Source organism: Triticum dicoccoides, chromosome 7B, assembly GCF_002162155.2.
Source record: "Triticum dicoccoides isolate Atlit2015 ecotype Zavitan chromosome 7B, WEW_v2.0, whole genome shotgun sequence".
Taxonomy (NCBI): domain Eukaryota; kingdom Viridiplantae; phylum Streptophyta; class Magnoliopsida; order Poales; family Poaceae; genus Triticum; species Triticum dicoccoides.
Genome location: NC_041393.1, coordinates 325379106 through 325451194, shown reverse-complemented (window position 1 = coordinate 325451194; position 72089 = coordinate 325379106). Strand labels below are relative to the sequence as shown.

The 72089-nt window shown below is 45.1% G+C and overlaps 1 protein-coding gene and 1 long non-coding RNA gene across 3 annotated transcripts; one reads left to right on the top strand and one right to left on the bottom strand.

Moving 5' to 3' along the window:
• Positions 1–56833: 56833 nt before the first annotated feature.
• On the top strand, positions 56834–59477 carry LOC119341246. 2 transcript variants are annotated; one of them, XR_005164995.1, is made up of 3 exons: positions 56834–57571; positions 57796–57870; positions 58900–59477. It is a non-coding gene; the product is annotated as an uncharacterized LOC119341246 (long non-coding RNA). The 2 variants fall into 2 exon arrangements; XR_005164994.1 differs by having other exon boundaries at positions 57796–59477.
• Positions 59478–60381: 904 nt separating this feature from the next.
• Positions 60382–62170, bottom strand: LOC119341245 (sugar transport protein MST5). Its single transcript, XM_037613115.1, has 2 exons — positions 61985–62170; positions 60382–61893 (listed from the first exon to the last, which is right to left on the bottom strand). The coding sequence occupies exons 1-2, from the start codon at positions 62115–62117 to the stop codon at positions 60491–60493; spliced, it is 1536 nt and encodes a 511-aa protein (XP_037469012.1). The 5' UTR covers positions 62118–62170; the 3' UTR covers positions 60382–60490.
• Positions 62171–72089: the final 9919 nt, after the last annotated feature.

Below are 72089 nucleotides of genomic sequence, written 5' to 3'. Positions count from 1 at the left end.
TTGCCACCTGTCGGTGACCCCTTTAGCGTATAAAAGGAGGCCCATGCGCAATGTAGAGGGGGTTCGGTTCGGTTCGGTTCGGTTTGGTTCGGTTCGACTCATTCAGAACCCAGAAAACACTTAGCTCTCGCGGGCAAGAACACAAGATAATACAACCAGACAAGCAGCAATAGGAGTGTTATCTCTCCGGAGAGCTCCGAAGCTGGGTAAACCGCTCGTGTGCCTCGCCTCGATCTACTCTTCGTGCGATCTCCGCCCCCCGCCGAACCGAAAGGGGCCCGGTCCGCCGGCCCCATAGGTGTTCGTGGATCAGTTTCCCCCGACATTTACAAATCTGAATGTTTTGCCATACTTGAATATGGTTATGATAATTATGCTTCTAATGTCTATGTTAAACCATATATTGAGAAATTCTCCGCTGTCCAAGAAGAGATTAATATTTTGCAGGAAGCTATGGAAGAAGAAATTGATGAAACTGTGAGCTCATTGGATGAAAAAGATGATGAGGAGAGCGAAGAACAAAAGGAGGAAGAGCGGATTAGCTACCCGTGCCCACCTTCCAATGAGAGTAACTCTTCAACTCATACATTGTTTACTTCCCCTTCGTGCTTACCGAAGGATGATTGCTATGATGATTGCTATGATCCCGTTGATTCTCTTGAAATATCGCTTTTTGATGATGCTTGCTATGCTTGTGGCCAAGATGCCAATATGAATTATGCTTATGGAGACGAACTTGCTATAGTTCCTTATGTTAAACATGAAATTGTTGCTATTTCACCCACGCATGATAGTCCTATTATCTTTTTGAAATCTCCCGATTACGCTATATCGAAGAAGTTTGTGCTCATTAAGGATTATATTGATGGCTTGCGTTTTATTACTACAGATGATGATTTTGATAGATATAATATGCATGTGCTTGCTGCTCCTACTTGCAATTATTATGAGAGAGGAACTACATCTCCGCCTCTTTATGTTTCCAACACGATAGAATTGCAAGAAACTGTTTATACTATGCATTTGCCTTTACTATGTGTGCCTGAATTGTTCTTTTATGACATGCCGATGCATAGGAAGAGAGTTAGACTTCGTGGTTTCTCGATATATGTTACTTTGTGCTCACTATTAAATTACAAATCATTGTTAATTAAAAGTGGCTTTGATATACCTTGGGATCCGGGTGGATCCATTACTTGAGCACTAAATGCCTAGCTTAATGGCTTTAAAGAAAGCGCTGCCAGGGAGACAACCCGGAAGTAGAGAGTCATTTATTTCTGTTGAGTTCTTTTATATAGTTTAAAAACAAAAGAATAAAGAGTGGAACATAAAAACTATTCATAAAGGAAAGTGAAAGTGAGAAAGACAAGCATTGTTGAAGTGGGAGCTAGCCTTGAACTTTGTTCATGCTCACAGAAACTTTGTGAATCTTGATTACAGAAACTTTTCATCAAAAAATAATTATCCCCTTATACAATTCCATTGTATTATAAAAATAATGTGCCAAGGTTTGCCTTTAGGATGTTTACAATGCTTGTTGGTTTGTACGGTGCAGGACAAAAACTTTGGCTGTAGTGCGCGATTTTACATTTTTAACTCGAACGTCAAGTGGGTCTGATTCCTTTTGCACTGTCTTACTGTACAGTGTTTTTATTTTACCTAATTGTTGTAGAATTTTTGGGGTATAGAAGTATGGTGGATGTTCAGATTGCTACAGACTGTTCTGTTTTTGACAGATTCTGTTTTTGATGCATAGTTTGCTTGTTTTGATGAATCTATCAATTTATATTAGTGGACTAAGCCATGGAAAAGTTATATTACAGTAGACACAATGCAAAAATAAAATATGAATTGGTTTGCTACAGTACTTAGAGTGGTGATTTGCTTTATTATACTAACGGATCTTACCGAGTTTTTTGTTGAAGTTTTTTGTGGATGAAGTGTCTAAGCGAGGAGGTCTTGATATGATGAAAAGGAAAAGAGGCAAGAGCTCAATCTTGGGGATGCCCAAGGCACCCCAAGTAAATATTCAAGGAGACTCAAGCGTCTAAGCTTGGGGATGCCCCGGAAGGCATCCCTCTTTCTTCAACAAGTATCAGTATGTTTTCGAATTCATTTCGTTCATGCATTATGTGCAAGTCTTGGAGCGTCTTTTGCATTTAGTTTTCATTTTTCTTTTATGCACCATGCTGGTATGAGATATACCTTGGTTGATTTATAGAATGCTCATTGCACTTCACTTATATCTTTTGAGTATGGATTTATAAAATGCTTCATGTGCTTCACTTATATCATGTGAAGTTTGGATTGCCTGTTTCTCTTCACATAGAAAACCGCCATTTGTAGAATGCTCTTTTGCTTCACTTATATTTGTTAGAGCGTGCGCATATCTTTTGTAGAAAGAATTAAACTCTCTTGCTTCACTTATATCAATTTAGAGAGATGACAGGAATTGGTCATTCACATGGTTAGTCATAAAATCCTACATAAACTTGTAGATCGCTGAATATGATATGTTTGATTCCTTGCAATAGTTTTGGGATATAAAGATGGTGATATTAGAGTCATGCTAGTGGGTGGTTGTGGATTGTAGAGACACTTGTGTTCAGGTTTGCAAGTCCCGTAGCATGCAAGTATGATAACCGTTGTGTGACAAATTTGAAGCATGGGGTGTTTCTTTGATTGTCTTCCTTATGAGTGGCAGTCGGGGACGAGCGATGGTCTTTTCCTACCAATCTATCCCCTAGGGGCATGCGTAGTAGTACTTTGCTTCGAGGGCTAATAAACTTTTGCAATAAGTACATGAGTTCTTTATGACTAATGTGATTCCATGGATTATACGCACTTCTACCTTTCCATCATTGCTAGCCTCTTCGGTACCGTGCAGTGCCCTTTCTCACCTTGAGAGTTGGTGCAAACTTCGCCGGTGCATCCAAACCCCGTGATATGATACACTCTATCACACATAAGCCTCATTATATCTTCCTCAAAACAGCCACGATACCTACCTATCATGGCATTTCCATAGCCATTCCGAGATATATTGCGATGCAACTTCCATCATCATCATATACATGACTTGAGCATTCATTGTCATATTTTCTTTGCATGATCGTAAGATAGCTAGCATGATGTTTTCATGGCTTGTCCGTTTTGATGTCATTGCTATGCTAGATCATTGCACATCCCGGTACACCGCCGGAAGCATTCATATAGAGTCATATCTTTGTTCCAGTGTCGAGTTGTAATATCGAGTTGTAAGTAAATAAAAGTGTGATGATCATCATTATAGAGCATTGCCCCATAAAAAAAGAAAAAATAAAAAAATAAAAAAAAGGAAGGGCCAAAGAAGCCTAAATAAAAAAGGGGGCCAAAGAAGCCCACCCAAAAAGAACAAAAAAGGAAACAAAAAGAAAAAGGAAAGGGGCAATGTTACTATACTTTTTCCACACTTGTGCTTCAAAGTAGCACCATGTTCTTCATATAGATTGTCTCCTATGTTGTCACTTTCATATACTAGTGGGAATTTTCATAATAGAACTTGGCTTGTATATTCCAACGATGGGCTTCCTCAAATGCGCTAGGTCTTCATGAGCAAGCAAGTTGGATGCACACCTACTTAGTTTCTTTTGTTGAGCTTTCATACACTTATAGCTCTAGTGCATCCGTTGCATGGCAATCCCTACTCCTCACATTAACATCAATTGATGGGCATCTCCATAGCCCGTTGATTAGTCGCGTCGATGTGAGACTTTCTCCCTTTTTGTCTTCTCCACATAACCTCCATAATTATATTCCATTCCACCTATAGTGCTATATCCATGGCTTGCGCTCATGTATTGCGCGAGGGTTGAAAAAGCTGAAGCGTGTTAAAAAGTATGAACCAATTGCTCGGCTCGTCATCGGGGTTGTGCATGATGGGAGCATTTTTGTGTGACGAAAATGAAGCATGGCCAAACTGTATAATTTTGTAGGGATAAGCTTGCTTTGGCCTTGTTGTTTTGAAAAGACATGATTGCTTTATTGGTACGCTCAAAGTATTATTGTTTTTTTATGTCAAATGATAGACTATTGCTTTGAATCACTTGTATCTTAATATTCATGCCATGATTAGACATATGATCAAGATTATGCTAGGTAGCATTCCACATCAAAAATTATCTTTTTTATCATTTACCTACTCGAGGACGAGCAGGAATTAAGCTTGGGGATGCTGATACGTCTTCGTCGTATCTATAATTTTTGATTGTTCCATGCCAATATTGTTCAACTTTCATATACTTTTGGCAACTTTTTACACTATTTTTGGGACTAACATATTGATCCAGTGCCAAGTGCCAGTTCCTGTCTGTTGCATGTTTTATGTTTTGCAGAAAACCAATATCAAACGGAATCCAAATGGGGTAAAAACGGATGGAGAATTATTTTGGAGTATTTGGGATTTTCCGGAGGAAGAATCAAGAGCGAAATGGTGTCCGGGGTGGCCACGAGACAGGGGGGCACGCCCTCCCCCCGGGGGCGCCCTGGACTCTCGTGGGCCACCTGTAAGGCGGTTGACGCTCTTATTTTGCCGCAAGAAAACTAATTTTACGAGAAAAATATGGGCGAAAGATTCACCCCAATCGGAGTTACGGATATCCAGATATAAAGGAAACGGTGAAGGGACAGAAAGAGGGAACACAGAAATAGAGAGATAGATCCAATCTCGGAGGGGCACTCGCCCCTCCCAAGCCATGGGAGCCAAGGACCAGAGGGGAAACCCTTCAACCATCTAGGGAGGAGGTCAAGGAAGAAGAAGAAGAAGGGGGCCTCTCTCCCCCTTGCTTTCGGTGGCGCTGGAACGCCGCCGGGGGCCATCATCATCACCGTGATCTTCACCAACACCTCCATCATCTTCATCAACATCTCCATCACCTTCCACCTTCTATCTACAGTGGTCCACTCTCCCGCAACCCGTTGTACCCTATACTTGAACATGGTGCTTTATGCTTCATATTATTTTCCAATGATGTGTTGCCATCCTATGATGTCTGAGTAGATTTCTATTGTCCTACCAGTGATTGATAAATTGCTATGATTGGTTTGAGTTGCATGTTTTATTATTTGTGTTGTCCTATGGTGCCCTCCGTGTCGCGCAAGCGTGAGGGATTCCCGCTGTAGGGTGTTGCAATGCGTTCATGATTCGCTTATAGTGGGTTGCGTGAGTGACTGAAACACAAACCCGGGTAAGTAGGTTGTTGCGTATGGGATAAAGAGGACTTGATGCTTTAATGCTATGGTTGGGTTTTACCTTAATGAATCTTTAGTATATGCGGATGCTTGCTAGAGTTCCAATCATAAGTCCATATGATCCAAGTAGAGAAAGTATGTTAGCTTATGCCTCTCCCTCAAATAGAATTGCAATAGTGATTACCGGTCTAGTAACATAGTCAATTGCTTAGGGACAATTTCATAACTCCTACCACCACTTTTCCACACTCGCTATATTTACTTTATTGCATCTTTATCTAAACAGCCCCTAGCTTTTATTTGCGTGCTCTTTATTATCTTGCAAACCTATCCTATCACACCTACAAAGTACTTCTAGTTTCATACTTGTTCTAGGTAAAGCAAATGCCAAGCGTGCGTAGAGTTGTATCTGTGGCCGATAGGACTTGAGAGACTATTTGTTTTACCTTTAGCTCCTCGTTGGGTTCGACACTCTTACTTATCGAAAGAGGCTACAACTATCCCGTATACTTGCGGGTTATCAAGGGGGCAGAGAACCCTCTTCTTGCTCCTCCTCAATGATGCCAAAGTAGAAGACCATGGGGTGCTCATACCGGGGCGCCATGGACGAGGTGTGTGTGTTGAATTGGATAAGGGAATGGTGCAAGAGAAGGGACGACCGCTATCTTAAAGTTGTCGTTGGCGAGCTCACCATTAAGAAGACGTGGATGGATAGGCAGCCGGAGGGGCGGTCAAAGGCTATCGTGGCCTTATATCTCTCCTCGAGTATGCACAGATAACCAGGGCGGTCTGACGCCCATTGGTTAAAGGCGCGTCTTCCAGCTAGAATCTCTGATGCGACCAGCTCGCACGCCTAAATGTTGACTACAGACATGCCTCCAGTCCGGTCGCCTACAAACATGCAACCAAGCCGCATGAACGTAGCCTGCACAGATTGTCGGCATTTTGGCAACCAGGGTACCTAGACATGCCTGCCTGCAGCCCACGGCGTGGCTCCATCAACGGCCTGGTATGGCCCATCTCCAACCATGACAAGGCAAGACTCTCGCGAGGGGCCAAGCCTCGTGAGGCAGACGACATCAAGACCTCCTGAAGGAGCGGCCTTCCCAGGCGGCCTCTTGAGGAGCGAAAAGTTCTATGCAAGTACTCACCTCATGAGGTTGAGGTGACGCCAGCCATGACGACCAAGACCAGGAGCGTGCTAGCAGGCGCAGAGCGGCAGGTTTCCTCTTTGGTGCTAAGGAGGCAAGCACAGGTGTGGAGTCCCAAGTAATTAGCCAAAGGTTGTCGTTTGTGTGCAACAAGACCAGGACCGCCAGAACAGCAGGATGGCTGTCATCGTCGAGCCCACCACAACGTCACGATCAGAAGCTTTGCAGGCAAAGACCACTGTTCGTCAGGATCAGATGTACTACTTCTCCCCTTTCGAAATTGGCCATTGTGGGATCCCTTCCCGCATAAGTTTTGAGGGAAGAGGACCGATGCCACTATAAATATAGCCTAGCCACCACCATAGCAGGGATCAGACCCCCCGAGACCGAACCCCTTGAGATCATCATAAGAACTAGCCTCCTAACGCTGTTCTTTCCCTTGTACTAGTTCATCCTCAGCCTCCGCGAGGCTAATCCACCACAGAGCAGGAGTAGGGTTTTACACCGCAAGGTGGCCTGAACCTGGGTAAACTGTCTTGCCCACTTCCTTCCCATTCATCGAGCTAGGTCGTGATAGCAGCGAGTCGATCGGCTAGAGAGGTTGATTTCTCCGCACACATCCCTGATTTCGTACCTTTCTTGGGTCTGCGGAGCCCGGAATCCGACATTTGGCGTGCCAGGTAGGGGGCATGTCGAAGCCTCTCTTTCGTCGGTTGTTTTGCCATGGCTCTGCTGTTCTCATGGCGGACGCTCGTCGAGTTCGTGATGAGCACTGGGCAGCCCTCGCCGCGCGCGTCGCTCAGACGGCACCCACCAGCAACGGCGCTCCCCGCCGCTCCCCGTTGTCTGTGGCCAATGCCGCAACCGGCCCTGCAGCCCACGAGTAGAAAGATTCATCGCTACTGCCCTCCATGCAATGCGACGGCCACACCGCCACTCCGTTGTTGACCACAGCTGCTGCCTCGTCCTCCCATGCCCGTCACGGGCCAATAACTGCACAGTCGGTGCCGCTCACGGTGCGCGAGCTTTTGCGCTACCGTCCGGCCAATGACCTCTACAAGGACTGGCTGGACCGCATCACCGAGCTCGTCAGTGCTGCTGGAGAGGCTCCTGTGTTGTCTCTTTCACTGCCTCCCCCGTAGCCCCAGGCGGGCGACGTGGCTCACGGCGCGCCTCCTCCTCCCCTTAAGCAAAATGTCGTCCCCGAGCCAAGGTGTGAGGCCTCTCAGCGCGACCAGCCGCGAAGGGCACCCACACACGATGAAGAAAGCTGCCAGGTCGTGCAACGGCCGCAAGGAGAGGCGCATGCGCTCCTAGCTCCTCCGGCGCCCGCCCCAAGACTGTGTGCAACCCGAGGTGGTTACGTGTGGGCGTCAAGACCTGGCTCCCCCTCCGCGGCGAGCCCCTGTGGCCACGGAGGGGTGCCAAGAGTTCACTCCAGAGCTTCGCTGTGTCATCTGGCCCGACAAGTTCAATCCGGATCTTCCTCCGCGCTATGACGGCACTCCCAACCCGACCGAGTTCCTTCTGCTCTACGAGCTGAGCATCGAGGCGGCGAGTGGTGATGAGAAGGTTTTGGTGAACTGGGTCCCCATGTCTCTCAAGGATGGTGCGCCCTCGTGGCTCCTGAACCTCCTGGTGGGATCGATCTCCTCCTGGTACGAGTGGCGGGAGCATTTCATTGCCAACTTCCAAGGCACCTGCGATCGCGCTCCTGCAGCTGGCGACCTGCAGCGCATCAAGCAACAACCAAGAGAGACCTTGCACAAATACGCTTCACCAACATCTGCCTCAAGATCCCCAAGGTGTCGGACGAGGCCATCATCTCAGCATTCACTGATGGCGTCCGGGACGTCTAGATGAAGGGGGAGCTTGCCATACACGAGGACCTGTGCTCGGCTCTGGAGATGTTCAATATGGCGACCAGGTGCGCAAGGGTAGAAGAAGGTCGTCTCTCGCTCCTCGAGCTCCCTGAGGCCGACCCAAAATACAACAAGGCCAAGGTGAAGGACGTGAAGCACAAGGGCCCGGTGGTGCTCACGGCCGAGCCTGAGATGAAGCGCGGCTGTGATCACCCTGAGTCTTCCAAAGGCAACCGCCCGTTCTGTGTCTTCCACAACGTGCACAGCCACAAGACCAACGACTGCCAAGAGCTCAGGGCCATCCGGGATGGGCACCTCGGCCGCCACCCTGAGCGCAACGATCGTGGCTACGGCTGCGGAGGAGGTCACGGCGGAGGCCGTTGGGACGATCATGGCCCCCGTCAGGGTTGGCGCGACCAGCCTCGTGAAGACTGCTGGCAGGACCAGCCTTGCGACGGTCCACGACAGGACCAGCCTCGTGAGAACCATCCTCAGGGCAACGCTGCCTTCCTCCGCTGCCACTGCCACCAAGAAGGAAAGAAGACCACCGCCAGGACAATGGGGCTGGGGGCTTCCAAGAGCCTCGTGCTATCGCCTGCATCTTGGGAGGCGCTCAGGCCCCTGCCTCCCATTGCATCTTCAAGTAGTTTGCTTGTGAGGTGAACGCGGCCCACCCCAAGCTCGAGGCGTCGCATCCACTCAGTTGGTCAAAGTGCTCCATCACCTTCGACTCTTCGGACCAGCTCAAATGCGTGGCCACTTCAAGCGCGCTCCCAATGCTCTACTCACCAACCATCAACAACGTTCTCGTCACCAAGACACTCATTGATGGTGGCACTAGGCTCAATGTCCTCTCTGTTGAGACATTTGACAGGCTCTAGGTGCCATACGACCAGCTTCAGCCCACCAAGCCATTCTTAGGAGTAACCGACGGCTCTACTCACCCCATAGGGCAGATTTGTCTCCCCATCACCTTCGGCAAGCGCGACAACTACCGTACCAAGCTCATCGACTTCAACATCGCTCACACTCGCCTGTCGTACAACGCCATACTCCGGTACAGAGCCCTCGCTAAGTTCATGGCAACAACTCACCACGGCTACAACGTCCTCAAGATGCCAGGAAGCTGTGGCATCATCACGGTCGTCCGCGATGAGAATGACGCGGTGTGCTCCCTCGAGCGTGCCTACCAGGCTGCAGCGGTCGAGAGCTCAAATGGCGAGGGAGCCACCCATCCCCCTGAGGTCGCCCCAAGAAGAAGAAGCAGCTCCTCCTCAGGGGCCCTCAAGAGGCTAGGGTGCCTGATGATCGCGCTTTAGGCCCCTCGCCCTCTATTGGGGTTCCTTTCCCTCTCACATAGGAAGGCGAGCCTGGCACCCCCCTCGGGTTGGGCTCGGGGGATCTTATCTAGAGGGCCTCTGACCTGGCCAGCGTCACGAGGGAGGCGTTCGGGCACCACGTGGAGGTGTGCTTCAACACGCGCCTCCGGGAGAAAAGCATAGGGTGCGAAGCACCAACCGCGCAGGACTTCATCATCAGGGCAATCGAGGATCTTCAGGAGGCACAGGCCATGCAAGGCGAGCACTGGCCCACGTCGCTCAATGCAGCTGCCACCCAGGACATGAGCGGCGAGCTGCTCGTGTGCGTCAACATCCCGGGCCTCAACATGGCTGCTTCTCAGGAGCACTTCTGGCCATCCCGTGTTGGTCGGTGTGGAGGCCACCCGCACAGCTACGTCTGCATGTTGTTCGGCCTGCCAGGCGCGGCTGCCTCGCTCCAGCGCTGCATGCAGGGCATCCTGGGTCTCATGAAGCTAGGCGCTAGGCAGTCCTGATGGAGGAGGAGCTGGAGCCTTTGGACCCCCCTGAGACTCAGGAGCCTGCTGGCTCATGAGGAGCAACTTCTGCCACGCATCTCTAGCTACTTCAACACCTCTACCACAATGGTGCCAGGTGACTTTTTATTTTGTTCAGTTGAGGGCGCCCCTCGGGCTGCATTATCCTCAAGCTGTATGGGTCCGCCCTGTAGCGTGTATCATTTTTAGCATCTATCAGAATTGCCTTCACGCTTTTATGAGCTGCTTTATATTATTACCTGCGTGTTTGGTGCTTCGCCACCATGAACGTCGTGCGCCCGCCCGCGACCGCCTCATGATTAAGGACCGGCACGACGTTTGTGCTCGTATCCATCTCTGCAGCGTCGCTAAAACCAGTGGCTGAGCTCTTGATACGTCTCCAACGTATCTATAATATTTTATTGTTCCATTCTATTATATTATCTTTTTTGGATGTCTAATAGGGATTTATATGCTATTTTACATTATTTTGGGGACTAACCTATTAATCGAGGGCCCGGTGCCAGTTTCTGTTTTTTGCCTATTTTAGAGTTTTGCAGAAAAGGAATACCAAATGGAGTCCAAACAGAATGAAACCTTCGTGGTGATCTTTCTTGGACCGAAAGCAAACCAGAAGACTTGGAGATGAAGTTGGAGATGCAATGAGGTAGCCACGAGGAAGGAGGGCGCGCCCAACGGGGTAGGGCGCGCCCTCCACCCTCATGGGCCCCTTGTGGCTCCCCTGACCTAGTTCCTTCGCCTATATATACTCTTATACCCTAAAAACATCCAGGAGAGCCACGAAACCACTTTTCCACCGCAACAACCTTCTGTACCCATGAGATCCCATCTAGGGGCTTTTTCCAGGATCCTGCTGAAGGGGTAGGAACTTAATTATTATAATTGTTCTTTAATAGATTCTGTTTTTCGCGTGTTGTTTGCTTATTTTGATGAATCTATGAGTAGTATCGGGGGGTATGAACCATCGAGAAGTTGGAATACAGTAGATATTACACCAATGTAAATAAAGAATTAGTTCACGACAGTACCTTAAAGAGGTGATTTATTTTCTTATACTAACGGAGCTCATGGGATTTTCTGTTGAAGTTTTGTGTTGTGAAGTTTTCAAGTTTTTGGTAAGGATTTGGTGGATTTTGGAATAAGGAGTGGCAAGAGCCTAAGCTTGGGGATACCCAAGGCACCCCAAGGTAATATTCAAGGACAACCAAAAGCCTAAGCTTGAGGATGCCCCGGAAGGTATCCCCTCTTTCGTCTTCGTATATCGGTAACTTTACTTGAGGCTATATTTTTATGCACCACATGATAGGTGTTTTGCTTGAAGCGTCTTGTATGATTTGTGTCTTTGCTTTTTAGTTTACCACAATCATACTTGCTGTACACACCTTTTGGGAGAGACACGCATGAATCATGATTTATTAGAATACTCTATGTGCTTCACTTATATCTTTTGAGCTAGACAATATTGCTCTAGTGCTTCACTTATATCTTTTTAGAGCACGGCAGTGGTTTTATTTTATAGAAATTGTTGAACTCTCATGCTTCACTTATACTATTTTGAGAGTATTTTAGAACAACATGGTAATTTGCTTTGGTTATAAAATTAGTCCTAATATGATGCGCATCCAAGATGGATATAATAAAAACTTTCATATAAAGTGCATTGAATACTATGAGAATTTTGATTCTTTATGATTGTTTTGAGATATGAAGATGGTGATATTAGAGTCATGCTAGTAGAGTAATTGTGAATTCTAGAGATACTTGTGTTAATTTTTTTGATTCCCGTAGCATGCACGTATGGTGAACCGTTATGTGATGAAGTTGGATTATGATTTATTTATTGATTGTCTTCCTTATGTGTGGAGGTCGGGATCGCGCGATGGTTAACTCCTACCAACCCTTCCCCTAGGAGCATGTGTGTAGTACTTTGTTTTGATGACTTGTAGATTTTTGCAATAAGTATGTGAGTTCTTTATGACTAATGTTGAGTCCATGGATTATACGCACTCTCACCCTTCCACCATTTCTAGCATCTCTTGTGTCGCGCAACTTTTGTCGGTACCATAACACCCACCATTACCTTACTCAAAACAGCCACCATACCTACCTATTATGGCATTTCTATAGCCATTCTGAGATATATTTCCATGCAACTTTCCACCATTCCGTTTATTATGACACGCTTCATCATTGTCATATTGCTTTGGATGATCATGTAGTTGACATCGTATTTGTCGTGAAGCCATCGTTCATAACTTTTTCATACATGTCACTATTGAATCATTGCACATCCCGGTACACCGCCAGAGGCATACACATAGAGTCATATTTTGTTCTTAGCATTGAGTTGTAAGTAAATAAAAGTGTGATGATCTTTATTATTAGAGCATTGTCCCATGTGGGGAAAGGATGATGGAGACTATGATTCCCCCACAAGTCAGGATGAGACTCCGGACGAAAAAAAGAGGCCATAAAAAAGAGAGAGAAGGCCCAAATAAAAAAAATGAGAGAAAAAGAGAGAAGGGGCAATGTTACTATCCTTTTTCCATACTTGTGCTTCAAAGTAGCACCATGATCTTCATGACAGAGAGTCTCCTATGTTGTCACTTTCATATACTAGTGGGAATTTTCATTATAGAACTTGGCTTGTATATTCCAATGATGGGCTTCCTCTAAGTGCCATAGGTCTTCGTAAGCGAGCAAGTTGGATGCACACCCACTTAGTTTCTTTTTGAGCTTTCATACACTTATAGCTCTAGTGCATCTGTTGCATGGAAATCCCTACTCACTCACATTGATATCTATTGATGGGCATCTCCATAGCCCGTTGATACGCCTAGTTGATGTGAGACTATCTTCTCCTTTTTGTCTTCTCCACAACCACCATTCTATTCCACCTATTGTGCATTGTCCATGGCTCACAGTCATGTATTGCGTGTAGATTGAAAAAGTTTGAAAATACTAAAGTATGAAACGATTGCTTGGCTGAAACCGTGGTTATGCATGATTTAAACATTTTGTGTGATGAAGATAGAGCATAGCCCGACTATATGATTTTGTAGGATAGCTTTCTTTGGCCATGTTATTTTGAGAAGACATGATTGCTTTGTTAGTATACTTGAAGTATTATTGTTTTTATGTCAATGTTAAACTTTTGTCTTGAATCTTTCGGATCAGAACATTCATGCTACCATAAATAAAATTACATGGATAAATATGTTGGGTAGCATTCCACATTAAAAAATATGTTTTTATCATTAACCTACTCGAGGACGAGCAGGAACTAAGCTTGGGGATGCTTGATACGTCTCCAATGTATCTATAATTTTTGATTGTTCCATGCTATTATATTATCTGTTTTGGATGTCTAATAGTGATTTATATGCTATTTTATATTATTTTTGGGACTAACCTATTAACCGAGGGGCCGGTGCTAGTTTTGGCTTTTTTGCCTATTTTAGAATTTTGTAGAAAAGGAATACCAAACGGAGTCCAAACGGAATGAAACCTTCGCGATGGTCTTTCTTGGACCGAAAGCAAACCAGAAGACTTGGAGATGAAATCGAAGACGCAATAAGGCAGCCACAAGGCAGGAGCGCGTACCCAAGGGGGTAGGGCGTGCACCCCACCCTCATGGGCCCCTCATGGCTCCCCTGACCTAGTTCCTTCTCCTATATGTACTCTTATACCCTAAAACATCCAGGAGAGCCACCAAACCACTTTTCCACCGCCGCAAGCTTCTATACCGATGAGATCCCATCCAGGGGCCTTTTCCGGCGTCCTGCCGGAGGGGGATTCGATCAGGGAGGGCTTCTACATCAACACCATTACCTCTCCGATGAAGCGTGAGTAGTTTACCACAGACCTTCGGGTCCATAGTTACTAGCTAGATGGATTCTCCTCTCTCTTTGATTCTCAATACCATGTTCTCCTAGATGTTCTTGGAGATCTATTTGATGTAATACTCTTTTGTGGTGTGTTTGCCGAGATCCGATGAATTGTGGATTTATGATCAAGATTATCTATAAATATTATTTCGTTCTTCTCTGAATTCTTATATGCATGATTTGATATCGTTGCAAGTCTCTTCGAATTATCGGTTTAGTTTGGCCTACTAGATTGATCTTTCTTGCAATGGGAGAAGTGCTTAGCTTTGGGTTCAATCTTGCAGTGTCCTTTCCCAGTGATAGTAGGGGCAGCAAGGCACGTATTGTATTGTTGCCATCAAGGATAACAAGATGGGGTTTTCATCATATTGCTTGAGTTAATTCCTCTACATCATGTCATCTTGCTTAATGCGTTACTCCGTTCTTTATGAACTTAATACTCTAGATGCATGTTGGATAGCAGTCGATGTGTGGAGTAATAGTAGTAGATGCGGGCAGGAGTCGGTCTACTTTACACGGACATGATGCCTATGTTCATGCTCATTTCCTTAGATGTCATCATAACTATGCGCTTTTTGTATCAATTGCTCGACAGTAATTTGTTCACCCGCCGTAATATTTGCTATCTCAAGAGAACCCGCTAGTGAAACCTATGGCCCTCGGGTCTCTCTTCCATTATATTGAATCTCGTTTACATCTTGCTGTTTTCCGATCTACTATTTTGCAATCTTTTACTTTCCGATCTATAAACCAAAAATATTTACTCTACCGTTTATCTATCAATATCATATCTCACTTTTCCAAGTGACCATGAAGGGATTGACAACCCCTTTATCGTGTTGGGTGCAAGTTGTTGATTGTTTGTGCAGGTATTCGGTGACTTGTGTGTTGTCTCCTACTAGATTGATACCTTGGTTCTCAAAACTGAGGGAATACTTACTTTACTTTGCTGCATCACCCTTTCCTCTTCAACGAAAAACCAATGCAAGCTCAAGAGGTAGCAGCTCTGTCTCGCGGGCCAGCCCCATGTACGTCACCTCCCGTGGCCCTTGGTACCTTGTTCTCGCATGAGCTAATCGTGAGTGGATAAATTAGGGCATGCAACACGGTGTCTCGCCGCCGTTGTTACTACGTGCCGGTTGTCTTTCTTTAGGATCGATGCATGAGAGACTGGGCATGGTGTCTGTGCTCGGGTCCGTCCCTGCAGCATCGACAAATCTAGCGGCTGAGCTCTGTTTGGCGGGTCGGCCCCGTTCACGTCACCTCCTGGGGTGGCTGGTGTTTGGCCTTCTCATGCAATCTCCTCCGGAGATTCACTCGGCGCATGTGACCTAACCATCTCACAGGTAGGGCCTCGTGAGTCCCGCGCTGGCTCACGTGTGCGCATATACACCTCCTCGAGTACTGCCGTGCAAGCCACGTGCCAGGACGGGGTTGTACACGCCCCGGAGTCTCCCCTCAGAGAGAGCTCCCACCCACGCATCAGTGGAAGCCCCATGCTGCACGCTGCCGGATGACACGGTCTAGGAGCGGCTATGCCCATGCAAGAGTGGAAGTGTCATGCTCCGCGCTGATGATAAACAACTGGAAGCACCCTAGCGGCTGCATCAACCTCAGGAGAGCCCTAGGGCTCGTCGTCCGGACCCACTGCACCAACTTTCCCTCGGGAGAGCCGCGCGAGGGGACTGGGCACAGGGGCTGCGTTTAGGTCACGCCTAACGCACGCCAGCATACCAAGTCTTTGGCACCTGGTCGTCTCGCGACCCTCCGAGGAGAAAGATGGCGAGAAAAGGTATGAGGACTCCAGATTAACCCGGACGCTGCTTGCACTTCCTTCACGAGGCCTTTCGTATGTCAAGAGGGACCCCTGAGCATCATGACTCAAGGGCCTCAGTGGTCACGTAGCCCCTCACCCCTTAGTCTCGTCCCAGCGATTCAGACGACCCAACGGTGGTTGAGGTATGCGCGGGGTCGGGGCTGCCGATGCAGAACACTAAAGCAAAATGGAAGGTAATCGAGCATAGAAAGGAAATCGCAGAATCCTAGTAGATTATTACAAAACATAATGTTTCACGAATTCAAAGCAGAAGTTCTTACGCCTCCACGAGGCACATTAAATTTTGCAGGATAAAGATGGGAAGTGCAGCCTTCAGTCTTGCTTGCTGCCACCAGGCGCCTTGGGGAGCGCATCCCCGATGGTACCGCTGTCGCCTTCGCCGCCGGCAGCGGTCGCCGCGGCCTCAGGGTCGATGCAGTGGAACTTCACCACCAGGGCCTCCACCAGCTCCTTCACGGCTTCGGCAGCAGCAACCAGGGACTCGAACGCCACCGACTCCAGCAGCGTGCCAAGGTCCAGGCTAGGTTATAGGAGATGGAGGTGGCTAAGGACACGCATCGCGGCCGCAATGAAGAGCACGCGACACTCCCCTTCCACCAGGGAGCCCACCATGGCGGTGATGTTCTATAGCACCTCGACAAGCTTGATGAGAAGACCGGGAAGGCCACCATCTGGGATCACCAGTGGCTCATCGTACCCCTCCCCGTAAAGGGAGCAAAGGGCCATGCGGGACTTCCGCTCGAAGGAAGCGAAGGCGTCGCGCCCAGCCTTCTCGGATGCGGCAAGTATTTTCTCCCTGGCCTCCAGCTTGGTCGTCTCCTTGGAGACGTGCTTGGTGTGGGATGCTTGGGCTGCTTACACTTCCACCTTCAGCTTCTCCAGGCGGCTCCTCTCCATGGCCTACTCTTCGGTCGCTTGCTACCGCTTGGCATCACGATCGGCGATCGCGGCCTCTCAGACCTTGAGCTCCTCCTCCCGTGCCTGGAGCTGACGCACATGAGAGGTCTGCTCCTCACAGAGCATCTTTAGCTTGGCCTCCAGCTCGCTGCAGCGACGCCTGGCGGATGCGGTGTTGGCCATAATAGTGTCGCGAGCTGCTACGGCTTCCGCAGCCTGCTTTTGGCCATCTGCGACGGCAGCCTCGGCCCGGCCCCAGACTGCCCTGATGGACGAGTCATCCAGGAGCCACCCCGAGATTACCTCCAGGCGCCCCATTGCTGCACACTCGTCAGCACCTCGAAGATCAGCCCGGAGTTGATCCGGCGTGGCGTAGGCCTCATCCAAAGCGTCGGGCCTGACGGAGGAGCCTTGATCTGCCGGCGTGAGAACCTGAGGAGGAGGTGGCACTGGCACATGTACTGGCTCTATCGCGACGACAGTGGAGGCAGGGGGCTCCGAGGTCTACGTGCCCTCTGTGGGACGTCAGGAACCGGCACCCCTGGACTCTGCTACGCCGTGGGAGCAGCATCCTCCTTCTTCTTCTTCACCCTGGGGCCCAGCCTGGCCGTCAGGAGAAAGACATTGTGAGCATGATGCCGTGATAGAAAGTCAAGGATGAGGTAAGGTACTTACTCATCATCGGCAATGTATGCTCTTTTCCTGCTCAGGATGGTGGCGCCCCCAAGCTTCTGCAGCAAGGGCCTTGCCACCACCGGAGGCCCAGCCGGACACGCGATAGGAGGCTCCCGAGCGGCAGCGGCAGGCGATGAGGTGAGAGTGCTACCCTGAGGATGTGCTGGAGCTGTTACCCCTTCGGGGCCCCGTGGATCAGCCTCCGCACTGGGGGTCCTCCCGGACCTCGTGACGACCCCCGTGGGGTGCGGGGATCCCCCGATCAAGCATTCCCCGGCATCATCATTGCCAGGAAGATCTCGGAGGAGCTCGTTCTACCGCGGAGGAGAAGTCTCCCCCATCCCTACCAGGATCACCTCCGAGTCCTCCTCCTCTTCTTTGCCATATATGGAGTCCTCGTCGGAGGACACCGGCATTTGGGAGTCAGGAGGCCCAAACAGCACGAGCCCTCGCTCTTTGAAGACCGGCATGCTGGCGGCCAGCTCCGCCCCGTCATCGCGGCGGTACAGCGGAAGGTGGGCTGCTAGGAGGCTGCCTAGATCCTTCCAGAGCAAGATCTACACGGCCTTGCTCAGCTCCTCGCTCGATAGGTCCCCTCGACATAGTCGGAGGTCGCCTTCTATGCCTTGGAGGTCCCACATGGGGCGCAAATGAACTTGGAGAGGGGTCAGGCGCTGCGTCAGGAACTCCCAGACGATCATGGCCCCGTCAGTGCCTCGTAGCCCATGTATTCCTGTAACTTCTTCAAGACCGGCGTCGCCCAGGGGTCGGTGAGCTTCTCATGAGACCATCAATCCAACTTCTCCAGCGGCTGATACGTCCATTTTGCATCATGCTTTTATATCAATATTTATTGCATTATGGGCTGTTATTACACATTATATCTCAATACTTATGGATATTCTCTCTTATTTTACAAGGTTTACCATGAAGAGGGGGGATGCCGGCAGCTGGAATTCTGGCTGAAAAAGGAGCAAACGTTGGAAACCTATTCTGCACAACTCCAAAAGTCCTGAAACTCCACTAAACCACCTTTTGGATTTATTAAGAATTTATGAGCAAAAGAAATAGGCCAGGGGGCCCACACCCTGTCCAGGAGACAGGGGGCGCCCCCCCTGTAGGGCGGGCCCCCTATCTCCTGGGCCCCTGGTGGGCTTCCAGCGACCATCTTCTGCTATATGAAGGGTTTTGTCCTGGAAAAATTCGTGGGCAAGCTTACAGGACGAAACTCCGCCGCCACAAGGCGGAACCTTGGCGGAATCAATCTAGGGCTCTGGCGGAGTTGTTCTGCCGGGGACACTTCCCTCCGGGAGGGGGAAATCATCACCAACGTCATCACCAACGATCCTCTCATCAGGAGGGGGTCAATCTCCATCAACATCTTCACCAGCACCATCTCCTCTCAAACCCTAGTTCATCTCTTGTATCCAATCTTGTATCCAAAACAACAAATTGGTACCTGTGGGTTGCTAGTAGTGTTGATTACTCCTTGTAGTTGATACTTATTGGTTTACTTGGTGGAAGATTATATGTTCAGATCCTTAATGCATATTATTACACCTCTGATTATGAACATGATTATGCTTTGTGAGTAGTTCCTTTAGTTCCTGAGGACATGGGTGAAGTCTTGCTATTAGTAGTCATGTGAATTTGGTATTCGTTTGATATTTTGATGAGATGTATGTTGTCTCTCCTCTAGTGGTGTTATGTGAACGTCGAATACATGACACTTCACCATTATTTGGGCCTAGAGGAAGGCATAGGGAAGTAATAAGTAGATGATGGGTTGCTAGAGTGATAGAAGCTTAAACCCTAGTTTATGCGTTGCTTCGTTAGGGGTTGATATGGACCCATGTGTTTAATGTTGTGGTTAGGTTTACCTTAATACTCCCTTTTGTAGTTGCGGATGCTTGCTATAGGGGTTAATCATAAGTGGGATGCTTGTCCAAGTTAGGGCAGTACCCAAGTATCGGTCCATCCACATATCAAATTATCAAAGTACCGAATGCGAATCATATGAACGTGATGAAACTGGCTTGACGATAATTCCCAATGTGTCCTCGGGAGCTCCCTCATTATTATTAGAATTTATCCAGGCTTATCCTTTGCTACATAAAGGATTGGGCCACCTTGCTGCACCTTATTTACTTTATTTACTTTTTCTCATTACTATTTATCTTATCACAAAACTATCTATCACCTACTATTTCAGTGCTTGCAGAGAAAACCTTATTGAAAACCGCTTATCATTTCCTTCTGCTCCTCGTTGGGTTCGACACTCTTATCGAAAGGACTACGATAGATCCCCTACACTTGTGGATCATCAAGACTCTTTTCTGGCGCCGTTGCCGGGGAGCGTAGCGCTCTTGGTGAGTGGAACTTGGTAAGGAAACATTTATATAGTGTGCTAAAATTTTCTGTTACTTGTCACTATGGAAACTAATCCTTTGAGTGGCTTGTTTGGGGTATCTTCACCCCAACCAGAAGAGCAAAGAGATGCTCCTCAACCTACTGAACTTTATGAAAATATTCACTTTGAGATTCCTTCGGGTATGATAGAAAAACTGCTGGCAAATCCTTTTGCAGGAGACGGAACATTGCATCCCGACTTACACCTTATCTTTGTGGATGAAGTTTGTGGATTATTTACGCTTGCAGGTATTCCCGATGATGTTGTCAAAAGGAAGGTCTTCCCTTTATATTTGAAGGGAGATGCAATGACATGGTATAGGCTATGTGATGACACGAGATCTTGGAATTATAAGCGATTAAAATTGGAATTTCACCAGAAGTTCTATCCTATGCATCTTGTTCATCGTGATCGTAATTATATATATAATTTCTGGCCTCGCGAAGGAGAAAGGATCGCTCAAGCTTGGGGGAGGCTTAAGTCAATGTTATATTCATGCCCCAATCATGAGCTCTCTCGGGAAATGATTATTCCGAATATTTATGCTCGGCTTTCTCTTGATAATCGCAACCTGCTCGATACTTCCTGTACTGGTTCCTATATGCTGAAGACTATTGATTTCAAATGGGACTTATTGGAAAGAATTAAACGCAACTCTGAAGATTGGGGTTCCGACGATGGTATGGAGTCAGGTATGACACCCAAGTTTGATTGTGTTAAATCTTTTATGGATACCGATGCTTTCCGTGAATTTAGCTCTAAGTATGGACTTGACTCTGAGATAGTAGCTACTTTTTGTGAAACTTTTGCTGCTCACGTTGATCTCCCTAAAGAGAAGTGGTTTAAATATAATCCTCCTGTTGAAGTGAAAGTAGTTGCACCTATTACAGTCGAAGAAAAGACTATTACATATAGTGATCCTATTATTCCTACTACTTATGTTGAAAAACCTCCTTTTCCTGTTAGGATAAAAGATCATGTTAAAGCTTCGACTATTGTTCGTAAGAGTAATACTAGGACTTATACACCTCCTAAGCAAATTAATGTTGAACCTAGTATTGCTATGATTAAAGATCTCTTGGATGAAGACTTACATGGGCATGTTATTTCTTTCATGGGTGAAACTGCTAATATTGCTAGACCCGATACTAAGACACGTAGACCTGTTGTAGGCACACCTGTTATTTCTGTTAAAATAGGAGATCATTGTTATCATGGCTTATGTGATATGGGTGCTAGTGCTAATGCTATACCTTACGATCTTTATAAAGAAATTATGCACGATATTGCACCTGTTGAATTAGAAGACATTGATGTTACTATTAAGCTTGCTAATAGGGACACCATTAAACCTATTGGGATTGTTAGAGATGTTGAAGTCTTGTGTGGAAAGATTAAATACCCTGCTGATTTTCTTGTTCTTGCTTCCCCACAAGATAATTTTTGTCCCATTATTTTTGGTAGACCTTTCTTGCATACTGCTAGTGCTAAGATTGATTGTGAAAATAATATTGTCACTGTTGGTATAGATGGTATGTCTCATGAGTTTAATTTCACTAAGTTTAGTAGAAAACCTCGTGAAAAGGAACCATCTAGTAAGGATGAGATTATTGGTCTTGCTTCTATTGATGTTCCTCCAACTGATCCGTTAGAACAATATTTGCTAGACCATGAAAACGATATGTTTATGAAGGAAAGGGAAGAAATAGATGAAGTGTTACTTAAACAAGAACCTATGCTAAAACATAATCTTCCCGTTGAAATTCTTGGGGATCCCCCTCCACCCAAGGGTGATCCCGTGTTTGAACTCAAACCCTTACCTGATAATCTCAAGTATGCTTATCTTGATGAAAAAGAAATATATCCTGTTATTATTAGTGCTAACCTTTCAGAGAAAGAAGAATAAAGATTATTGAAAACTCTGAAGAAGCACCGAGCTACTATTGGATATACTCTGGATGATCTTAAGGGCATTAGTTCCACATTATGTCAACATAAAATTTCAGTGGAGAAAGATGCCAAACCTGTTAGAGATCCTCAAAGACGACTAAACCCCAAAATGAAGGAAGTGGTAAGAAAGGAGATTCTAAAACTCCTTGAGGCAGGTATTATTATCCCGTTGCTGATAGTGAATGGGTAAGCCCTGTCCATTGTGTCCCTAAAAAGGGAGGTATTACCGTTGTTCCTAATGATAAAGATGAATTGATCCCGAAAAGAATTATTACAAGCTATAGGATGGTAATTGATTTCTGTAAGTTAAATAAAGCTACTAAGAAAGATCATTACCCTTGACCTTTTATTGATCAAATGCTAGAAAGGTTATCCAAACACACACATTTTTGCTTCCTAGATGGTTATTCTCGTTTCTCTCAAATACCTGTGTCAGCGGGGGATCAATCTAAAACTACTTTTACTTGCCCTTTTGGTACTTCTGCTTATAGACGTATGCCTTTTGGTTTATGTAATGCACCTTCTAGCTTTCAAAGATGCATGATGGCTATATTTTCCAATTTTTGTGAAAAGATTTGTGAGGTATTCATGGATGACTTCTCCGTCTATGGATCCTCTTTTGATGATTGTTTGAGCAACCTTGATCGAGTTTTGCAGAGATGCGAAGACACTAGTCTCGTCCTGAACTGGGAAAAGTGTCAGTTTATGGTTAATGAAGGCATCGTATTGGGGCACAAGATCTCCGAGAGGGGTATTGAAGTTGATAAAGCCAAAGTTGATGCTATTGAAAAGATGCCATGTCCCAAGGACATAAAAGTTATAAGAAGTTTCCTTGGTCATGCCGGTTTTATAGGAGGTTCATTAAGGACTTTTCTAAAATCTCTAGGCCTCTGACTAATTTATTGCAAAAAGATATTCCTTTTGTCTTTGATGATGATTGTATAGAAGAATTTGAAACACTTAAGAAAGCTTTGATCACATCACCTATTGTTCAGCCACCTGATTGGAATTTACCTTTTGAAATTATGTGTGATGCTAGTGATTATGTTGTAGGTGTTGTTTTAGGGCAAAGAGTCGATAAGAAATTGAATGTTATCCATTACGCTAGTAAGACTCTTGATACTGCCCAGAGAAATTATGCTACCACTGAAAAAGAATTCTTAGCAGTTGTGTTTGCATGTGATAAGTTTGGACCTTATATTGTTGATTCCAAAGTTACTATTCACACCGATCATGCTGCTATTAAATATCTTATGGAAAATAAAGATGCTAAGCCTAGACTTATTAGATGGGTTCTCTTGCTCCAAGAATTTGACTTGCATATTATTGATAGAAAAGGAGCTGAGAACCCCGTTGCAGACAACTTATCTAGGCTAGAGAATGTTCTTGATGACCCACTGCCTATTAATGATAGTTTTCGTGATGAACAATTAGCGGTTGTCAATGCTTCTCGTACTACTCCTTGGTATGCTGACTATGCTAATTACATTGTTGCTAAATATATACCGCCTAGTTTCACATACCAGCAAAAGAAAAAGTTCTTTTATGATTTAAGACATTACTTCTAGGATGATCCACACCTTTATAAAGAAGGAGTAGATGGTAATATTAGACGTTGTGTGCCTGAGCATGAACATGAACAAATCCTACGCAAGTGTCACTCTGAATCCTATGGAGGACACCATGTTGGAGATAGAACTGCACACAAGGTACTACAATCTGGTTTTTATTGGCCTACTCTTTTCAAATATGCTCATAAGTTTGTCGTATCTTGTGATGAATGCCAAAGAATAGGTAACATCAGTAGATGTCAAGAAATGCCTATGAATTATTCTCTTGTTATCGAACCATTTGATGTTTGGGGCTTTGATTACATGGGACCTTTTCCTGCCTCCAATGGTTATACACATATTTTAGTTGTTGTTGATTACGTAACTAAGTGGGTAGAAGCTATTCCAACTAGTAGTGCTGATCATAACACTTCTATTAAAATGCTTAAAGAAGTAATTTTTCCGAGGTTTGGAGTCCCTAGATATCTTATGACTGATGGTGGTTCACACTTTATTCATGGTGCTTTCCGTAAGATGCTTGCTAAGTACGATGTCAATCATAGAATTGCATCTCCTTAGCACCCACAGTCTAGTGGTCAAGTAGAGTTGAGCAATAGAGAGCTCAAATTAATTTTGCAAAATACTATGAATAGATCTAGAAAGAATTGGTCCAAAAAACTTGATGATGCATTATGGGCCTATAGAACTGCATACAAAAATCCTATGGGTATGTCTCCATATAAGGTGGTTTATGGAAAAGCATGTCATTTACCTCTTGAACTTGAACATAAAGCATATTGGGCTATTAAAGAGCTCTATTATGACTTCAAACTTGTCGGTGAGAAGAGGTTGTTTGATATTAGATCACTTGATGAATGGAGATCCCAAGCTTATGAGAATGCCAAGCTCTTCAAAGAAAAAGTCAAACGCTGGCATGATAAAAGGATACAAAAGCGTGAGTTTAACGTAGGAGATTATGTGTTATTATTCAACTCTCCTTTAAGATTTTTTGCAGGAAAACTTCTCTCAAAATGGGAAGGTCCCTACGTTATCGAGGAGGTCTACCGTTCCGGTGCTATAAAAATTAACAACTTTGAAGGCACAAATCCGAGGGTGGTTAATGGTCAAAGAATCAAGCATTATATTTCAGGTAACCCTATCAATGTTGAAACTAATATTATGGAAACCATAACCCCAGAGGAGTACATAAGAGACACTTTCCAGAACATTCAAGACTTCGAAAAGGCAAAGGTGAGTGGTACGGTAAGTATACTGACTCCAAAACAACTCTAATGGCAATTTTCATCAGTTTTGGATTATTTAAGAATTTTAGGAAGAAAGAAGTAGTCTGAAAGGGACACGAGGCTCCCACGAGAGAGGAGGGCGCCCCCCCCCCTGTAGGGCGCGCCCACCTGTCTTGTGGGCACCTCGTGTGCCTCCTGGACTCCTTTTTCTTGTATGTTACGTATTTTGGTCGGTAAAAATTCATTATATATACTCCCGAAGATTTTGACCACCGTATCACGCAAATATCCTCTGTTTTCGTTTCGAGCTGTTCCTGTTGCACATTCGGAACAAGATGTCGTCCCAAGATTCGGAGGGAGAGAGTTACGTGGCTAATTATATTGCAAATCCAAAAGTATATGCAGATGTGGAACATTATGGCTGGACCACAGAGGAAGAAGAAGACTATGATCCAAAGAGGAAGGAGGAGACAAGCTCCGATGAAGAGGATGATCCACTTCCTCAACCTGGTGATATGCATGTGGAGTTCAAGAAGTCAAGCCTCTCTAAGGTCCAATCTATCCCACCATGTTTTTTGCAGGACAGCAAGGCAGCACTATGCAAAAAGATAATGAAACTTGAGCTCGAGAATGAAGATCTGAGGGAGGAAAACTTTAGCCTCAGATGCAAGCTAGAGAAGAAAAATGCAACAACTCCTACTTCACCACATCCGAAGAAATAATCACATGGGTATGGGCACTCCCCTTGGCAACTGCCAAGCTTGGGGGAGGTGCCCCGGTATCGTATCACCATCACACTCCTATCTTTACCGCTTTATTTAGTTCGATCATTTTAGTAGTATCTTGATCTATTAGTTCGAAGTTTTGATATCAAGTAGTTTTGAGTTTTCATTGTGATCTCTTTTTGTAAGAGAGTCTGTGTGCTATCTATAATAAAGATTAGTGTTGAGTCAAGGGCTTTGATATGTTGCTATGATCTTGAGAAAGTAGAAAGAACAAAAGAGTTCATATTGATCTTATGGATAGTGATAACTTCACACATAGAAAGTATGAGGCATAAAAATTGTTGAGAGTTGATGAACGTAGCCTTGGTCATCGTTTCAATTAATAGGAAGTGATAAGGAAAGAGGGATTCACATATAGATATATTATCTTGGACATCTTTTATGATTGTGAAGCACTCATTAAGTATGACATGCTAAAATAGTTGATGTTGGACAAGGAAGACAACGTAATGGTTTATGTTTTCTGTCATCTTAGTTAAAGTATATTATCAGTGACCTTCTGAACATGTTGAGCTTGCCTTTCCCCCTCATGCTAACCAAAACTCCTAGCACAAGTAGAGATACTACTTGTGCTTCCAAACTTCCTTAAACCCAGTTTTGCCATGAGAGTCCACCATACCTACCTATGGATTGAGTAAGATCCTTCAAGTAAGTTGTCATCGGTGCAAGCAATAAAATTTGCTCTCTAAATATGCATGACTTATTAGTGCAGAGAAAATAAGCTTTGTACGAACTTGTTGTGGAAGTAATAAAAGCGACGGAGTGCATAATAAAGGTCCACATACAAGGGGCAATACAAAGTGACGTTCTTTTGCATTAAGATTTTGTGTATCCAACCCTAAAAGCGCATGACAACCTCTGCTTCCCTCTGCGAAGGGCCTATATTTTACTTTATGTTTTTACTTTATGCTTGAGTCAAGGTGATCCTCACCTTTCCACTTTTTCATTTTATCCTTTGGCAAGCTCCTCGTGTTTGGAAGGTCATGATACATATATCAAATTGAATGTAAGTTGGCATAGGCTATTATTGTTGACATCACCCAAAGATGAATACGTTGGGAGGCAACACAATAAGCCCCTATCTTTCTCAGTGTCCGGCTGAAACTCTATAACCACAAGTATTGCGTGAGTGTTAACAATTATGGGGGACTACGAGATAGTTGAGTATGTGATCTTGCTGAAAAGCTCTATTATTGACTCTTTCTGATGTTACGATAAATTGCAATTGCTTCAATGACTGAGATTATAGTTTGTTAGTTCCCAATGAAGTTTATGAACCATACTTGACATTGTGAATTGCTTATTACTTGATCATAGGAAATCATATGACAATATATATATATATATGTTGCTGTTTTTAGAATGATCATGATGCCCTCATGTCCGTATTTTAATTTTATCGACACCTCTATCTCTAAACATGTGGACATATTTCTCGATCTCGGTTTCCGCTTGAGGACAAGCGAGGTCTAAGCTTGGGGGAGTTGATACGTCCATTTTGCATCATGCTTTCATATCAATATTTATTGCATTATGGGTTGTTATTACACATTATATCTCAATACTTATGGCTATTCTCTCTTATTTTACAAGGTTTACCATGAAGAGGGGGAATGCCGGTAGCTGGAATTCTGGCTGAAAAAGGAGCAAACGTTGGAAACCTATTCTGCACAACTCCAAAAGTCCTGAAACTCCACGAAACCACTTTTTGGATTTATTAAGAATTTATGAGCGAAAGAAATAGGCCAGGGGGCCCACACCCTGTCCAGGAGACATGGGGCGCCCCCCTATAGGGCGCACCCCCCTATCTCCTGGGCCCCCTGGTGGGCTTCCGGCGACCATCTTTTGCTATATGAAGGGTTTTGTCCTGGAAAAATTCCTGGGCAAGCTTACGGGATGAAACTCCGCCGCCACGAGGCGGAACCTTGGCGGAATCAATCTAGGGCTCTGGCGGAGCTGTTCTGCCAAGGACACTTCCCTCCGAGAGGGGGAAATCATCACCAACGTCATCACCAACGATCCTCTCATCGGGAGGGGGTCAATCTCCATCAACATCTTCACCAGCACCATCTCCTCTCAAACCCTACTTCATCTCTTGTATCCAATCTTGTATCCAAAACCACAAATTGGTACCTATGGGTTGCTAGTAGTGTTGATTACTCCTTGTAGTTGATACTTATTGGTTTACTTGGTGGAAGATTATATGTTCAAATCCTTAATGCATATTATTACACCTCTGATTATGAACATGATTATGCTTTGTGAGTAGTTACTTTAGTTCCTCAGGACATGGGTGAAGTCTTGCTATTAGTAGTCATGTGAATTTGGTACTCGTTCGATATTTTGATGAGATGTATGTTGTCTCTCCTCTAGTGGTGTTATGTGAACGTCGACTACATGACACTTCACCATTATTTGGGCCTAGAGGAAGGCATAGGGAAGTAATAAGTAGATCATGGGTTGCTAGAGTGACAGAAGCTTAAACCCTAGTTTATGTGTTGCTTCGTTAGGGGTTGATATGGACCCATGTGTTTAATGTTGTGGTTAGGTTTACCTTAACACTCCTTTTTGTAGTTGCGGATGCTTGCAATAGGGGTTAATAATAAGTGGGATGCTTGTCCAAGTTAGGGCAGTACCCAAGTGTCGGTCCACCCACATATCAAATTATCAAAGTACCGAACGCGAATCATATGAACGTGATGAAACTGGCTTGACGATAATTCCCAATGTGTCCTTGGGAGCTCCTTCATTATTATTAGAATTTGTCCAGGCTTATTCTTTGCTACATAAAGGATTGGGCCACCTTGCTGCACCTTATTTACTTTATTTACTTTTGCTCGTTACTATTTATCTTATCACAAAACTATCTATCACCTACTATTTCAGTGCTTGCAGAGAAAACCTTACTGAAAACCGCTTATCATTTCCTTCTGCTCCTCGTTGGGTTCGACACTCTTACTTATCGAAAGGACTACGATAGATCCCCTACACTTGTCGGTCATCAGTGGTCCAGCCGGCAGCTCCATCTAAGCGTGGTGGCTCCGGGCGTCCAGGTAGATCCACCTGTGCCGGAAGTCGGCGACCTTCTTCCCGGCCTTCATGAGTGCATTTTCATCATAAAGCAAGATGAAGGAGACGCATCCGGAGCACTGGTTTGAACCGTGCGTCCGAAGGGAGAAGAAGTGGCAGAACAGTGCAACAGAGTGCTTCACCCCCATGAAGGCCTCACAGTAGAAGGCGAACATCGACAAGAGGAGGACGGAGTTGGGCTAGAGGTGTAGCACATGGATCTGGTAGTGGTCGAGGATGGCGAAGGAGAACTTTGAGAAAGGCGGGATGATGCCCGCAAAGATGTTGTAGAGGAAGAAGGGGAAGAACGTACTCACCAAAGTTTCCCCCTCGGCAGAGCCAACCCGAAGCTCGGTCTCTCACCCTCGTTGTCATTGCTCGCCGTTAGCGGGAGCACGGTGGCGAGATGCCCGGCTTCAGTGATGGAGGAAGGGCTGAGGGCCGGCGCGGCAGAAGGAGCGGAGTGTGCGGCCACGCAAGCAAGCTTCACTTTCTTGTCCGTCATTGGCGAGGAGCTCATGAGCAAGGGCTTGGTGGATCTGGAGGCGCTCTTGGCAGGAGAAGGATGAGATCGGGAGCAAGACGAAGGGAAGGCAATGAAGGCTTGGCTACAGGAGTTGGCCTTTTTGTCAGCTGCGTCAGTTGCCGAGGTAGCGTGGGGAAGTGGAGAGGCCCACGTCCGATCAAGAGCCACGTGTCAACTCAGTCCGCGGGAGATTGGGGCCTGTTGTGCTCCGCATTTGCCCTTTGGCTTCGCCCCGAAGCCAAGTGCGAGTGCGCCTTGGGCCCGGGGGCTTCTCTCAGCGTTCTGGGAACCAGGGTACCCAGACTTGCCTGCCTGCGGCCCACGGCGTGGATCCATCGACGGCCTGGAACGGCCCATCTCCGACCACAACAATGCAAGACCCTCGTGAGGGGCCAAGCCTTGCGAGGAAGACGACATCAAGACCTCCAGAAGGAGCGGCCTCCCGAGGAGCGGAGATTTCTACGAAAGCATTCACCTCATGAGGCTGAGGTGACACCAGCCATGACGACCAAGGCCAGGCGCGCGCTAGCGGGCGCAGAGCGACATGTTTCCTATTTGGTGCTAAGGAGGCAAGCGCAGGTGCGGAGTCCCAAGGAATCAGCCAAAGGTTGCCGTTTGCATGCAACAATACCAGGACCGCCAGAACGGTGGGATGGATGTCATCGTCGAGCCCACTGAGGGAGTCCTAGATTAGGGGGTCCTCGGACAGCCAAAATATGTATTGTTGCCGGACTGTTAGACTATGAAGACACAAGATAGAAGACTTCGTCCCGTGTCCGTATGGGACTCTCCTTTGTGTGGAAGGCAAGCTTGGCGATTCAGATATGTAGATTCCTTTCTCTGTAACCGACTTTGTGTAACCCTGGCCCCCTCTAGTGTCTATATAAACCGGAGGGTTTAGTCCGTAGGACAACAATCATAACCTAATAGGCTAGACTTCTAGGGTTTAGCCATTACGATCTCATGGTAGATCAACTCTTGTAATACTCATATTGATCAAGATCAATCAAGCAGGAAGTAGGGTATTACATCCATAGAGAGGGCCCGAACCTGGGTAAACATTGTGTCCCCTGCCTCCTGTTACCATTAGCCCTAGACGCACAGTTTGGGACCCCCTACCCGAGATCCACCGGTTTTGACACCGACATTGGTGCTTTCATTGAGAGTTCCGCTTTGACGTTGAAGATAGGCTTGATGGCTCGCCTTGTTATCAAGGACAACATCACCTCCGGGGGAGCCCTGGCCTCAGGCCAAACCCTCCGGCTGGGCGGCTTTACCATGGTCGCCCATTCGGCTATCCGGCCGACAATGACTTCTCGTGTCATCTAAAATCGCCTCCACGTCAGCTCAGAACACTCCGAACAGATGGATCCGATGGAGTTGATGTCTTTAAACGAACTCCTGAATCGAATCGCCACCTTAGGAGTCGCTACGGACTACGATCAGATTGGGCTTAAACCCCGATCAGAGAGAAATTGAATCTCCACCGATCACCCATCAGATAGCGGTATTGGAGGAGCAGTGCGGCGACTCTTCCCCTATGTTGAGGACGAACTATGTTCGGAACTTCGAGCTCATAGAGCCGGATACTCGCCCGCGGGAAGACTTGCCCCGTACTTCGAACTTAGAATCGGATTGCGGGCCTAAAAAATTGGTTGATATCCCGGAGCCCGAATGGTTAAGCTCGGAAGTTTCTCAAGCTCCAGATCCCAGATTGGGTCAGGATTCGGACTTAAATCCACCCACCAACCCAGATACAAGCAATCTTACCCACATTAGACAGCAGTCCCAAGAAACGGTCCATCACTTTTGGGCAAGATTCCTCCTTGCCAAGGACGGGATCAAAGACTGCGGTGATGAAGATGCAATCTCATTATTTTACAAAAATTGCACGGACGAGGGAATCCTCGATGCAATCAATCTCCGTCACATATCACACTTCACTGACTTGGCAACCATAGTACAGAAGTACTACGCAATGGAAAGTGCCTGGAAAACTCAGGCAGCCTCTTGGGAGCCACAGGTTTCCACTAAACCCCTCGTCCGAACAAAAAGGGTGCACCCTCGTCGGTCGCCTGATCCAGTGACCAAACAATCAAAGCCCATTACGGGGCGCGGAACCGTCCTAGAGGGATGGCTCTATAGGCCATGCAAGATACACACAACACCGGAAAACACACCAACCCAAAGCCTTAGAGCATGTTGGATACTCCAGTAGGTGGCCAAGAGCGGCGAGGATTTCCTCATCAAAAATACCGCAGAGCAACATCCCACGGAAAACAACAACCGTACAGTGCTGACAGTCTTAGAGACTTTCGCCTCAAACAATAGGCGCAAAAGCGCACTCCGCGGCCCCACCGAAGTCTGCCAAGTTGCAGCAATAAACCCTTGGAACGACATGGCCATAACTTTCAACGCCAGTGACGAACAAAAATTCAGAACAGTCCGGGCACCTACCGCACTTGTCCTGAGTCCAATTGTGGACGGTTTTCGATTTACCAAAGTTCTCATGGACGGCGGCAGCGGACTGAACCTCATTTATGAGGTAACTCTCAACAAAATGAAAATAGACAGGAGCCGCATTGAGCAAACTAGCACGACCTTTCGAGGGATTATTCCCAGTTGGGAGGCACAGTGTGCGGGAAAATCACACTTGATGTGGGATTCGGCATGCCGGAGAACTGTCGGTCCAAAGAGATAACCTTTCAAGTGGCCCCTTTTAACAACCGATATCATGCCCTTTTAGGGCGAGATGCATTTGCGAGCTTCCATGTTGTACCCCATTACAGGTACATGAAGCTCAAGATGCCCAGGCCTAATGGAATCATCACTCTCGCCAGCGATCCGAACATAGCACTCCGCGCCGAAAACAAAACCGCCGCCTTGGCCCTAGAGGCATTGTCCGAAGCCCTCGCGGCCGAAGAATTAACCGCACTCCGCTCCACGGTGGATAGGGACGACGTGATACTTGATAAGCGATCCAAATCCACCTCCTTCAAACCAACAGACAAAATAATCTAATTCCAAGTCCACCCAACGGACTCCACAAAGAAAGCATCCATCGGGGCACAGTTGGAGCCCACGGTCGACGCCGCACTGCGGGCGTTCCTACGCGAAAACTGGGACATATTTGCCTGGCACCCTTCTGATATGCCAGGGATCCCACGCAAGCTGGTCGAACACAGCCTAAACATACTGAAGGGATATAAGCTGGTCAAGCAAACATTACGGTGCTTCTCCGAACCAAAATGCCAAGATATGGGAGAGGAGCTAGCTAAGCTACTCGAGGCCGGATTCATCAAAGAAATAAAACACCCGGACTGGCTAGCAAACCTGGTGATGGTACCAAAGAAGGATAAATCATGGCGCCTATGTGTCGATTTCAAGGACCTCAACAAGGCTTTCCCTAAGGATACCTTTCCCCTCCCTCGCATCGATCAAATCATCGACGCTACCGCAGGACACGACTCACTGTGTTTCCACGATGCATACTCCGGATACCATCAAATCAAGATGAAGGAGTCCGACCAGGCCGCAACAGCCTTCATAACCCCATACTGGCCTTTCTGCTTCAACACTATGCCTTTCGGGATCAAAAACGCCGGTGCCACTTATCAACGCATGATTCAAACATGCCTGGAGAAACAAATCGGCAAGACAGTTGAAGCATACGTGGATGATGTAGTCATCAAAACTAGGTGCGTCGAGTCCTTAATAGACGATCTGCGTCTCACATTCGACAACCTCCGAACATATGACATCAAAATCAATTTGGAAAAGTGTGTTTTCTGCCTTCCCGCTGGAAAGCTACTGGGCTTCATCGTTTCCAATAGAGGAATTGAGGCAAACCAGATAAAATCTGAGCTTTGTCACAGTTGGCTACGCCAACAGACCTTAAACAAGTCCAAAAATTATCCGGATGCGTGGCAGCTTTAAGCCGCTTTACCTCCAGATTAGGAGAGAAGGAATTGCCACTATATCGCCTTCTCCGACACACCAAACACTTCGAGTGGACGGACACACTGATAGAGTCAGGGTGTCCCGATCTTTCGATGAGATGATAACTATCGATTTGGTGGAGACGACTTTGACGATCCGACTACAAACGTGCACGACGTTGCGCCTTAGCAATTGCTAAACCAACTCCGAGAGGTTATTGACCACGCCGGAGCACAATCAACCTGACCACGAAGGTCTATTCCTGCAAGCAATCGAAGAACAAGCAAGAATATGATAAAAGCAATCTGAATATTGCGAGTATATATGAAGTATTGATAAAGGTGGGGATCCGTAAGCGGTCTTGGTCTGGTCGTTGGACACAAACGAAGTACACGAAGTTGCAATGGCTAACTTTTAACTAAACAAATCCCAAGGAAAAGCTACTAGATGGATCTACTTACATAGGAGCAAGGGGTGGCGGCCAAGGAGGTGGGAGGACGTCCCAAGGCAGCCTAAAACTAAATCTAGGTCGTACAAGGCCAATGGGCCCAAGTGGAGGTGATGTAACAACACCTTTGGACTTGTAGCTTGACTCGGATTCTGCTGCAGCATCAGATTGTTTCGTCCACAACTCAACGCTCCGGACGAATTTGAAGGTGATTCCAATTGGGTTGGAAAGTGCACGAAATCTAGTTTCCAACAAAAAAAGAATCACCCAATTCGGAGTCCGTATGAAAAACTTGTGTGCATTTTGAATCAGGTATGTCTGTGCAGTCCGAATCTGAATCCAGAACGTGAGAGACTTGGACTCTATCTTCTCTTGGGCCAAAAGTGACGTGAGAGAACTTTTTGGACAGCAAATAAACATCTCTTTCTTCCTTATCTTCATATGTGGATTGTACAAATGTCCCATACACCTGCAATTAGAGAAAACACAAAAGTGTGTGAAGTATTTTTGTTCTGGATAACACAAATAGATTATTGAATAGTTTGCACTAGAAATCACCTGACAAATATGCATATATGCAATATTTTTGGTCATATCCAAGGTAGTCATGTCCTCATCATCCTCCCCTTCTTGAAAATAAAGCCGTCCTCGGCGTTGCTTAATCTGAAATGTGGCTAACAAAAGAGACAAGGTGTACATGTTGTATATGTATATGTCATCCATTTTTACTTCCCTTGATTTTTGCATATATGACACATGAATAGATGAGTAACTTGCATAGTTCATAAAATCTAAAGCCAAAAAATTAGCACAAGAAGTAGAAGGCATGAAAATATTGCAACTCAGTTTGCACATATAAGTGAAGCTCTTATTCATTTCAAAAGATTGACAATGTTCATCATTAAACCATCCCAACATTGGTGAATAAACCTTACTTGCATCAAATTTACATGCTACAACATGCTTAAATAAGCAAACATGCAATAAGTCGTTCAACACAGAATCATCACCAAGATTAGAGGTCATATCAAAATGATTAAACATTGGTTCTTTTGCATCAATAGTTAATTCAATGGGTGCACTCAACATTGTTGGTATTTCAGTTGTTTGATCACATGGCAAAGTCAAATTATCAACGTAGTCCTCTAAAATAGGTGGTGTGATCAAAGTAGTGGGTAGCTCATCAGATGGTGCATTCAAATTGACAAGGCATTCATCATTCTCATGTAGAGATGGAAGATTAGTACCTTTGTCATTACCTCTTATGATCAACTCAGATGATGTAGCCACTCTCGGGGGCGATGTGTCACATGGTGGAGGTGATGTAGTCCTGACAACAACGGATGTGGTTGTCATAGTATGCCTAGTAGTTGAAGGAACAATCATATCAACTCTTGGAATGTGCACCGTGCGCTTGTTCTCCTCGTGGCCAACACGTCGTTTTATTTCCTGTTCAGCTTTGCAAGCAAGATGAAACAAATGGTCCATAGGATAACACTCTTCATGAATTAGTATCTCTTGAATATCACGGTTTAATCCTCCCCAAAATCATTCCATAAAATCATCTTCACTTTCTTCTAAAGAGGAATGCAACAAGGTTGTTTGTAAATCATCATAATATTTTGTTACAGTTTCACTATCTTGTTTTAAGTGTTGCAACTTCTTAATCATGTCACGAGTATAATAAGCAGGGACGAAAGTATGTCGCATGGCAAGTTTCAAATCATCCCAAGTAGTAGGTATATAATCAGGGTGTAACCGACAATATTCACTCCACCAAACCAAAGCATAACCAGTGAAAGAACCAACCGCAACCTTAACCTTTTTATGTTCATTGAAATTATGGGAAGCAAATATATTTTTTATGTCGAACTCCCATTCAATATATAAAGCAGGTTTAAAACGGCCATTAAATGGTGGTATAGATACATTAACCTGATCATGTGCATTTGGATGTTTGTGCACCTCTCGTGACGGTTGTGGTATTTGCAAAGGTGGTGGCACGTCTCCCGCGATCGACAAAGCCCATGAATTGACTCTGGATCCTGTCATGATTAGTAGAATAAGAAACAAAACCCAAAATAATGTTCCTATAACTACTAGGATGTGGTGGTAAAACGCTCACAGTAAAGCAAATATCAATGTCTTACAAGTTCTTACCATGCAGCAGGCGGTGATCGGCAACCGGCGGTGTCAAGTAACTCCGAATATTGGGTAAAGCGATTGCCAGGGGAGCGTACGTGCTGGACCAATTACTAGAGCTCGTGCACGCCAACTAAATTACCAGGTACTTTCGTTTCTTGGTAATGATTCTAATGTTCATGAGAATATGATGCTGCCTAAATTGGATACATTTGTTTTGCTTACAAATGAAGGGCCTAGCTTGGAGAAGGATGAACATTGGAGCAAGAACAAGCATGGAGATGATGGCATGCGCAAGGGAAACAAGAACGGAGTTACAAGTGATGATTTCAGGACTTTGAAGCCACCATAATGGGTGCATGAAGCCTTGGACGAAATATACAAGATGCCACTTCATAAATTTCGTCCCGAGGTTATTTTAGGTGCTGCGTCACCTTATTATTGGGCCAGGCCCATGTAATTTCGAAATACATAAGTATAGGCTATTTTTAGAGTCCGTATGTGTGGGGAAACAAGAGATAGGGTTGATTTCGGACCCCTCCACCAAGGGCCACGAAATTCCCCCCTCTTCCTCCATATATACAGCCCTTAGGGCATCGTTTAGACTTTGGTTTTTGTTTAGATTAAAAGTTCGCCATAGCTGCAACTTCGCGTACTTCGTTTGTGTTCAACGACCAGACAAAGGCGTCACAGAACCCCACCTTGATCAATAAAGCTTTCATCTTATATTCGCAATATCCAGATTGCAATCTTAGTTTCTTGCTTGTTCTTCGTTTGCTCGCAGGAAACAGACCCTCGTGGTCAGGTTGATCGTGCTCCGGCGTGGTCAATAACCTCTCGGAGTTGGTTTAGCGATTGCTAAGGCGCGACGTCCTCGCACGTTCGTAGTCGGATCGTGATGAGGACATGACTACCTTGGATATGACCAAAAATATTGCATATATGCATATTTGTCAGGTGATTTCTAGTGCAAACTATTCAATAATCTATTTATGTTATCCAGAACAAAAATACTTCACACACTTTTGTGTTTTGTCTAATTGCAGGTGTATGGGACATTTGTACAATCCACATATGAAGATAAGGAAGAAAGAGATGTTTATTTGCTGTCCAAAAAGTTCTCTCACGTCACTTTTGGCCCAAGAGAAGATAGAGTCCAAGTCTCTCACGTTCTGGATTCAGATTCGGACTGCACAGACACACCTGACTCAAAACGCACACAAGTTTTTCATACGGACTCCGAATTGGGTGATTTTTTTTTTGTTGGAAACTAGATTTCGTGCACTTTCCAACCCAACTGGAATCACCTTCAAATTCGTCCGGAGCGTTGAGTTGTGGACGAAACAATCTGATGCTGCAGCAGAATCCGAGTCAAACTACAAGTCCAAAGGTGTTACATCACCTCCACTTGGGCCCATTGGCCTTGTACGACCTAGATTTAGTTTTAGGCTGCCTTGGGACGTCCTCCCACCTCCTTGGCCGCCACCCCTTGCTCCTATATAAGTAGATCCATCTAGTAGCTTTTCCTGGGGATTTGTTTAGTTAAAAGTTAGCCATTGCAACTTCGTGTACTTCGTTTGTGTCCAACGACCAGACCAAGACCGCTTCCGGATCCCCACCATTATCAATACCTCATATATATTTGCAATATTCAGATTGCTTTATCATATTCTTGCTCGTTCTTCGATTGCTTGCAGGAATAGACCTTCGTGGTCAGGCTGACCGTGCTTCCGGCCTCGTCAGTAACCTCAGGAGATTGGTTTAGCGATTGCTAAGGCGCAACGTCGTGCACGTTTGTAGTCGGATCGTCAAAGTCGTCTCCACCAAATCGATAGTTATCATCTCATCGAAAGATCGGGACACCCCCGCCTCTATCATTTGCAAGCAAGATGAAACAAATGGTCCATAGGATAACACTCTTCATGAATTAGTATCTCTTGAATATCACGGTTTAATCCTCCCCAAAATCTATCCATAAAATCATCTTCACTTTCTTCTAAAGAGGAATGCAACAAGGTAGTTTGTAAATCATCATAATATTTTGTTACAGTTTCACTACCTTGTTTTAAGTGTTGCAACTTCTTAATCAAGTCACGAGTATAATAAGCAGGGACGAAAGTATGTCGCATGGCAAGTTTCAAATCATCCCAAGTAGTAGGTATATAATCAGGGTGTAACCGACAATATTCACTCCACCAAACCAAAGCATAACCAGTGAAAGAACCAACCGCAACCTTAACCTTTTTATGTTCATTGAAATTATGGGAAGCAAATATATTTTTTATGTCGAACTCCCATTCAATATATAAAGCAGGTTTAAAACGGCCATTAAATGGTGGTATAGATACATTAACCTGATCATGTGCATTTGGATGTTTGTGCACCTCTCGTGACGGTTGTGGTATTTGCAAAGGTGGTGGCACGTCTCCCGCGATCGACAAAGCCCATGAATTGACTCTGGATCCTGTCATGATTAGTAGAACAAGAAACAAAACCCAAAAATAATGTTCCTATAACTACTAGGATGTGGTGGTAAAACGCTCACAGTAAAGCAAATATCAATGTCTTACAAGTTCTTACCATGCAGCAGGCGGTGATCGGCAACCAGCGGTGTCAAGTAACTCCGAATATTGAGTAAAGCGATTGCCAGGGGAGCGTACGTATACACGGTGTAGAAATATCTGGAGCTGGGTTGGCTATATATGGTAGCAAAAGATTAGCAATAATCAATTCAAAGATGCAATGTTGAATAAACGCTCAACGACGGTACTGTGCTGGTCCTAGGCTAGACCGGACTAGAGACGCGAGCCTAGAACACTAATGAGGTCACGGCGTAGCACAACTAGCATCAATGAAGGATACTAAGTAGCTCTTGACAGCAAGATATAAGTGAAGATCACAACGGCAGTGAAGATAATGATGAAAAACAACTGCCAATCAGGATATACAACAACTCTCTCTCCAACTTTCCTCTTGAAAAGTTTGAGACAATTTTCTGATAAATTCTTTCAAAGAATGCTACTAACTCAAGCTTTCCAATGCAAAAAGAATCACTCAATTCCGAGTTGATATGAGGAGTCAAAGAATTCTAAAACTGGCCTGAAAAATTGGAACAAGTTGTGTTCACGAACTTCGGAGGGCAAAAAGATCTATTTAGAAGCTGATTTGGAGGTGTCAAATATTGAACTAGCTTGATATAGTCACTTGATAGAGTCAGGGTGTCCCGATCTTTCGATGAGATGATAACTATCGATTTGGTGGAGACGACTTTGACGATCCGACTACAAACGTGCACGACGTTGCGCCTTAGCAATTGCTAAACCAACTCCGAGAGGTTATTGACCACGCCGGAGCACAATCAACCTGACCACGAAGGTCTATTCCTGCAAGCAATCGAAGAACAAGCAAGAATATGATAAAAGCAATCTGAATATTGCGAGTATATATGAAGTATTGATAAAGGTGGGGATCCGTAAGCGGTCTTGGTCTGGTCGTTGGACACAAACGAAGTACACGAAGTTGCAATGGCTAACTTTTAACTAAACAAATCCCAAGGAAAAGCTACTAGATGGATCTACTTATATAGGAGCAAGGGGTGGCGGCCAAGGAGGTGGGAGGATGTCCCAAGGCAGCCTAAAACTAAATCTAGGTCGTACAAGGCCAATGGGCCCAAGTGGAGGTGATGTAACACCTTTGGACTTGTAGTTTGACTCGGATTCTGCCGCAGCATCAGATTGTTTCGTCCACAACTCAACGCTCTGGACGAATTTGAAGGTGATTCCAATTGGGTTGGAAAGTGCACGAAATCTAGTTTCCAACAAAAAAAGAATCACCCAATTCGGAGTCCGTATGAAAAACTTGTGTGCGTTTTGAGTCAGGTATGTCTGTGCAGTCCGAATCTGAATCCAGAACGTGAGAGACTTGGACTCTATCTTCTCTTGGGCCAAAAGTGACGTGAGAGAACTTTTTGGACAGCAAATAAACATCTCTTTCTTCCTTATCTTCATATGTGGATTGTACAAATGTCCCATACACCTGCAATTAGACAAAACACAAAAGTGTGTGAAGTATTTTTGTTCTGGATAACATAAATAGATTATTGAATAGTTTGCACTAGAAATCACCTGACAAATATGCATATATGCAATATTTTTGGTCATATGCAAGGTAGTCATGTCCTCATCATCCTCCCCTTCTTGAAAATAAAGCCGTCCTCGGCGTTGCTTAATCTGAAATGTGGCTAACAAAAGAGACAAGGTGTACATGTTGTATATGTATATGTCATCCATTTTTACTTCCCTTGATTTTTGCATATATGACACATGAATAGATGAGTAACTTGCATAGTTCATAAAATCTAAAGCCAAAAAATTAGCACAAGAAGTAGAAGGCATGAAAATATTGCAACTCAGTTTGCACATATAAGTGAAGCTCTTATTCATTTCAAAAGATTGACAATGTTCATCATTAAACCATCCCAACATTGGTGAATAAACCTTACTTGCATCAAATTTACATGCTACAACATGCTTAAATAAGCAAACATGCAATAAGTCGTTCAACACAGAATCATCACCAAGATTAGAGGTCATATCAAAATGATTAAACATTGGTTCTTTTGCATCAATAGTTAATTCAATGGGTGCACTCAACATTGTTGGTATTTCAGTTGTTTGATCACATGGCAAAGTCAAATTATCAACGTAGTCCTCTAAAATAGGTGGTGTGATCAAAGTAGTGGGTAGCTCATCAGATGGTGCATTCAAATTGACAAGGCATTCATCATTCTCATGTAGAGATGGAAGATTAGTACCTTTGTCATTACCTCTTATGATCAACTCAGATGATGTAGCCACTCTCGGGGGCGATGTGTCACATGGTGGAGGTGATGTAGTCCTGACAACAACGGATGTGGTTGTCATAGTATGCCTAGTAGTTGAAGGAACAATCATATCAACTCTTGGAATGTGCACCGTGCGCTTGTTCTCCTCGTGGCCAACACGTCGTTTTATTTCCTGTTCAGCTTTGCAAGCAAGATGAAACAAATGGTCCATAGGATAACACTCTTCATGAATTAGTATCTCTTGAATATCACGGTTTAATCCTCCCCAATATCTATCCATAAAATCATCTTCACTTTCTTCTAAAGAGGAATGCAACAAGGTAGTTTGTAAATCATCATAATATTTTGTTACAGTTTCACTACCTTGTTTTAAGTGTTGCAACTTCTTAATCATGTCACGAGTATAATAAGCAGGGACGAAAGTATGTCGCATGGCAAGTTTCAAATCATCCCAAGTAGTAGGTATATAATCAGGGTGTAACCGACAATATTCACTCCACCAAACCAAAGCATAACCAGTGAAAGAACCAACCGCAACCTTAACCTTTTTATGTTCATTGAAATTATGGGAAGCAAATATATTTTTTATGTCGAACTCCCATTCAATATATAAAGCAGGTTTAAAACGGCCATTAAATGGTGGTATAGATACATTAACCTGATCATGTGCATTTGGATATTTGTGCACCTCTCGTGACGGTTGTGGTATTTGCAAAGGTGGTGGCACGTCTCCCGCGATCGACAAAGCCCATGAATTGACTCTGGATCCTGTCATGATTAGTAGAACAAGAAACAGAACCAATCTCCTGAGGTTACTGACGATGCCGGAAGCACGGTCAGCCTGACCACGAAGGTCTATTCCTGCAAGCAATCGAAGAACGAGCAAGAATATGTAAAGCAATCTGAATATTGCAAATATATATGAGGTATTGATAATGGTGGGGATCCGTAAGCGGTCTTGGTCTGGTCGTTGGACACAAACGAAGTACACGAAGTTGCAATGGCTAACTTTTAACTAAACAAATCCCAAGGAAAAGCTACTAGATGGATCTACTTATATAGGAGCAAGGGGTGGCGGCCAAGGAGGTGGGAGGACGTCCCAAGGCAGCCTAAAACTAAATCTAGGTCGTACAAGGCCAATGGGCCCAAGTGGAGGTGATGTAACACCTTTGGACTTGTAGTTTGACTCGGATTCTGCTGCAGCATCAGATTGTTTCGTCCACAACTCAACGCTCCGGACGTATTTGAAGGTGATTCCAATTGGGTTGGAAAGTGCACGAAATCTAGTTTCCAACAAAAAAAGAATCACCCAATTCGGAGTCCGTATGAAAAACTTGTGTGCGTTTTGAGTCAGGTATGTCTGTGCAGTCCGAATCTGAATCCAGAACGTGAGAGACTTGGACTCTATCTTCTCTTGGGCCAAAAGTGACGTGAGAGAACTTTTTGGACAGCAAATAAACATCTCTTTCTTCCTTATCTTCATATGTGGATTGTACAAATGTCCCATACACCTGCAATTAGAGAAAACACAAAAGTGTGTGAAGTATTTTTGTTCTGGATAACACAAATAGATTATTGAATAGTTTGCACTAGAAATCACCTGACAAATATGCATATATGCAATATTTTTGGTCATATCCAAGGTAGTCATGTCCTCATCACACACCAACGGCCGGATTGGAAGAAATAAAGGCTCTTCTAGGAAGCAACCCAATCCTGGCCGCGCCAAACGTAGGCGAACCCATGTTATTATACATATCGGCCACACACCAAGTTGTGAGTGCGGTGCTCGTCGTTGTACGAGAGGAGTACGGACACAAATTCCCCCTCCAGAAGCCGGTATACTATGTATCCACTATCCTCACACCATGCAAATCCCGGTACCCACATTACCAAAAAATAGAATACGCGGTCTTCATGGCATCCTGGAAACTACGACACTACTTTCAGGAGAGCTCAATTACGGTGGCCTCCGAAGTACCACTCAATGACATAATAAATAACCGCAACGCTATAGACCGGATTGCCAAGTGGGACATTGAGCTGCTCCCATTCGTCATATCATACAAGCTGCGCCGGGCCATTAAATCCCAGGTATTGGCTGACTTCGTCGCCGAATGGACAGAGGCTGAACTCCCTAAAGAGTACGGCACATACTCCAACTGGATCATGCATTTTGACGGCTCTAAAATGCTGGTAGGCCTAGGGGCAGGCGTTGTCCTAACATCCCCTACCGGAGATACTGTTCAGTACATCCTACAAATATTGTTCACAGACTCCAACAATGCAGCCGAATACGAAGCCTTATTGCATGGTCTTCGGATGGCCGTCTCCATGGGCATACAACGCCTGGAAGTGCGCAGGGATTCAAACATTGCAATATCTCAAATAAATGGAGATTTCGATGCCAAGGATCCGAAGATTGCGGCTTACCGTAACGCTGTTCTCAAAATGTCAGCTCGGTTCGAGGGGCTCGAGTTTCACCATGTGGCTCGAGAAAGTAATCAAGCGGCGGACGTCCTTGCTCGCATCGGCACTAAGCGCGACCCCATCCCACCCAACATATTTCTAGAAAGGCTTTTTAAGCCATCCGTGGTGTGGCAAGGGGAGAGCGGCACTACCAATCCAGATCTGAATACAACCCCAGAGTCCGAACACACCGGCATCATCGGGGGCTCAGCCACCGAAATTACACCATCATCCCATCTCATCATGGCAGTCATCGCCCCATGGACCGGACCCTTCTTGGCCTACCTTAATAGGCGAGAGCTTCCTGAGGATCAGAATGAGGCACTCTGCATTGTGCGGCGCTCTAAAGCCTACAAGGTTCACGAGGGAGAACTCTATAAGAAAAGCGCTACCGGAGTACTTCAAAGATGTATCTCCGAGGAGGAAGGGCGGCAACTCTTGGCTAAAATTCATGCTGGTCTCGGCGGTCACCATGCCGCGGCTCGAGCCCTGGTAAGCAAGGCCTTCCGCATAGGTTTCTATTGGCCAATGGCCCGAGCAGACGCGCAGGACCTAGTCCAACATTGCGTCGAATGCCAGCTTTTCGCCAACCAAAGCCATATGCCACCCACCGTTCTACAAACAATCCCCATCACACTGGATGGAGGAGCTCAACTCCGTACTATGGGGGCTACGGACCACGCCCAATCGTTCTACCGGATATACACCTTTCTTCATGGTGTACGGTGTAGAGGTTGTGTTACGTTGCGACATTATTCATGACTCACCTCGATTGCGCATGTATGAAGAGAGAGAGAGAGAGGCCGAGCTGGATCGACAGGACAGCTTAGATGCCCTGGAGGAGGAGCGCGACGTCACTAAGGCCCGTTCTGCATTTTATCAACAACAGGCTCGCAGATATCAAAGCAGAGAAGTACGGGCCAAGACTTATAACATTGGTGAACTCGTTCTACGCTTGCCGGAGAAGAAAAAGGACAAACTCAAGCCCAAGTGGGAGGGTCCCTTCATCATCGACAAGGTTTCACCGGAGGAGCGTACTGCCTGTGGGATGCATCAGACAACCGCTTGGAGCCGAACCCATGGAACGCGGCAAGACTCCAAAGATTCTATGCCTAGCCCCGGACTCTTCGTTCGTCTCCTTTTTCCCTTTTTTCCTTTATTTATTTTTCCTCTCTTTTCACTTTTATTTCTTAAGCTGTAAAGCTCTTGTACAGCTCGACCGTACACCTACAAACGCATACAATTCTTAATATGTATGTCAATTATACCTGGGGGCTTCTTGTACAGAAGCTTATTATTATTATTTTCCGAGCATCAAGCTCACCGCATATGTGTCTTTTCCACGTATGTACCTTTCCTTCACCATTATATGCATCGATATGACTTAAGTTTTGGCCAAGCTGAGTTGCCTGGCTCCTATGCTTATGCCCTACGTTCCCGTTAGTTCGGCTAGGGCATAAAGGGAGCACCTCTGTGATTGTTACTGCTGGGTTATTCGGATGTGTACCTCAGACTAGGTGAAGCTGAAAGCTAGCACTCTTAAGGGAATATTCGGTCAGCGGACTAAAGATGTTTTTACTTGTCGCATTATGAACCCCAGACGTTATGTATGCTGTGGTTTTTTCAAACACAGTTCGGACATTCACATTGATGCATGCTTACCCAGGGAAAGGAACCCTTAATGGAACTATTCTCTCTGGAAGATGTTTCTTACGATCAAAATGTAATATAACATAACTAGCCGGATACTTGTCTTTTCAAACAACTACGACCCCTACGCCTGGCTTCCACGCGTACCTTGGTTTACATTACCGAGTGGGTATCCGGAAGCACTCCGCACCTTCGGGTCCAGATGTTGAAGCGAAAATGTCTGCCATGACAAGCCTTACAATTCAGCTAGAGACATTAATTTGTCAAATGAAGTACATAGTCACTTAGACTCAAACACTTCTTATTCTATGCCATCTAACAAGCTATCTAGCCTACAATCCTGCTGAGAATACTTGGCGGCTACTTGAACCTGGTCATATACCAAGCTAACGGGAATTTCTTCTCCATTTGACCTTGTAGGTCTGACCCGGGCCATGTGATTCGGATCGAGCTTGGTATACCGCATTTTCACCATTTGCCCAGGCCTCTCGCGCACCTTCCTGGCAGGCCGATATCTTCCATAATCGGAAGTGCCACCGCGCTCCCTGGAGTAGCTATACAAGCCCCTCCATACTTCCTGGAGGGGAGTCGGATGGCCATAAAGCCTTAGCAATACTTTGCATCGCCTGCTGAGCTCGCTTGTGCATTTGCGACATCTCTTGTAGCAAGTCGCTCGACGATCCGGACACCTCCTCTTCGGGATGGCCCATCAATATACCTACAGACATAATTCTGCCAGTTCCTTCACTTGCCGAACTATATAAAGGTAAGTCCGAACACATACCAAACATGCTGCCTTGCAGCTACTTATTCTCCTTCATGGAGTCAGCTAGCTGGGCCCGCACATCTTTTAGCTCTTCACCAAGCTTGGTATTGGCATCTTGGAGTTTGTTCTTATCCGCCCTGACCTGTGTCAGGATACGTTCACCCGCAGCTAGTTACCTTTGAGATCCAGGACCTCCCGCTTGTGCGACTTCCGGTGCTTCTGCTATAAGATTTGCACCTATATTAATAACCCTGATACATGATTATGTTTTCTCGATAGAGGGGAACATTACCAGATGCCACCTTCTTGGATCTCTCCAGTTCGGCGGTAGCTTTAGTCAGCTAGGCCTGACACTTTTCCAGCTCTTCAGACGACAGATTGTTCTTCTCTGTGAGCACCTGGTCATATAACAATCCTTAAATCAGTTGTACCAACTGTTTCAAGTCTCGGGGGCTATTGGTATATGATTATCAGTTCTTCACAAATGTGTACTTACCCGCATATCTTTCAAATACTGATCTGTGGCTCTGGAAAGCCCATCTCGAGCAGCTCGGATGTATGCATCACCCGAGTTGAAGGCATTGAAAGCTTCTTCTGAAAAACCAGGGTCGCGAAGAGCGGCCCGACGGCGCCGATGATTCATGGCGCTTTCCACTTCAGAGTTTGTGGCGGATATTTTATCCGAATCCTCCGCAGAAGACAATCCGGTGTCACTTCCGCGTTACCCTTTGTCCTCGTGGCAAGGTCCAGAATCCGGCAAGTAGAGGCATGACCGGCAGGATCCCCAAACATAGTCCGACGAATGTTCTTCCTAATAAGACACAACGGGTAGTGTCATACTTTAAGATGGCCGCCATGGGGCATACTTAAAACCATACCTATTCAATGAAGGCTCGGCCATATTTCTATTTTCCTTCCTCTTCGGAGGCCTGCCCATCGTAGGCGCCGCCTTCTCGCGCGCCGATCGCCTCCCCTTTAGAGCATTATATAGTGCGGTGGGTAAGCGGAAATAGAGGGAATTCTCTCAAAGGACAAGTCTCCTGATTACTTACATGCGTCGCAGGGAGAAGGCCGGGATAGTCAGCAATGATGGCCACTTCGGTGCCGTCACAGCTCACCTGGTAAAACACCCCTTCCCCGAGCTCCACGAATATATCCGGATCCTCTTCGAATCCAGGGTCAACGGACCGGTTGTGGTCCTCTAGCTGTGGTGCGGGGCTGTGGATCTCCCTGGTGACCATCCACCATTCCTGTTATAAATGACGGATTAATATTTATAAAAAAGGATTTAGGGAGTTGATGGAGTAGAGTAGTGGGGCGGAAACTCACCCAGCTGGGAGGGTTGTACATGGAAAATCCATCCCTGGGCTTAATGTGGATGAATTCCTTCTCCTCCCCTTTGTATAATTCGGACAGTATTTTCACCAAAGCGGTGTGAGTCTCCGGACCCTTTCGACCATAGTGGGTGGCATCATCTTCCCCGTTGAAGTGCCGCATGGGGCGCCCTCGGTATTGGAGTGACTGAACCCCTCGCATTATGGATATCGCCATAACCTCGACTATTGACAATCCGGATTGAGCGAGCGTCTTTATCTTGCTCATCAATTGGTGGACTTCCATGTTGTCTTTCTTCCTGGGCCTCCGAGGACGCCAGCTAAGGCGCTTCTTCAATGGGGTACTTGAATATTCAGGAAGACCCCTCTGGATTGAGTCAGGAAGGGATACGTCTTCAACATAAAACCATTCGGAAGGCTATTCTTCGGATGCCTTCTTCGGTGTACCGGATAGGTATCCGGTCTCGGCGATGCGCCATATCTCGGCTCCGCCCACTTGGAATATTTATCCCTCTTGATTACGAGGGACGAGGCAGAACAACTTATTCCATAACTCGAAATGAGCCTCGCAGCCTAGAAATAGCTCGCAAAGAGCAACATAACCCGCGATATGCAGGATGGAGGCAGGTGTGAAGTTATGCAGTTGGAGACCATAGTACTCCAGAAGCCCTCAGAGGAATGGATGGATTGGAAATCTGACGCCTCTCAGCAAATAGGGAACAAAGCATACTCGCTCCCCCTGGATGGGTTGGGGAACTTCTCCGCCTGTTCCCCGCCGTCGAAAGAAGCCAATCCGGCTCGAACGGGGACTAGATCTGCGAGGGAAAGGAATCCCTGGGTCTGCAGCTTCACCAGTTGGCCGTGTGATGTAGGGCGGAACCCTATGGGGCCGATCTTTCATGTTTAGAGAGGATCCCTATGAAGAACACGAAGAAAGCGCGGAAGGAAACGAGGGAAATCATGGTGTAACACAAGAGAAAACACTCAACCAACACGAATATGATCACACATGTGCTAGATCATCGAGGCACAAAGTAACACGAGATCCAAAGTCAACAAAGGACGATACAAGGGTAACCGTTCTTCTCCGTGAGGAGGTCTTGATTGTCTTCTCCGTGTGGAGGTCTTGAATCTGGGTGGATCTTCTCCGAAGAGGTGCGTTCCCTCATGAGGAGTAGATCCGATCGGATGAGCAATGCTCTATCTCAAATGAGCTAAACCAATGCTAACCCTAGAACGCAGGTGGAGGGGGAGTATATATAGTCTAAGGGGCAAAGGGGTACAAGGGCCACGGCCCGGAGGTGCTGCACGCAGGCAGGAGGGGGTCGGATGTCCGGGCGTCGGGCCGGATGTCCGGGCGCTCGTGAGAGGCCAGATGTCCGGGCTGTCGGGCTGGATGTTCGGGCTGGTGGAGTTAGCCTTGCTGCTCTCTAGATGGACGGGGCCGGATGTCCGGGCGGAGGGGCCGGACGTCCGGGGCTTTGGGAGGTGCCGGATGTCCGGGGTGACGGCCGGATGCCCGGGCTGTCGAGGAAGCCTTCTGTGCTCCTTGGACGGCGTGTCCGGATGTCCGGGCTGGTGGCGGGATTTCCGGTGCGGAGGGCCGGATGTCCGGACTGGACGCCGGATGTCTGGGCCCTGTAGCTTCTGCTGCAGACCCGTGGTTGAGGGGTAGATCTCCAGGGGCCGGATGTCCGGTGCCTGGAAGCTGTCCTTGCCTTCTTCTGTTGGTTCTCTTCTTCCGTAGACTTGGTGGCTTGACCATCTTCATGTGCATCCTCGAAAGGGTCCTCTTGGTACCTAATCATGCACAACATTCCGTACTTAGGTAGTAGCCATGTCTCGTGAGGATCATATGAGATATCACTAAGGAGTGAAGTCACCTCGGTCTCGAGAGCCCTAGCTCGTGCTCTTGTCATGGGTCCTCTTGGTGCTTGGTGAGACGATGGTAGACCCATGGGGATGACCGAAGGATGCTCCACATCATCACCATGGTACGGGGAGAGATCGATGACGTTGAAGATGTCGCTCACGTTGTACTTGTCGCGTGGGAGATCTATCTTGTAAGCGTTGTTGTTGTAGCGTGCTAGCACCTTGAAGGGTCCATCGGCTCGAGGTAGTAGTTTGGACTTGCGTTCGTTGGGGAAGCGGTCCTTGCGAAGGTGTAGCCACACGAGATCTCCGATGTTGAATATCATGGGTTGCTTGTTGATGTTGAGCTTGGTCACTAGTCGTTGTACTTGGCGCTCGATGGTGTGCCTTGTATCCTCATGCATCTTCTTGATGTAGCTTGCGCATGCACTCACATCCATGTTGGTGCGCTCGTGTAGTGGAAGAGGTAAAATGTCCAATGGGGACAATGGGTTGAAGCTATAGACGACTTCGAAGGGGGACTTGCCGGCCATCGAATGTCTTGCATGGTTGTAGGTGTACTCGGTGATGGGTACACACTCCTCCCACTCCTTGATGTTCTTCTTGATCAACACGCGAAGTAGAGTGGAGAGTGTACCGTTCGTCACCTCCGTTTGGACGTCGGTTTGAGGATGGTATGCGGATGAGAAGAAAAGCTTGATTCCGAGCTTGGCGCATAGCATTTTCGAAAAGTAACTCAACAACTTGACGTCACGGTCGGAGACGATTGTCTTTGGTACTCCATGTAAACGCAAGATTTCCCTACAAAACAGATTGGCAACATGTGAAGCATCGTCTATCTTGTTGCAAGGAATGAAATGTGCCATCTTAGAAAATCGGTCCACAACAACAAACACGGAATCCTTGCCATTTTGAGTTCTAGGCAAACCAAGTACAAAATCCATGCTAATGTCTTCCCAAGGTTGATAAGGAATAGGAAGAGGCATGTAAAGACCATGGGATTGAGCTGTAGACTTAGCTTTGCGAACATGTAAAGCATCGGTTGGTGAAGCGTGAGACGTCGCGGAACATATTGGGCCAAAAGTAGTTCTTGGAGATCGTGGCGAATGTCTTGTCGCGTCCAAAGTGTACCATGAGTCTGCCTCCATGAGCCTCTTGCAAAAGGAGCAAACGAAGAGAAGACTCGGGAATGCAAAGTTTGTTAGCTCTCATAAGATAATCATCCTTGATGTAATATCGTTCCCAAGATGTATACACAAACATTTAGCATAAGGAGTAGCAAAAGAGGGATCATTAGCATACAAATCTTTGATGTGCTCAAAACTAACAACATTCAACTCAAGTTTAGTGACAAGAGTGCATATGCATGAAAGTGCATCCGCAACTACATTTTCCTTACCCTTAATGTACTTGATCACATAGGGTAAAGATTCAATGAATTCACTCCATTTGGCATGGCGCTTGTTTAACTTAGTTTGGTCTTTCACGTACTTAAGCGTTTCATGATCGGTATGGATGACAAACTCATGAGGTCTAAGGTAATGCTCCCAAACATGTAGCACATGCACTGAAGCATACAATTCTTTGTCATAAATGGGATAGTTAAGTAGAGCACCGGAGAGTTTTTCACTAAAATATGCAATGGCTCATTTTTCTTGCATCAAAACTCCGCCAATTCCGGTACCACTTGCATCACAATGAACCTCAAAAGTTTTGTCAAAGTTGGGCAAAGCAAGAATCGGAGCATGAGTAAGCAAAGACTTGAGCTCATCAAAGGCGGTGGATTGCAAAGATCCCCAAACAAAAGGAGCATTCTTCTTTCTCAAGGCATGCAAAGGAGCGGCAATAGTGCTAAAATCTTTCACAAAGCGACGATAAAAACCCGCAAGGCCAAGAAAGCTACACACTTGTTGCAAATTGGTGGGTTGGGGCCAAGTTTTAATTCCTTCAATTTTAGATTCATCAACATGGACACCCTTGGAAGAGACAACGAAACCCAAGAAAACCAACTTGTCAACTCCAAATGTGCACTTTTTCATGTTGGCATAAAGATGTTCCTTGCGAAGCGTTTGCAAAACAGCCCTAACATGCTTTAGATGCTCTTTCATGGATTTGCTAAACACAAGAATATCATCAAAGTAAACCACAACAAACACTTCAATATAAGGTCGAAGCACAAAATGCATAAGACGCATGAAAGTTCCGGGAGCTTCCAATAAACCCATAGGCATAACCAACCACTCGTACAAGCCAAATTTGGTTTTGAAAATGGTTTTCCATTCATCACCTTCTTGTATGCGGATTTAATAATAGCCACTTTTGAGATCAATTTTTGAGAAAATGGTGGCACCGCTAAGTTCATCAAGCATATCAACTAAGCGAGGAATGGGGTGCCTATAACGAACGGTAATAGCATTGATGGGTCTACAATCGGAGCACATGCAAAAACTACCATCTTGCTTGGGCACAAGTATAACGGGAACGACACAATGGCTTAAGCTTTCACGTACATGACCATTGTCGATTAGTTGTTGTACTTGTTGTTGTATCTCCTTAGTTTCTTTAGGGTTGACGCGGTATGGAGCTTTGTTTGGTAGGGACGCTCCGGGGATGAGGTCGATTTGATGCTCAATGCCTCATAGAGGAGGTAGACCCGGAGGTCACTCATCGGGGAAAACATCTTGGAATTCCTGCAAAAGAGATTGAAATACTCTTTGTGAGAGGTGTTACTTTTTGGTTCCCCATCCTTGCACACAAGGACAAAGTGCGTAACACTCGATGGGTTCTCACACACTTCTCTCATCTCACTTTTGGTGGCAAATAGGACTAAGTTTTTCTTGTCTCTCATCGTGGACGCACTCGGTTTTGGCTTGTGGCTCTCACTCTCTTTTGGGTGGATCACTTTCTCACTTTTCTCTCCCTGATGGGTGGCTTGCTTGTCGGCTATCACTTGACTAGGAGACATAGGTCGTAGCACATATTCATCCCCTTTCATCTTGAAGCTATACTGATTGGTACGCCCGTTGTGGATGACGCCGCGGTCAAATTTCCATGGTCAACCAAGAAGGAGGTGGCAAACGGACATTGGGACAACATCACACTCCAAAGTGTCCTCATATGCACCAATTTTGAAGGAGACTTGGACCGTATGCTCAACTCATATAGTGCCGGAGTCACTTAGCCATTGGACTTTGTAGGGGTGCGGGTGCTTCATCATGACCAATTGAAGCTTGGAGCATAGTTCCTCACTTCCCAAGTTGTGGCAACTACCTCCATCGATGATGACCTTGACGGACCTTCCATTGATGCCGGCCTTTGTGTGGAAGATGTGGCATCTTTGGCCTTCTTCTTGTTGATGTTGAAGAATCAAGACTTTGGATACAACGAGAGCGGGGCTCGAATCCTCATCACAAGAGACTTGATCATCTTCATCCTTGTTCATGCGCCGGTGCATGGCCACTTGCTCTAGGGCTTCCATCTCCTCTTCACTCATGGAGTCATAGGTTCCATCACTGTTGAGGATCATGATGCGCTTGTTCGTGCATTCGAAAGGCTTGTGGCCTCTACCGACGCAAGTGAAACAATTGAAGGAGCTTGTCTTGACGGTCTCATCGGTTGGATTAGATGATGAAGCACGCGGCTTGAAGTTGCTTGTAGTAGGAGGAGGACGACTTGAGTGTGTTGAAGTTTTCTTGTAACTTGACTTGTCGTCGTTGTTTGTAGATGTCTTGGTTGAGGTAGAAGTTGGAGGAGTCGTTGTATCTTGGGTGTTGGAGAAGTTGTAGGTCTTGGATGAGTACTTGGCATACTTGAAGTCATCTTGCACTTGACGTTTGGCTTTGGTAGATTGATGCACGAGCTCAATGAGGTTGGAGTAGGGTTGGAAGTCGACGATCTTCTTGGTGGGATGATTGAGTCCATTGAAGAAACGTGCCATAGTTTGCTCATCATCTTCTGTGACATTGGCTTGAATCATGGCTATCTCCATTTCCTTGTAGTATTCTTTAACACTCTTTGTTCCTTGCTTGAGAAGTTGGAGCTTCTTGAAGAGATCGCGGTTGTAGTAGGTGGGCACAAAACGTGCTCGCATCACATCCTTCATTTGAGCCCAAGTGGTGATAGGTGGTTCACCTTTTGCTTCTCGACGCTCAAGGACTTGTTCCCACCATATGAGCACATAGTCTTGGAACTCAAGGGATGCCATAGAAATCTTCTTCTCTTCCTCATAGTTGTGCAAACGAAAGATTTTGTCGACCTTCAATGCCCATGAGAGGTACTCTTTGGGATCATTGATTCCATGGAACTTGGGCATGGTAAACTTTAGCTTGCCATAACGTTGCTCTTCATTGTGTTGTTGGCGAGGGTGATGGTGTCGCCCTTGACGTGGAGGATAATCAACCTCATGTTGCTCTTGGCATGGAGGAAGTCCATTGTCTTCTTGCTCATGTTGAACTTGAGGTTGTGGAGGAGCTTGTCGATCTTGAAGAGGAGCTTGAGAAACTTGACGTTGCTCTCTTGGTTGGTAGTTCCGCTCTTGGATTTCTTCTCGAAGTGCTTCCTCTTGATTGCGCCCTATGGGGCCGATCTTTCACATTTGGAGAGGATCCCTAGGAAGAACACAAAGAACGCGCGAAAGGAAACAAGGGAAATCACGGTGTAACACAAGAGAAAACACTCAAGCAACACGAATATGATCACACATGTGCTACATCATCAAGGCACAAAGTAACACGAGATCCAAAGTCAACAAAGGACGATACAAGGGTAACCGTTCTTCTCCGTGAGGAGGTATTGATTGTCTTCTCCGTGTGGAGGTCTTGAATCCGGGTGGATCTTCTCCGAAGAGGTGTGGTCCCTCACAAGGAGTAGATCCGATTGGATGAGCAATGCTCTATCTCAAATGAGCTAAACCAATGCTAACCATAGAACGTAGATGGAGGGGGAGTATATATAGTCTAAGGGGCGAAGGGGTACAAGGGCCACAGCCCGGAGGCACTGCACGCACGCAGAAGGGGGCCGGATGTCCGGGCGCTCGCAAGGGGCTGGATGTCCGGGCTGGTGGAGTTGGCCTTGCTGCTCTCTGAATGGACGGGGCCGGATGTCCGGGCGGATGGGCCGGATGTCCGGGGTGATGGCCGGATATCTGGGCTGTCGGGGCAGCCTCCTGTGCTCCCAGGACGGCGTGTCCGGATGTCCGGGCTGGTGGCCGAATTTCCGGTGCGGAGGGCCGGATGTCCGGGCCCTGTAGCTTCTGCTGTAGACCCGTGGCTGGGGGGTAGATCTCCAGGGGCCATGACCGGATGTCCGGTGCCTAGAAGTTGTCCTTGCCTTCTTCCGTTGGTTCTCTTCTTTCGTGAACTTGGTGGCTTGACCATCTTCATGTGCATCCTCGGGAGGGTCCTCTTGGTACCTAATCATGCACAACATTCCGGACTTAGGTAGTAGCTATGTCTCGTGAGGATCATATGAGATATCACTAAGGAGAGAAGTCACCTCAGTCTTGAGAGCTCTAGCTTGTGCTCTTGTCATGGGTCCTCTTGGTGCTTGGTGAGACGATAGTAGATCCATGTGGATGACCGAAGGATGCTCCGCATCACCATGGGATACGGAACACTTTTCCCAATCACCCTGCTTGGGGCCGTGAGGGCGTAAGGAAGAGCTGGGAGCGCTAGCCATGTTGGGGTGGTTTCTGCGAGCGAGCTCCGAGGATTCCTTGTTTGGGGGAGATGGTGTGGATTAGATCTGAAGATCCACATCTCTTTAATAGACAATTTTCTCATGTGGTCAGGGTGCTGAATGCAAAAATACCCCGACCTCTCGTATTCGCTCGACACATGGAAGCTGAAATCATGAAGGTGTAGAAGCCGATGAGCGCGTCATTAAATTAAGGGTCGGACACTCCTATTTAAGTCAGGTACTTTGAAGTATTCGGAGAAGGAACCTACCTTGGAATGCCGAAGACAATCTGCGCGCCGGACTCGTCGTCATTGAAGCCCGGTTCGGGGGCTACTGAGGGAGTCCTAGATTAGGGGGTCCTCGGACAGCCGGACTATGTATTGTTGCCGGACTGTTAGACTATGAAGACACAAGATAGAAGACTCCGTCCCATGTCCAGATGGGACTCTCCTTTGCGTGTAAGGCAAGCTTGGCGATTCGGATATGTAGATTCCTTTCTCTATAACTGACTTTGTGTAACCCTGGCCCCCTCCGATGTCTATATAAACCGGAGGGTTTAGTCCGTAGGACAACAATCATAACCTCATAGGCTAGACTTCTAGGGTTTAGCCATTACGATATCGTGGTAGATCAACTCTTGTGACACTCATATTCATCAAGATCAATCAAGCAGGAAGTAGGGTATTACCTCCATAGAGAGGGCCCGAACCTGGGTAAACATTGTGTCCCCCGCCTCCTGTTACCATTAGCCCTAGACGAACAGTTCGGGACCCCCTACCCGAGATCCGCCGATTTTGACACCGACACCCACCAAAACGTCACGATCAGAAGCTTTGCAGGCGAAGACCACCTTTTGTCAGGATCAGATGTACTACTTGTCCCCTTTCAAAATTGGCCATTGTGGGATCCCTTCCGGCCTAAGTTTTGTGGGAAGACGACCAAGGGCATTATAAATATAGTCTAGCCACCACCATAGAAGGGATCAGACCCCCCGAGACCGAACCCCTTGAGCTCATCACAAGAACTAGCCTCCTGAGGTTGTTCTTCTCCTTGTACTAGTTCATCATCGGCCCCCGCGAGGCTAATGCGCCACAAAGCAAGAGTAGAGTTTTACACCGCAAGGTGGCCCGAACCTAGGTAAATTGCCGTGTCCATTTCCTTCGCATTCATCGAGCTTGGTCATGAGAGCAGCGAGTCGATCGGTTAGAGAGCTTGAGTTCTTCACACACGCCCCTGAGTTCGAACCTTTCTTGGGTCTGCGGAGTCCGGAATCCGACAAAGATGCTGACGGTGACACTCAATAATTTCCGTGACACTAATAACCATCCCAGAAAATATAACAACTTAGCTACAGATAAAAACATCACCAAAAGTGAGGCCAGAACGTCAACAAAGTTGGCGGCGGGGATGGCTCGGGAGAAAATGATTTTAGGCAACATTTTGTTCTTTATCACTAGGATTTTTTTCAATGAATAGAGCAAATTTTGTAGTGGCACAAAGAGATTTCTTTCACATCTCACTTATAATATGTTTGGGTTCAGCAACATAGAAACATAAGTTTCAACACAGTGCGATCCCTCTTAGTACTACAGATGTCCCGTGACTCAAATAAGAGATAAAGAACTATGGAAGAAAATTATAGGTCTTTTCTTCGTCCTCTTTCTTTTTGAATGCGGTCAACACTCTTAGACCGAGCCCCATAGAAATTGCTTCGTTCAGCAATTTTTGGGGTCACTTCCATCACACAATACATTTGATAACAACTTTCTCGATTGACTTGTCATTCTTCTCTGTTGTGCAAATGCTAATCTTCAGAGTTTATATCAAACTCCTCCGAACTCCAGGGACCAAATATCTCTATGTGCACTAGCAAATACATTAGTCTCTCACTACTTTTACCTAACAATGACCAAAACTCTCATGGCACTCAATTACACCAACAACTTTGACGCGTGAAAAAACGTTTTAGAAGCATAGCCAGGCTAACTTCTGTGTAAAGATTGTAACATGTTGTGTCAGTCGCGGGCCTCACCACGGCAGATGAGCAGACCACACGACATGCCATAGGCAAGAACTGCATGTTTAGTCACATGACGGGCTAAGCCCATTACGTGTTGGGCACGCGTGCTCATGGGCCGGCCCGCAAAAAATGGCATGTTGAAATATACACCCTAAACTTTTGTATAAATAGCATTATAATTTATGAATTGCGGGCATGATAACTTACATACAAACACTATGTTAACTTTTTTTATCCTCTGTAAAAAGTATGTTTGAAACATACCCCTGGTAATTTCTATGTGAATAATTTAAACATATAATGAGGCTAGCCAACTCGTCTCCTTGCTTGTTGCTCGTTTTTGCTTCAATTTGGGCCATTAGATGTTGGTCAAACTTCTTCTATTTGCGTTGGTTGACGTTGGATCTTCGTTGCTTTTCGTTTTGACCGCGTGGTGAGTTCATGGCAAACCATGACTTGTGGGCTCGGTCTCTCAACCGATTGGCTGGGTGAGCCTTTTTCGGGTGCCTGTGCGGCCTCTCCTGCCGCGCCGCGTGCGTGCGTCCTGAGCGCTGTGCGCGATTTATGGTTCCGCTCGCCACTCTGCTTCGCTGGCCGGTGACGCTGTAGGTGGGCCTATCTTCTTCTTGGTCACGTGTGTCAGTGAACTGGCTGTTGCATTTTTGTGTGCGCGCGGACTCACGTTACTGATTTTCCTGTTAAACCGCTCTTGGCGGGACGTTCCTGGCACACTGCCCACGTTGTGTGTCGTGCGTCGTGGGGAGCAGTTGCAGAGGGGTCGCCCCATGCGTGTGCCCCCAACTTCTGCAATAGTCTTTGGTCTTCCGCGATGATGGGTGGGTTGACGCTGCTCGTGGTCCCGTCCGTCGGCTGCACTGGATGCGGGTCTCGTCGGGGTCGCCGCGCCGTCGTTTGCATTCGCGTCTGGTGTTGGAGAGAGGGGAGATCCAAGAGTTGTGCGGCTGACTCCTGCGTCGTGCTCTGCCTGACCCCTGCGCCATGCGTCAATCAGATCCACCGCCTCCCGAGATCCTTATCCACCCCAGCTCACGAGGAAGCTGCGGGAGGAGGAGCTCAGTCGGGCATTAGCCGGCGGGAGAAGGAGGAGAGGCGTGGATGCTAGCCAGGGAGGTGGATCGACTCGCCTCTGCTCCGCCGTGAGTGCCGCCGCAGCCTCTGCAGCCACCTTGCTCCGCATAGCAGCATGTGTGCGGAAGCGCGGACAGGCGACCACGAGCAGATCGTGTCGGCGGCAACGGCAACACGCATGGTGCGCGAAGTCCGGTAAGATGGGCGCGGCCCGCCCGCAGACATTTCAGGATGGCGTGCCCGACAGCTCGGAACGCGCGCGCCCGGCGCACAGGAGGTATGACTCGGAGCATGCCGGCGGCAACTTGCACCGCGAGGTCCCGAAGCAGCCCAGCCAGTACAGAGCTCCTCCATACTGGATGAACCCTGCGACTCCATCCTCGCCTCCACTCACAGGTAATCCCTTTCCCCTCCGTGCCCTCTCTTTCTTCCGAACAATCTCTCTTTTCAGACCCTCTCTCTGTTACACATTTGCATGAAAAAACAAAAGTAAAAGGGAAAACTTACTTTGGGTTCATAAGGTGCAGACCAACAACAAAACGATTGTTAATGAAAGGTTTGGGTGCAGGTATTCTCTAATCAAGGTCTTTTATCTAATTAGTTGGATAACTACTTTTTAGGTCTATGCTGATTTCACAATAACACCGCCTCCAACTTTCTCATTTCCCCAACTCTGCATACAAGGTCCAAACTAGGTATGCCAATCGCTTGTTCAGTCGCTTTCTGGTTTATGCCCTTTCACCTGCATATAGTGAGGCAGTGTGTGGAATTTAGGTGCTGGTTTGAACAAATTACAATGATGTAGTGGTGAGGATCAGTACAGCCACCGGCTTTATATTGTGGTCAGCTTGTTTGTCTGCTTGCTCATGCATTCTAGTACATGATGTCCTGATGATTTGTGAAGTTCTGTGTATCACGTGATAAGCTGCAGATTAGGTAGCATGGCAGCTTGTTTGTTGCTTTTAGGATGTACTGATGTACATGTACCCAGGTGGATCAAATACTGATACCAATCATATATTTTTCTTTACTCATGTGTTTTTCATGTGTCTGCCTAGCATTTCGACAAATTGATTATCTCATTCAGATGTATTCATGCCAGGTTTCTGTGATCAAAAAAAATCATGTGGCACAGGCTTTCTTATTACATACAAAACTAAATGTTGAGAAGTATATAGGTTCATTATTTGGTAACTGAACTGAATTGCCTTGGTATAAAACTCCCATTAGCTTTTGTCGGAGGTGCTGTAATGATTTGACGGAAAGGCTTTTATATTTCCAAGTTGATAAACTACACAACTTCTGATCCTAAAGCCTTTCTTTAAAAGGGACTGGTCAATACAGCTCCATGTTGTGCTATCTGAGCTCTTTTTCTTTTCTTAAAATGGTAGGATATCTCTCATGTTTTTTATTCGTAGTTGATTGCTTATATCCAAAATATTTATGTTAGTACACTGAAGTTAATTTCTATTCCCTTCGTCCCAAAATAAGTGTCTCAAGCTTAGTATAACTTTGTACTAAAGTTAGTACAAAGTTGAGACACTTATTTTAAGACGGAGGGAGTACATTATTAGTGAAGTTAGCTAAATAGTTTTTGTGCTACTGAGATATATATGTGCACTACATTTTAACCCTCTAAATTGTTGTGCAATTGAGTTTAATCCGGAATATAATTATGTTAGTACACTATGCAATATAATTATATTATATTCTGCTTTTGTCAGATTTCTGGTTTGCTCCAGCTTGTTTTTACATCTAGTCATAATTACACCTCTCCACCGACTGCCACCTTTCATGGAGGAGGGAGATGGCTTTGCCAGGCCGTCAACACCCATCGGCAACTTCCGGCAGGCGCTGTCCCGTTCTTCTTCCCCTTACTCCGATGCCTTCATGGCCAAAATCATTAGCAGCAAGAAGGTTAAGCACCAACTATGGTTAAAAGCTTTGTCTCTTTTGTTTACTATCCATGATGATCTGATTTTGCTGGTAAGGTTAGAAATTCAAGTAATACGACTATTGTGATGCATCTTCCTACGTGTGTATATTTATTTGCATTGTTAATATTTTCCTCCAAATCATTTGTTGGTCATAAATTATTTTGCATTATTGATGATTAATTTGCAATTGAAATGACAACAGGGCTAGGTTTTATAAGTGTAATGGGTTCAAGTGTGACCTTCCAGTCAAGAAATGTCCTCAGCAAGAAGCTTATATGAAGATCCCTTTTCTACTTTGAATGAATTTACATGCTACTCTCTTGTATGGATAAAAATAATAATTTAAATGTTTTGTTTCTTTGCCAGTTTTGATTTTCTCTTACCGTTGTTGAACCAAATCAATTGTATTTTCGCTGAGTTGATGGCCGCTTGTTTTTTCTGTGAGCTCATTTTCTAGGAGAGTGAGATGTGGGATACACACTCCTGAAATATTTGGTTTCTTTCAAACCATTTATTAGCTAATTAATTTTGGATGTCGTTGCACACAATACAATTGTACTCTGTTGTTGCCATCTTTCTTTTTACGAGAGCTTAGCTCTGTACAATCAAACTTTTATACAAAAGGCCAAGTTCTTAACATATACCCAAACACAAAGTTATTAAAAAAATGCAAATAATTTCAATGAGCACATGGTTTTAAATAGGTCTCTGCGCCATTTGGCGCAACTGGTCATCTAGTATGGTAATTATGTGCCGTAGACATCATATCTTACGTACAACACCATGACAACTATGATCAAGAATTTTTTTGTTCAAACACACCCTGGTTATCTCCATGTGTATAATATGGTAACACGCGCATTGCAGGCATGATAAGTTAACTCTGGTTCTTTAGGAGGTGTTATATATTCATTTCTTAGTGAAGATCATTTGACGTTCAACACGATAGTGAAATAAACAACGACGCAAAGCTTTGTCGAAACATTAGCTCAGCCCAGATGGTTCGTAAAGTCGGGATGGAAGCTGAGGTCTTGAGTTCAACTCTAGACTTTTTAAACTCTATCGCTTACAATGTTGCTCAATTTCAAAGAAAAAGGCTTTCTCTATTTTCCTCAAAGGAAAAAGAAGACATTTTTCTTTAGAACGTGAAATCGCTAAACAAATGCCTATCTCTACATTTCAATTTGCAGACTTCCTAAAACATCTCTCTTGAGGGATGTCCTAAAACTTATGAATTAAAATCCGACGGTAGTAAAGATGTCCTAAAACTTATGAATTAAAATCCGACGGTAGTAAAACTGATCTGCCAAAATTCTTATGGTGGCTACTTACATCTGAAGCACAAACACGCTCGCTAAATGAAAAGCTAGACGCTAGACTAGACGCCGTGTGTTCTGCGGTTGCTGCCGCCTTCCTGGACGACGTACTTGCTCCAGAACCAGTGTCGGCTCCAGACGAGGTTCATCTCGTCGATGGGAACCCCCTTGGTCTCTGGCAGGAAGAGGGCGATGAAGGTCGTCATGATGACCATCCACGCCGCAAAGAAGTAGAAGAGGCCGAACTTGAGGTGACAGAGCATGGTGAGGAACGCCTGCCCAATGATGAAGGTGAGCGTCATGTTGACGCACACGGCAATGCTCTGCCCTGCCGACCTGATCTCAAGCGCAAACACCTCGCTGGGCACGAGCCAGCCCAGCGGCCCCCACGACCATGCGAACCCGGCAACGTAGAGGCAAATGAATAGCACCAGCAGCATGGCATAGGAGCGCGACATCTCCCCCTCGCCCGTGGTGCCGAACTGGAGAGCGATTAGAGTCCCCACCACTATCTGGGACACGAACATCTGTGTGCCGCCCTGGAGGAACAGGGCGCGGCGGCCGAGCCGGTCCACGGAGACGATGGAGATGATGGTGGCGAACATGTTGACGAGCCCCGTGATGACGGCGGACATGAGCGAGGCGTCGCCGCCGAAGCCGATTGTGAGGAACAACACGGGCGCGTAGAACATGATGACATTGATGCCGGTGAGCTGCTGGAAGCAGGGGATGAGCAAGGCAATTGTCAGCTGGGGACGGTACTTGCGCTCCAGGATGTTCCGCCAAGGGTGCTCGATGGCCTTGGCCTCCTCGCTGGCGGCCACCATGTCGTCATACTCGTCGTGCACGTCTGAGGTACCCCTAACGTTGACCAGCACCTTCTTGGCCTCGGCAGTGTAGCCGCGGGCGATGAGGGAGTTGGGAGTGTCCGGCAGGGCGAGTGCGCCGAGGGTAATGATGAGCGCCGGGACGCCAGCCAGGCCAAGGCCGATGCGCCAGCCCCAGCCGCCCTCGATGCTAACGGTGGCGTAGTTGATGAGGTTGGCGGACAGGATGCCGATGGTGGTCATCAGCTGGAAGCCGATGTTGAGCATGCCCCGGAGGTTCGCCGGCGCCATCTCCGAGAGGTAGAGAGGGACGGACTGGTTGGCGAAGCCTACGCCGATGCCGAGGAGGATGCGGCCGAGGATCAGCATCATCACGTTAGTGGCGGCGCCGTTGAGTGCCGAGCCCGCGAGGAAGGTAATGCCGCCACAGAACATGGACCACTTCCGGCCGAAGATGCGCGTCACTGACGCCGCTAGGAACGATGTTGCTAGCGCGGCCAGGTACAGTGAGGACGTGAACAGCGTCAACAGCTGGCTGTCGAACTTGCAGTACTGGTTCTTTTCCTTGTTTGCCTTGGCTTGGGCGTACACCGACGGAAAGAACTCGCTCAAGAACGAGTCCATGGATGTTACACCACCTTCATGGGATGGAATCCACAAAATTTTCACTCTCTCATGGTCAGTTAGTTGTATTTCATTTCATTGTTTTAATGAAGTAATTAGCGGTACCAGAGATGCCGATGTCGTAGCCGAAGATGAGACCGCCAGAGGAGGCGACGAGACAGGAGAAGAAGACAAAGGCCGTCATGTGGCCAGGGTACACCTTGCCCCCGGTGGAACTTATCACCACGCCCCCCGCCATATCTGCGAATAGGCTAGACAACGGTGATGGATGGAAGAGACCACACGAGGAGGAAGAAGAGGAGACGAGGTGCGTAGCCCGTTCTTAGAGGAGGGGATAGCTTCTTTATAGCACCTAGAGTGGCAAACCCTGTCCAGTGGATGCACTCATGGATGAGAATGCAAGCTACCTATTTATGATCTCTACTTTCTTGCAGTGAAACTTGGCGCTAAAATTAGTGCATCACTGTTCTTCAGTTAGCTTGGCACAAGTCTAAGCTTTTTTCTATCCATATTTAGTAAGTATGTAGGAGTACTATTTCTATGAATGAAATATGTCATTAATTCGTTAATTAACTCAAGGCAGTAGACCAAGAACTTGAGAAGTGCTAAACTCATTTATGTTATCAATTAAGGCTAAAAATGATTCTTGAAGAAAAATCATTCATGTGCCCGCCATACCTCGGTCCGCTCGCCCTTTTTATTTCTTATAGGGCCTTTTTTATGTTATTAGCGGTCAAAAAAATTAATACCATGATATTGTTTATACAAAAAGTGGATTATATAATATATCTATACCTACTAATAAAGGGAGGAAGATTTCCTCCTCCAATTTTTTTGTGCGTTCTTGGTCCGTCCATAGTTCTTTTTTCTTAAATCAGTCAATCAATCCAATCATCATATGTAGCTCTTTTTTCGTAAGTCAATCAATCAATTCAATCCTGTAGTTTCTTGTTCTGGGTCGCCGCCTAGTTTTCCCAAAAAAAATTTGTTCGTCCCCTGCATGGGCTTTTCTGCCTCTTTGTTTTTTGAATACTAGGTAATAGCGAGCAACTAAAAATATTTGGGCTCATGTGAAGTTCAAATTAAGGACCTCCCTTTCTGTACAGAAGGTTGTACCCAACCGAGCTAGGGTCTACCTATGTTTTGAAACAGAGTTTGTTACCCAATAGTCCCACCTTGATTCGTTACATCAAATTCCACCAATCCTATATTGGTTTGCAAGTCGCGTGCAAGCTACCTCGGGATCGAAGAAACAGAGGAAACAATGTCCTAGTAAAACAGAGTAGACTTGATAAAGGAGGGGGCGTGCACTCATGCGGGTGGGCTTAATGGATTTGTGGGTTACACGGTTGATTGACTCTAATTACATGGATTTATGGACTAGCATGGCTTAAATGAGATTGTTGATTTTGATTATACGGGTTTATGTGCTAGCATGGCTTGATTGGCTCCAACACTCCAAAAAAGACAGGGGGACTTAGTGGATTTATAGGCTAGCATAGCTTAATTGGCTCTAACGCTCCGATAAAAATGAGCAAAGACGAAGGATGGGCATGTTTGTTTCATGGAATGGCTCGCACATAGCCACCCTATGACACATCCCGGTCATCTCTTCTGACCCGACGTTGACCCAGGCGTACTACGCTGGTGCTGGGACCGAACCTAAAGGTCATTGGCAGAGCTGGACACACCGAGTACTTGAGAAAGGAAGGAGGCCAAAATCACTGTTTTAACCTTCAACGGAAGGATTAGCATGATTTGACCTCATATGGAATTTTTATTCGAAACTGACTTTTTTTCATCACGCCAACGTACCCGGCGTTTGCGTTGCATGGGAAATGACATGGTCTATGGCATCTGGCCCTAACTTCTCCTCCAGGAGCCTTGGTGTCTTCGTCTTGGATGAAAATACATGGGCCAAGGGAAAACTGATAGGGGCACAAGTGTCCCGTCTATCGATGAGATGGTAGGAGTAGACTTTGACTATCTGACCACGAACGTACAAAGACGTTGTGCCTTAGCAATCGCTAAACCGACTCCAAAAGGTTATTGACTACGCCGGAGCATGACCAAACTAACCATGAGGGTATATTTCCTGCACGCAAAGAAAGAACAAGCAAGAAATTGATATTGCAATCCGGATATTGTGAATATAAGAGGAAAGCTTTATTGATGAAAGTGGGGTTCTATTACGTCTCGGTCTGGTCGTTGAACACAAAAGAAGGACACGAGTTGCAGCTATGACAAACTTTAATCTAAATTAAACCCAATTCTAAAACGATGCCCTAAGGGATGTATTTATAGAGAGACAGAGGGGAATTTCGTCGACCCTTAGCAAGGTGGGACTAAATTCTGTCATAACTCGTTTTCCCTATTAATACAGACTCTAAAAACAACATACTAAGTGTGTTTCGAAACTACATGGACCTGGCCAAGCAATAAGGTGGCGCAACACCTATATTAACCTATGGACTCAATGTATAAAAGATCAACTTGTATATTTCGTTTGTGTGTATGTCATCGTGGTGGCTCCGAAATGCTGAAAACTCCACCAGAAACTCTGTTCTTGTTCCCATAGCGCGCACCATCATCTCCATGCTTCTTCATGCTCCAACGTTCATCCTTCTTGTCCATGATGGATCCTTCATTTTTAAGCAAAACAAATGTATCCAATTTAGGATGCATCATACATGAACATTAGAATCGTTACAAAGAAACGTAAGTACCTGGTAATCTAATTGGCATGCACGAGCTCCAGTAATTGGTTCAATATGTGTAGCAGCGGGGGTTGTGGGTGTAACTATAGTAGTGATGTCCTCACGAAAAGCGCCATGGGCCACAATGTTTGGCCGTTTCCCATGCAATGCAAACGGCAAGGATGGTGGTGTGACAAAAAAACTTAGATAATGAAATACTTACAAAATTAGGTAAAATCATGCTAAATTAAAAAAATGATAAAAATAGTGATTTCGTCCCGTCGTTGATGACTAGAACACAAGAAATGAGTCTCGTCTCATTGTCTTCCTCATCTACCTTTCCTTGCCTACTCCTTTGTAAACAAGTTCATTTGGATTTCCCAAGACGTGTATATCAATTTGAGTGAAATTGGGATTGTGTCTGCTTTGTTGTTTTATGGGGCAATTCAGATTCTTAACATATAGGGGTATGTACTTCCACTCTTCATACAATATGTACTCCCACTTCATATATGTAATACTACTTATACCTAAAATAATGGTCTACATTACTTATAATTATCTCAACATGCATGCTTTCACGTCATAAAAATTATTGTAGCTATTAGATTTACTAGGTAGAGCCACTAGCATCCGCCCAATCTAAGCATGATAATCCTCTACCGTTCAACATGCATTAGTGAATTCTAAGTATTTTTTAAATCACATTAGATATAATTATGACATAGCCCACTACCTATTTTTCCTAGCCATGTAACCATGACATGCAAGTAAAGTTATAAGTTACAATTTTACATCAGCATATCCATGCAACACTGTCACATCATCACTTCATGCAAAGTCATCAGTTATTTTTTTCCTTGCATTTTGTGATCTCATAGACAAGGTATATGTGTTGGGCGCTTGGAGCGTACCTATATTGTCACAACCCTAGAAATTGTTTGTAAATAGTTGCATTGCATCAATCCATCATGTCTAAGCTTCAAAAGAATTCAAAATGGGGATGATCAAACCCTAGTAGATAATTATTTCACCTAGGTTCAAATTTAAATCTTTTCAATGAACCAAAAATGCCCTTTAGAAAAGTCCATGATTTTTGATAAAAGGTGAAAACCCTTGTAAAAAATGATGCACCTATTTCTAGGACATTCTAGATTTTTGAATTAAACCATATTGTATTTCAATTGGGGCATTTAAATCCTAAAGATAATTTGAAATGGTCGAATAATTTTGAAAAGTACTAAGGGCCTCCGGTATAATTAATTTAGTTCCCACAATTGTTCTCATGATTTTATAAAGTGATTTAGTTTATATTTAAATCAAACAGGTAGAAGAAAATAGAAAAAACGAAAGAAAAGGAGGGAGTGTTACCTGTCATTTACCTGGCCTAGCCCAGCACGGCCCAGCCCAACTGGCCCATGCCAGTCATCGTCTACCTCTGCCAGTAGGAAGAGGTGTGACAGCGCTCGAGACCGTGCACGCCACACACCGCCATGCCCGCTTACCGCCTCCCCGCCAGCGCGACACCGGGATCTTTCTCTGCATTGCCATCTGGATCGAACTCTCCTCTCCATTCGCCCTCTCTCCCTATCCCTCGTTCTCCCCTCGTGATGACCCACAAGTATAGTTGATCAATCATAGTCCTTTCGACAAGTAAGAGTGTCGAACCCAACGAGGAGCAGAAGGAAATGGCAAGAAGATTTCAGCAAGGAATTATTTGCAAGTACTTTCGGTGATGAGTAGTTTGATAGCAAGATAATTTGTGAGAGGTAACAAGTAGAAATAGTAACTAAGGTGTAGCAAGGCATCCAATCCTTGTTATTGCAAAGATAGGCGGGAATGTTCTCTTATAATAAGTTAAGTGTTCTTGAGGACACACAGGAATTTCATCTAGTCACTTTAATCATGTTTGTTTGATTTGCGTTCGTTACTTTGATAAGTTGATATGTGGGTGGACCGGTGGTTGGGTGATGTTCTTACTTGAACAAGGCTCCTACTTATGATCATCCCTTCTCGCAAGCATCCGCAACTAAGAAAGAAGAATTAAGATAAATATAACCATAGCATGAAAAATATAGATCCAAATCATCCCCTTACGAAATATTGCATAAATTAGGGTTTCAGCTTCTATCACTCTAGCAACCATTATATAATAACTACTCCACAATGCTTTCCCTTAGGCTCAAAGATGGTGAAGTGTCATGTAGTCGACATTAACATAACACCACTAAGGGAAACAACAACATACATATCATCAAGACACATAACGAATACCAAATTTACATGATGACTTATGACAAGACTTCTCCCATGTCCTCAAGTACAAACATAACTACTCAAAAAACATATTCATGTTCAAGATCAGAGGGGTATTGAATAGCATAATAGGTCTTAACATATAATTTTCCACGAAATAAACCAACTAGCATCAACTACAAGATGTAATCAACGCTACTGGCAACCCACAAGTACCAATCTGAGGTATTGATACAAAGATTGAATACAAGATATGAACTAGGGTTTGAGATGAGATGGTGCTGGTGAAGATGTTGATGAAGATTGATCCTCCCACGAGGAGGGGGGTGTTGGTGATGATGATGGCTTCGATTTCCCCCTCCTGGAAAGAAGTATCCCCGGCGAAATCGCTCCGCTGGAGTGAAAAAGTGCTCCTGCCCAAGTTCTGCCGCGAGACGGCGGCGCTCCATCCTGAAAGTCCTCTCCTTATTTTTTTAGAGGCAAAATGGGCTTATGTACTAGAAGATGGGCACCAGAGGCTGGCCAGAGGCCCTACAAGCCACCAAGGCGCGCCTGGGGGGTGGGGGTGGGCACGCCCTGGTTTCTTGTGGGCACCAGGGTGGCCCCTCTGGTACTTCTTTGCTTTGGTATTTTTTATTTATTCCAAAATAAATCTCCGTAAAATTTTTGCTCATTTGGAGATGTGCAAAATAGGTATCTCTGACATAGCTTTTTTAGGTCCAGATTCCAACTGCCAGCAAACTCCCTCTTCATGTAAATCTTGCATATTAAGAGAGAAAAGGCATTAGAATTGCTCCACAAAATGTTATATTGATTAAAACATTATAAATAACAGTAGGAAATCATGATGCAAAAATGAGCGTATTAACTCCCCCAAGCTTAGACCTTGGTTGTCCTCAAGGGAAAACCAATATCAAACATCATGACCACATGTTTAGAGAGAGAGGTTTCGATAAACACAAAATACGAACATAGTATCATCATGGTCATTATTATAACAACTATATTCACCATCATAAAACATCTCATGAGCAAGTAATCATTCATCACCACAACGAAGTATAAGGCATAAACTTTCTTGAAAACTAACAAACTATGTTCTCAGACAACAAAGCAATTGCAAATTCATCATAATTTTAGGAAGGGTCTCGTGTTGGAGCTTTTTAGCATGTCCACATACTCAAGCATCATTTATACATCTATTTGTCACCCTGGGTGAGAAATAGTTATTCTTCACCCCCCACTATTTTAACATCAATGCACCGTAATTTTATGTTTCATAATTTTTGTCTTATTTTAAACATAAAAGAGACCGTAATAAATATATACTCACCGTAAAAATATATTTTATGTTACATAAAATTACAAACGTAAAAAGAAGTAATATATATATAATGCAATTTTTCTGGTCTTATGACCCATATTTTTGTTTTCGTATGCGAAATTTTACATAGTAAATCAAGACGAGTGTAACTATTTGTATTCCAAATATAATTTATTTATGAAACGGTAATGTTATTCATCACTTACGGCGCAGAATAAATTATTCTTCACCCAAGGTAATCTTACGATTCATATATAAATTATATTTCGTATACAAAAAGTTACATTCATATTGATTTTACTACATAAAATTTAGGATAAGAAAACAAAAATATTGGTCTTAATCTAGAAAATTTGCATTCTATGTACATTTTACACTATGTTTTTACGTTTTGTAATTTTAGGTAACATAAAATATTTTATGGTGATTATAATTTTCTTATGTTCTCTTTTTAGTATGAAATAAGAGCAAATTTACGAAATGTAAAAATACGATGTCTTGATGTTAAAATAGAGAGGGGTGAAAAATAACTATTCTCGCCCAAGGTGATGAATAACGCGACCATATATATATCCTGCGCGCATAATGATTTATCCTGCGCGCCGGCCACGCCTGCGCGCATTGCTGCCAGGAAGTTAGCCCTGCTGCCTTCCGCCCATTGAAAGCATCGTAATGGTAGAAAACATATTACTACACATGTAACTACCTTTTTTTCTTGTGCATGATTATAAGATCCTCAGAGAATATAATAACTAAGTTAATCTGATTACTGTTGCACCTGTTGCTTTTCCGCCTGCCACATAATTATGGTGTATAGTAATAAGCTATGAGAAAATAGTAACAATATTAATTGGGTTACCGCTCATGCATCATTTTTTTCTATCCTTCAAATGTACTTTACAACAAACAGAGCGTGGTACTTACTACATATATCAGCATGTTTTTTGCTAGGTTGAACCATCTTTATTTTTTTCGTTGGTCAAACATTTACTTTCATTACCGTCCTTTTTACTCCTAACAATTTGAGAGCAAATCATATGTAGTAATTCACGGTTTTACTAGGAGTACTAAAAGAGGGATTCATTGCTTCCTAAATCACATGTAGTAATTCATTACCATCTATTATATCCCTATTACGGCTAACAATTTGAGAGCAAAACATATATAGTAATTCATTACTACATTTAAGCAACACGAGCCGACGGATCATTGCTTGGCAAAGCACATGTAGTAATTCATTATCATCTATTTTGTCCCAATTACTGCCAGTGATTAATGACCTTAGAATCGGACCGTCGTCGACCACAGATGGTAAGCAAATTAAATACGTTACCTTTTCTTCACAGAGTTTTACCCTCAGCTACTTAGCGGTGGAGAGGCTCTTATAGTGCTACACGCCCACCTAATTAGGACCGGAGCGTATGCAAAGGCATTCTACGTGCACGCGCACAATAGCGCCACCGTGCGTGTCTCTCTCTCTCTCTCTCTCTCTATATATATATATATATATATATATATATATATATATATATATATATATATAAACTGCACGAGCGCGCAAAAGAGCTTATCCTACGCACCAGCCGACAATTCTCTCAGGTAAAAAAGGAAGCAGTATCGTAACACATATTATTTCCATTACCATCCCACGTGCCCATCTCCATCCCGAGGTTGCGAGCCCCAATTGTTGATAGTAAAAATACTACAGTTGATGGTAACATGTTCTAGAAAAAAACAGTTGATGGTAAAGGAATAAAATTGTTTACCAACTAGGGGTCCCGACCCTTCTCTGTGCCTTAGTAGGAACACTCTTATACGGAGTAGAAAGTAGTAATGTAATCAAAAAGATTACCCCTATACGGGATAATGCCCTACAACACTGACTCCTAGTAATAGTTTCTGCTAAATTACTACTGGATGGTAACTGTGTTGCCACTCGGAAGGAGCCGTCATGTGCTAAATTCTTTACTGCTGCTCACGCTAGTACTTCACATCTCCAGCTTACTAGTAAAATGCCTAGTGAAAATGGTAATATGTTAATTACCGCTGAATGCATTGGTGCCAGTCTAGCAGTCCTGTCACTAAAAAGACATGGCAAGCAGCCATTCATTACATATTACTCCCTCCGTTCTTAAATATAAGTCTTTGTAGAGATTTCACTATGCATCACATTCGGATGTATGTAGATGCATTTTAAAATGTAGATTCATTCATTTTGCTTCATATGTAGTCCACATAGTTAAATCTCTATAAAGAGTTATATTTGGGAACGGAGGGAGTAGTAATCAACCAATCTACATTCAAAAAGGTTAGCACTTGGACGTTCCTCTAGTAAATGCCTTGGTAGTGGTTACCGCTTGGACGATGCATTTTCACCTAGTCATGGAACTGCATCACGTTTCATTAATAGGTTCGTTTGTTAATTACGCCAGAATTTCGGTTCAGCGGGCCACACTCTCCATTACTGTGTTACGATGGGTAGTTATGGCAGACTTGTCGAGGAGAAATTAGCGGTTCGATCGGTGTTTGGCAAGTGCGAGGGCGGGCGGAGCGTACAATTGCTAATAATACACTCAGGCTTATTTTAGCGGTATATGGAGCAAAAAGTTTCAGCCAGACACATAAAAAGATAGGGGCTTCTAATTTTGCCTCACAACTTATTCACCTCAAGGATGATGTCAACAATAATAACACAAGATCACTCATATCCAACTGGATATATGTGCCTAGATCTTTTCCCAGCATATGGTGCTTACAAAAAAGAAAAAGAAAAAGAAATAGAGGAGAACACTATTGACTCTTGCATAAAAAGTTAATACATAAAAGTAAAAGATAGACCCTTCATAGAGGGAAGGAGAGGCTGTCATGCGCTTTTTCTTTCTGGATGCAAAAACTCTTAATGCAAAGGAATGTCACGTTATATTGCCCCATGTGATAGCAACCTTTATTATACAGTCTGTCACTTTTATTTCTTCACCATGACAAGTCCATACAACACTTGTTTTCCCTTGCACTAAAAGAACGTAAATATTTAAGAGCAACTTTTATTGCTTTATGCATCGATGACAACTTACTTGAAGGATCTTATTCAATCCATATGTAGGTATAGTGGGCTCTCATGACATAAAATCGGGTTTAAGGTTTTTGGATGCACAAGTAGTATCTATATTTAATGTGGATTTTTGACTGACAAATATATTGGGCAAGCACCACATGTTGGACGATCTATGACAATATAACTTTCGTGTGGATATAAGCAAACATAATTCATTGTCTTCCTAACGTCAACAATTTGGCATTAAATACTTAATTGGGGCTCACTATCATAAAAGATGTCCAAGATAGTGTATTTGCATATGAATCTTCTGTTTCCTTGTTAATTCTTTCATGAATTGCATCATTGACCAATGCTATGTTTGTCAACTTTCAATAAATTTTAGCACTTATACTTTTCCTTACGTAATGTCATTACTTTCCATAAGATTAGCATATGATCTTTTTCATTATTTTCATTGCTATGATTGAAACATAAAAGTAAAGAAGTAAAAACTCAAACTACTCTTTATTATATAACTCTCAACTCTATTACATAGTTAGATAGTGCACGAAACTAGCAATCGGAAATAGATCATACTAAACTTTTGTTCAACTAAATCACGAAATAACTAAGGATCGGATTAAAAATAGGTAAAGATAATAAAAGTGATGGTGATACGATACAAGGGCACCTCCCCCAAGCTTGGCAAAATCCAAGGGGAGTGCGCATACCCGTGTGCTCAAGTTTCTTTCTTCGGTGATGATGGTGGTGATGAAGTGGTGAGCTTGTCCTTCATAATAATCATGAGTGCCTCCCTCAAACTTTGAATTTTGTGGAGATCTCAACGAATTAACTCAGTGATCCACTCCACTGTGGCCATAATGTGTTTATTCTCCG

Coding starts and splice junctions, on each gene's coding strand:
- LOC119341245 (XM_037613115.1), bottom strand. CDS start 62,117: ATGGCGGGGGGCGTGGTGATAAGTTCCACCGGGGGCAAGGTGTACCCT. Junction 61,894..61,984: donor CTACGACATCGGCATCTCTG/GTACCGCTAATT, acceptor CATCCCATGAAG/GTGGTGTAACATCCATGGAC.